This window comes from Stomoxys calcitrans, chromosome 1 (assembly GCF_963082655.1).
Source record: "Stomoxys calcitrans chromosome 1, idStoCalc2.1, whole genome shotgun sequence".
Lineage (NCBI taxonomy): Eukaryota > Metazoa > Arthropoda > Insecta > Diptera > Muscidae > Stomoxys > Stomoxys calcitrans.
Genome location: NC_081552.1, coordinates 253406738 through 253467685, shown reverse-complemented (window position 1 = coordinate 253467685; position 60948 = coordinate 253406738). Strand labels below are relative to the sequence as shown.

General features: G+C 38.5%; 1 protein-coding gene across 1 annotated transcript; it reads left to right on the top strand.

Annotated features, from left to right (window-relative positions):
- The first annotated feature begins 16830 nt into the window (after nt 1-16830).
- Nucleotides 16831-33946, top strand: LOC106084661 (protein lin-28 homolog). The gene is made up of 5 exons (XM_013248523.2): nt 16831-17182; nt 30054-30172; nt 30244-30355; nt 30410-30594; nt 33761-33946. The coding sequence occupies exons 1-5, from the start codon at nt 17044-17046 to the stop codon at nt 33848-33850; spliced, it is 645 nt and encodes a 214-aa protein (XP_013103977.1). The 5' UTR covers nt 16831-17043; the 3' UTR covers nt 33851-33946.
- The last annotated feature ends 27002 nt before the right edge of the window (nt 33947-60948 follow it).

Below are 60948 nucleotides of genomic sequence, written 5' to 3'. Positions count from 1 at the left end.
GTGTTGCCACCCAGCATTGATAAATCGCAATTGCTGAAAAGCTTTTAGGTAAAGCTCCAAAGCCACATTAACTCACATACAAAGGAAGACTGATTTGTAACCAAAGTTCCTATCTAATTTTGGTTTTTACCAGCTGGCGTGAGTGAAACACTAAAAGCTTCTTCTTAAAATAAACACCACTGTAGCTGAGCCGCAAGTCAGCTCGCATGTTCTTGTAACAAGTAAAAATGGGCCGAAGTTTGGAAACCCACCACCTTGGGTATATATGTAAACCACCTTTTGTCAAAATCAGGTGAAAAATTCGTACTTTTTACCCCATAGCAGCTATATCGAAATATATTCCGATTTGGACCAAATACTAACAAGTACAAGTCATTGTTCAGTTGTGTATAACAAAATATTGGTCTTGTTAGTAGCTATATCTAACAAGTAAAAGCGTGCTAAGTTCGGCCGGGCCGGATCTTATATACCCTTCACCATGGATCGCATTTGTCGAGTTCTTTTCCCGGCATCTCTTCTTAGGCAAAACAGGATATAAGAAAAGATTTGCTCTGCTATTAGAGCGATATCAAGGTATGGTCCGGTTTGGACCACAAATAAATTATATGTTGGAGACCTGTGTAAAATGTCAGCCAATTCGAATAAGAATTGCGCCCTTTGGGGGCTCAAGAAGTAAAATAGAGAGATCGATTTATATGGGAGCTGTATCGGGCTATAGACCGATTCAGACCATAATAAACACGTATGTTGATGGTCATGAGAGAATCCGTCGTACAAAATTTCAGGCAAATCGGATAATAATTGCGACCTCTAGAGGCTCAAGAAGTCAAGATCCCAGATCGGTTTATATGACAGCTATATCAGGTTATGAACCGATTTGAACCATACTTGGCACAGTGGTTGGATATCATAACAAAACACGTCGTGCCAAAATTCATTCAAATCGGATAAGAATTACGCCCTCTAGAGGCTCAAGAAGCCAAGACCCAAGATCGGTTTATATGACAGCTATATCAGGTTATAGACCGATTTGAACCATACTTGGCACAGTTGTTGGATATTATAACAAAACACGTCGTGCCAAAATTCATTCAAAGCGGATAAGAATTGCGCCCTCTAGAGGCTCAAGAAGTCAAGACCTAAGATCGGTTTATATGACAGCTATATCAAAACATGGACCGATATGGCCCATTTACAATACCAACCGACCTACACTAATAAGAAGTATTTGTGCAAAATTTCAAGCGGCTAGCTTTACTCCTGCGGAAGTTAGCGTGCTTTCGACAGACAGACGGACGGACGGACGGACATGGCTAGATCGACATAAAATGTCACGGTCTCAGACGAATATTTCGAGTAGTTACAAACAGAATGACGAAATTAGTATACCCCCCATCTTATGGTGGAGGGTATAAAAATAAACCTATCTGAAGAATATACGACGCATATACGACGAAAAGCCTAACATAAGTCGCTATGTCAAATTTTAGTGAAATCGGATTATAAATGCGCCTTTTATGGGGCCAAGACTTAAAATCGAGATATCGGTCTATATGGCAACTATATTTAAATCTGGACCGATCTAAACCAAATTGAAGAAGGATGTCGAAGGGCATAACACAACTCACGGTCTCAAATTGCGGCGACATCGGATTATAAATGCGCCTAAGACCCTAAATCGGCGGATCGGTCTATATGGGGACTATATCAAGATATAGTCCGATATGGCCCATCGTCGATCTTAACTTGCTTATGGACAAAAAAAGTATCTGTGCAAAATTTCAGGCCAATATCACTGTTTTTAAAGACTGTAGCGTGATTTGAACAGACAGACGGACGGACATGTCTAGGCCGTCTTAGATTTTTACGCTGATCAAGAATATATGGGTTGCCCAAAAAGTAATTGCGGATTTTTTAAAAGAAAGTAAATGCATTTTTAATAAAACTTAGAATGAACTTTAATCAAATATACTATTTTTACACTTTTTTTCTAAAGCAAGCTAAAAGTAACAGCTGATGACTAAAGAAAGAATGCAATTACAGAGTCACAAGCTGTGAAAAAATTTGTCAACGCCGACTATATGAAAAATCCGCAATTACTTTTTGGGTAACTTAATATATACTTTATAGGGTCGGAAATGAATATTTCGATGTGTTGCAAACGGAATGACAAAATGAATATATCCCCATCCTTCGGTGGTGGGTATAAAAATGAATTTTTTGCCATTGGTCTAAAAATTGGATATCAAATTCGTTTTCTAATCTCAAATACCTTTCATTAAGGAGGTATGGGCCCTAAAAACCATCAATAGCAAGCTCCACTCTCTTTAAGACCCAAATTGTCATGGTGAGAAAATACGTCCTGTTTGGAGGTCGTTATGGTGGTGGGACGTCCCCTAGACAGTTGGTCTCAATGTTGATATCAGATACGTGGTCTACTCTCAAATACCTTTAATTTAAGCCACATATTTTTATAGTCGGCAAACATGACCGGCTTGGGGGTGTTTTAGGGGATGGGCGGCCTCTCAATGAATTGGCCTTGAAAATATATACCGCATTCGTGTTCTACTCTAAAAACCCTCTTATTTGAGCCTCATATTGCAATAGTCAGCAAATACTTCCTATTTGGGTGGTGTTGTGGGGGTGGGGTGGCCCCATAGACACTTTTCCCGAATATTGATATCAGATTCGTGCTTTACATCCAAAGACCTTTCATTTGAGCCCCATATTGCTATGGTCGTAAATTTGTCTCCTTTGGGAAATGTTTTTAGAGAGGCGGCCCCCCAAACACTTGGTCCCATATTTGGATATCAGATTCCTATTCTACACTCAAATACCTTTTATTTAAGCTCCATATTCCCATGGTCAGTAAATAAGTCTTGTTTTGGGGGGGGTGTTTTGGAGAAGGGGTGGACCCCAGAAACGTTGTCCCACATTTGGATATTAGATTCGTATTCTACTCGCAAATACCTTTTATTTGAGTGCCATATTGCCATGGTCGGTAAATATGTCGGATTAAGGGGTGTTTTGGGGGTTGAGGTGGTCCCCCTAACACTTGGTTCGACAATTGGATATCAGATACGTTTTCTTATCCTAAATACCTTTCATTTGAGTCCCATATTGTCGTGATTGGTCTAAATATATGTTTGGTAGTTTTTAGGGTGGGACGGCCCCCCTAGGTACCCCATCCGAAATTTGGATACCAAATTTTTATTTTTAGGGCACTATATGAGAGCACACTAAATTTTCCGCTAAATCGCACCATCCACCTTCGAGATCTGGCGTCTTTAAAAATGGATATATTGAGCTGAAATTTTGCATAGATTTTTGGTTTGCCCATAAGCAGGTTAAGTTCAAAGATGGACTATAACGGACTATATCTTCATATAGCCCCCATATAGACCGATCCGCCGATTTAGGGTCTTAGGCCCATAAAATAAAAAATTATTATCCGATTTTGCTGAAATTTGGGATAGTGAATTGTGTTAGGCCAGTCGACATCCTCCTTCAATTTGGCCCAGATCGCTTCAGATTTGGATATAGCTGCCATATAGACCGATCTCTCAATTTAAGGTTTTGAGCCCATAAAAGGCTCATTTATTATCCGATTTTCCTGAAATTTGGGACAGTGAGATGTGTTGGGCCCTTCGACATCCTTCTCAAATTTGGGCCAGATCGGTCCAGATTTGGATATAGCTGCCATATAGACCGATCTCTCGATTTAAGGTTTTGAGCCCATAAAAGGCTCATTTATTGTCCGGTGTCACCGAAATTTATGACAGTGAATTATGTAAAGACCTTCGATATCCTTCTTTTATTTGGCCCAGATCGGTCCAGATTTAAATATAGCTCCTATATAGACCGATCTATCGATTTTAGGTTTTGGGCCCATAAAATCCACAATTATTATCCGATTTTGCTGAAATTTGGGATAGTGAGTTATGTTATGCCCTTCGACATTTTTTTTCAATTTCGCTCAGATCGGTTAAGATTTAGATATAGCTGTCATATAAACCGATCCGCCGATTTAGGGTCTTAGACCTATAAAAGCCACATTTATTATCCGATTTTGCCGTTATGTGGGACAGGGAGTTATATTAGATCACTCAACATCCCTCTTCAATTTGGACTAGATCGGTTCATATTTGGATATAGCTGCCATATAGACCGATCTCTCGATGTAAGGTTTTCGGCCCATAAAAGACGCATTTATTGTCCGGTGTCGTCGAAATTTGGGACAGTGAGTTATGTTAGGCTCTTCGACATCTTTCTTCAATTTGGCTCAGATCGGTCCAGATTTAGATATAGCTGCCATATAAACCGATCTCTCGATTTAAGATTTTGGGGCCATAAAAGGCATATTTATTGTCCGATTTCGACGGAATTTAGGACAGTCAGTTGTGTTGTGTTATTTCAAATCTAAAGATTTTAAAAACAATGAAATTCAATGCTTCATATATGACTTTCCTTCAGTTTAGAGTTTATATACGATCTGCACAAAAGGTTTTGTCAGCCTTTACCTTTTGTGAAGAGTTTATTGACAAAAAATGGTTCGTGGACATATGAAGTATATGCCAAATTTCCTCTAAATTTTTTCCAAAAATTTTACAAAATTTCTTTCTATTGTAAAAAAATATAACAAAAATGATTTTTCGTTCAAATTTATATATTTACTCAATTTTATACTAAATGTTATTTTAATTAATTTTAACGATTTGTGTAATTGTTTCTATGAAACAATGGGACCATTTGGATGTTTAAACTACATAAAATTTGTATATTTCTTCGCAAAAAAAAAACCTCTGGGAAATTTAACTTTGAATCTGTACATCGACATCCACACATATGAAAATAATGCCCATTACAATAATATAATAAATATATCACTCTAATCCTCATATAAACATCATTACAAACATAACAGATGAATAATTACATGCATACGAAATATGGGTACTGAATAATTTACTAGAAAATTTTATGCTGAACACAAAGATATTAAAAACATCTTAAAATATCTATGACATACTGCTCGAAGTCGTTTAAATTTGTTTCATATACTTTTTGTAAAGCTGCCATTAGACGATAAGGCAAGTCATATGAGCTGTCACTTTCTGTATTCATAAGACCTGTCTCATGTAGGTTGAATAAAAATAGAGCGCGCCCTTATCGGCATGTATTCTCCTGTATTCGAAATGAAAGCTCGATTTAATCGAAAAAGTTGCATATTCATTCCAAAATCCGTTTATCATATTAAATTTTTCGTACGTATCACACGATATGATATCTACAGCTATCAGGGTTGATGTTTTTGAAATTACATATGACATGTCTTATCATCTAATGGCAGCATAATGACTATCCTTTCACAAACTTTATGTTAAAAGTTGGAAGTTGATCATTTTGCAGTATGCATTCGCTAAGTAAGCCATTAGTAGCCACAGCCACAATCACATCAACACTTGCGCGCCGTTTATGTTATAAACTCATATCACCAATTTATGAAAAATTAAGTATAAAATGCAAAAATATAAAAAATGCAATTTATAAATCTTTGCATAAAGAATATAAATATTAAAAAAAATCGACAACAAAAAACCTTTTATACTTCGAAGGAATAATCAGAAACAGAAGCTTACAAACAAAGAAATATTAAACAAAAACATTAAGAATCTGTAGTTTTATTGTTTGAAAAACATGGGAAAGTAAAGACAAATGGGGTTCATCGGGAAATTTATAGTAAAATAGGGGCCATATTTTACTAATAGTGTTAACTTCAAATTTCTTAGGTAATGGCATGCTTTAAAATAATTGCAACACTCTGCAATATCAATCACTCTCATATCAGTGCCAATTATATGGCCAAGATGCATAATTAACAGCTAATTTTTATACAATTAACTGGTTAATCGACCTGATAACCAACTTATTACAAATACCGACGTTTAATACGGTACTACCACGCACCGTATTATTACCTATTGCAATATCATGTGCGCCATCTAAGTGTGGAATAGTTTATTATATTAACTGCGAATTGAAAATTTGCCCATGAGCATTCCACTAAGAAACTGGGGCGTACTTCTCACATATCACTGAGTGCTCTCCAATTAAAATTTTTAGCTCAATGACATGGGACCTCCTTTTTTATAACCGGCGACACCTCTTTGGGGATAAGATTCTCATAATATTAACTATCTTATCAATTATTAAATAATGACTGATAATTTAGTTTTACCCGCAGTATTTATTACCTACCGATTCATAATACAGACCGCCATCTATGTATGAAGCTTCACGTATTTTCAACTGCTTTTAACGACCTTTGGATTCATCATTACCATTGCACGTTATTATCTAACTATGAAATATCAGGCGACCTCTATATGTGGATCATTATCATACTCACTGTTTTAACGACAACGCCACCAAATGGTGCTAATACCTGCACCCGCCATTATCTGCCAGGTTGTGGAGTGCCCTCTACGTATGGAGCTAAATTTAGTGTTCACTGTTTTACCGACTAAACTTCATTACCGACCTGCGAATTCAAGCGGCCTCTACACGTGGAGCATCGTCATAGTCACTGTCTTAACGACAGTACATACTTATCGATTAAAGAATTACCGACCGAACAATGGTATTATTGCACCCGCCATTATCTGCCAATTTGCAGAGTGCCACCTATGTATCAAACATCGTGAAGTACTACCAGCTATTTCAGTATTGCCAATGCAATAGCAATACCAATCCAAATAACGGTCTTACTATCATCACGCTTACTAGCTATCACGCTATTACCTATAAATTCAATCGTTTTAGAGCGGCGCCCCCTATAACTGGGATATGTCACTGTGTTACCAACTATACCATATTGCCAATGCAACCGCGATACCAACACAAATATTGTTATATCAAAGACAAAGGTAGTGAAATTTCAAATAAAATAACAGTGCAAAAGCCACTCAAGAACATATTAATATGGAGAAAACGTAATTTGGGAGTACAGAATGTAAAAGAATATTAATTATTCTTCCAATTTATTTATTTATTCCCCCAATTCCAAAATTCAAATTAAAAAAAACCTCAACTGTTCGCAATATTTTCTATGAAAAATACACGTTGAAAAATGTCAATTTAATTCAATTTTGATTCTTAATTTAATTTCTTGATCTATATGAAATGAAATTAAATTAAATATTTGTTTTAAATAAAATAACCCGTCAATCAGAAACAATCCCCCAGAAAAGCCGGATCAGATAGAATTTCTGAGTCAATCGTACATTTTATCACACCTACGGTAGTGACGTAAGTAACAATTTACGTTTCAATTATAAATGCCAAGTACTTTTTTCAAGAATTTCATTATTTGACCGAAAATCCTCAACTGGATCTATCTCTTTGAAACTTTGAACATAGTGTCGCACAGTGGGACAGAAACTAAAAAATCTAGTAAAAATATGACATTTGAGAAGGGATAGGTATAACTCTTTGCTAGAGATAACTCTTTGAAAATTTAAATGGTTAAGTCTGTCAAAATTTCAAAGCCCTAGATGTCATGTTGGGCGCATTTTAACAGGTCCCTAAAGTTGGCATTTCGAAAAATGGTTCGGGTTGCCATATTTTCATTAGTGGTCAAATTTCTAAATTCTCAAGGTATACAATATCACAGCTGGTTTCGAGGATATACGAGTTTCATTATTATTATTATTATTATTTTTTTTTTTTTTTTGATATTTTGCCTGAGGTTGTCTTTGTTATTTGCAATTACGAAGACATTTGTGTTCGATTTATTTATTTGATTTGTTTTTTGATGCATGATTTGGATTGGGGACAAAATTACAATGACTTTTGCTGTAGCATGTGTCAACATCCAATATTTGTGTGTCAATATCCGATATTTATGTGTCAATATCCGATATTTTACTTAGAAGTTATACCGTTTAGAAGTATAAAAATTAAAAAAAAGTAAATTTCAAAAAAAAGTTCTTTTATTGTTTTATTGAAAAAATTTCCTAAAACTTAACTTTTTCTTCTTCTTTTGTAAAGAAGACATATTGTAAGATGCATTTTAGGTGAAGTTTGAACAAGATATGTTAACTTAAACGAGTCCAATATGCACTTCAAAATAGGCAATACTTTTTTATTGGAAAAACCCTCCAGTTTTCAATATGCAAAGCTCAGATTAGCCATTCGGCCTAATTTTTTTACTTCGTATGTCCCCTAAATACACGCACAAAAACTTTTTTCAGTAATTTTAGCCTTCACGGCAAATTTACTGAAAAATGCCGATTTAGAAATCATATTTAACCAAAATGGGATTTCGAGGATTGTCGTAAAAAAATGGGGCAGTATTTATTTTTGGTTTTTTGAGAACATCCTTGTTGGCAAAATTCAAAAAGAAATTTTGAGGTAACCCTATTAATTTTTTTCTTAAAATATTTTCAAACCAACTTTTCTTTTTCAGAAATTTGCAATTGTTCTTCAACTACTTGAAATTTTAAAGAGTTATCTCTATCCGTTCTCATAGGGCATAATTATACCCTCCACCATTAGATGGGGGGTATACTAATTTCGTCATTCTGATTGTAACACCACGAAATATGCGTCTAAGACCCCATAATGTATAGAAATTATTGATCGTCGTGACTTTTTAAGTCGATTTAGCCATGTCCGTCCGTCTGTCTGTCGAAAACACGCTAACTTTTGAAGGAGTAAAGCAGGCGTTAGAAATTTTGCTCAAATACTTTTTTCTAGTATAGGTCGGTTGGTATTGTAAATGGACCAAATTGGTCCATGTTTTGATATAGCTGCCATATAAACCGATCTTGGGTGTAGATTTTTGAGCCTCTAGAGGGCGCAATTCTCATCCGATTTGGCTGAGATTTTGCACGAGGTGTTTTGGTATCACATCCAACAACTGTGCTAAGTATGGTTCAAATCGGTTCATAACCTGATATAGCTGCCATTTAAACCTATCTTGGATCTTGACTTCTTGAGCCGCTGGAGGGCGCAATTCTCATCCGATTTGAATGAAATTTTGCATGAAGTGTTTTGTTATGACTTTCAACAACTGTGTCAAATATGGTTTAAATTGGTCTATAACCTGATATGAACCGATCTGGGAACTTGACTTCTTGGACCACTGGAGGGCGCAATTCTTATCCGATTTGGCTGAAATTTTGCATGAGGTATTTTGTTATGAATTTCAACAACTTTGCTAAGCATGGTTCAAATCGGTTCATAGCCTGATATAGCTGCCATATATGCCGTTCTTGGATCTTGACTTCTTGAGTCAATAGAGGACGCAATTCTCATCCGATTTGGCTGAAATTTTGCATGAGGTATTTTGTTATGACTTTCAACAACTGTGCCATATGTGGATCAAATCGGTTTAGAACCTGATATAGCTGCCATACAAACCGATCTTGGGTTTTGATTTCTTCAGCCACTAGAGGGCGCAATTCTCATCCGATTTGGCTGAAATTTTGCATGTACATGTGGTACCCAAATATCAAGCTTTTTCACCAGTCCAAGACTTTTTATGCGATAATGAACGGTTGATTTTGGTATATTTAACTTCTCTCCTATCTCACGCTCAGTCGCTCAGTGACGATCCAATTCGATTAATGCTTTGATTTGGTCATCATCAACTTCATTTGGCCGACCTGAACGTGGCTCATCTTTAAGTGAAAAATCTCCAGAACGGAATTTGCGAAACCAATTTTGACACTGTCTTCCTTTTAAGGCTTTATCTCCATACACATCTCGTAACTTTTTAGCAACCTGCTCCGCGTTTTTTCCTTTACGGAAATAATAAAGTAAAATATGACGAAAATGCTCCTTTGTGGGCTCCATATTAAAATTGACGCCAAACAAACGAATGTAAACAAAATTTCGCGCACTTTTTTTCTAAAGCAAGTAACAGCTGATAAAAGTAACAGCTGATAACTGACAGAAGAAAGAATGCAATTACAGAGTCACAAGCCGTTGAAAAAATTTGTCAACGCCGACTATATGAAAAATCCGCAATTACTTTTTGGGCAACCCAATAGTATTTTGTTATGACTTTCAACAACTTTGCTAAGTATGTTTGAAGTCACTCCATAACCTGATATAGCTGCCATATAAACCGATCTGGGATCTGACTTTTAAAGCCTCTAGAGGGCGCAATTCTCAACCGATTTGGCTAAAATTTTGTACAACGGCCCAATGACCTTCAACATACGTGTCCAATATGGTCTTAGGTGATCTATAGCCTGATACAGCTACCATATAACCGATCTCCCGAATATGCTTCTTGAGCCCAACAAGACGCTATTCTTATCCAAATGGACCAAAATATTAAACAATGACTTCTACTATGGTCTTCAACATTCAATTTATTTATGGTGCGAATCGGACTATAACTTGATATATCTCCAATAGCATAACAATTCTTTTCCATTATTCTTTGTTTGCCCAAAAAGAGATGCCGCGCAAAGAACTCGACAAATGCGATCCATGGCGGAGGGTGTATAAGATTCGGCCCGGCCGAACTTAGCACGCTCTTACTTGTTGTTACTAGTTTTTTTTTTTCGTTTCTATCCCACTGTGTGTCGCCACGGGTTATCGTTAACCGATCGCCATAATATGTCGTATTTTTCTTATTAGGATCAAATGAGACATAATTATGGGTATGCGTTTCAAAATGTACACCTTTTTGTCACCTAACGCACTGCCAAACTTTCTTTATATTGAAGGTATCGCTCTTATATATGAACTTAAACTTATATCGGTTAATTAGACTTAACAACAGAGAAATCCTCCTCAATGAAAAATTCTTGGAAAATTTAACAAATTTAGAATTTCATGAAATTTTTTTATTAACCACCTCGCTCGGACAAACGTCAATGTGAGGTTGAACTTCCTTCTCTCTTTACAATTGAACATGTCAATCAAGGTTTAATTATTGTCATGCACCACCAGCTTTTTTCTTGTTGTCCATCGCTTTCTGTTGCAGGACACACGCCACGTCAAGATTGGACTATTGGGCGATGGGAAATAATATGGGTCAGTCTATGGCTGCTTGAATTTTCAAATGACTGCAATTTGCAACAAATGCAAATCCAGCATTGTCAGTAAGTAATCCGGCTGAGAGACAGCTGAACAATTGGTTTTTTTGTGGCACACTCACAAAAAAATACCAGATTGCACCTTTTTTGCGTAGGGATGAATGAGTATGGACAGTTAGCTTTGCCTGCATTAAGAAGGCATGCTGAGGGTGTAGTTTTTAGCATATTCTTGATGGTTGTTTTATGTGTGCGATTTTTACGCTTACAAATAAATCCCAGAAATGTTCCGTACGGCTCATGCCCTTTAATTCAGTGTGTGATTTCAGTTGGTGTTTGGTGGTATATTGTAACCACATCTCTACTTTCTGCGGAGGATGCTTAGGATCCTTATCCTGTTGCAACCAAAAGGCCCCTCTTAGCTTCAGTTGTTGTTCACTTTGAGGTAAATTTTTTTTTTTTGAATGTTTCGATAGCCAGACTGGATCCATTGTGGATTCTATAAACACTAAATTTCCTACCCTTCATGCTGGTATGCATCCCCAGACCATTATAGAACTACCGCCGTGAAACCATTTCGAAAGTAACAGAAACAAGTAAGAGCGTGCTAAGTTCGGCTGGGCCGAATCTTATATACCCTCCACTATGGATCGCATTTGTCGAGTTCTTTGCGCGGTGTCTCTTTTTAGGCAAACAAAGAATAATGAATAAGAACAGTTATGCCATTGGAGCTATATCAAGTTATAGTCCGATTCGAACTTTAAATGAATTGAATGCTGAACATTATAGAAGTCGTTGTGTAATATTTCAGTCCATTTCGGATAAGAATTGCGCCTTGTACGGGCTCAAGAAGCAAAAACGGGAGATCGGTTTATATGGAAGCTGTATCAAGCTTTTGATAGATTCATACCATATTGGACACGTATGTTGAAGGTTATGAGAGAAGCCGTTGTAGAAATTTTCTGCCAAATCGGTTGAGAATTGCGCCCTCTAGAGGCTCAAGAAGTCAAGATACCAGATCGGTTTGTATGGCGGCTATATCAGGTTATGAACCGATTTGAACCATACTTAGCACAGTTGTTGGAAGTCATAACAAAACACCTCATGCTAAATTTTAGCCAAATCGGATGAGAATTGCGCCCTCTAGAGGCTCAAGAAGTCGAGACTCAAGATCGGTTTATATGGCGGTTATGAACCGATTTGAACCATACTTAGCACAGTTGTTGGAAGTGATACCAAAACACCACGTGCAAAATTTCAGTTTAATCCGACGAGAATTGCGCCCTCCAGCGGCTCAAGAAGTCCAGATCCAAGATCGGTTGATATGGCAACTATATCAAAACATGGACCGATTTGTCCCTTCGTCCGTCTGTCCGTCGAAAGCACGCTAACTTTCGAAGGATTAAAGGTAGCCGCTTGAAATTTTGCACAAATACTTTTTATTAATGTAGGTCGATTGGGATTGTAAATAGGCCAAATCGGTCCATGTTTTGATATAGCTGCCATATAAACCGATCTTGGGTCTTGACTTCTTGAGCCTCTAGAGGGCGCAATTCTCGTCCGATTTGACTGACGTGGTGTTTTGGTATCACTTCCAACAACTGCGCTAAGAATAATTCAAATCGGTCCATGTTTTGATATAGCTGCCATATAAACCGATCTTGGGTATGGACTTCGTGAGTCTCTAGAGGGCGAAATTCTCGTCCGATTTGACTGAAATTTTGCACGCGGTATTTTGGTATCACTTCCAATAACTGTGCTAAGTATGGCGTAAATCGCTATAGAACCTGATATAGCTGCCATATAAACCGATCTGGGATCTTGACTTCTTGAGCCTCTAAAGGCAGCAATTCTCAACCGATTTGGCTGAAATTTTTTTGTACAACGGCTTCTCTCATAACCTTCAACATACGTGTCTAATATGGTCTGAATCGATCAATAGCTTGATACAGCTCCCATATAAACCTATCTCCCGATTTGGACCCTCCCCTCCCCCTTACCCTAATTTTCAGAAACCCCAGATCTCTGAAATGGGTGCTGCGATTTAAGCCAAATTTTGTGTGCTCTCTCATAGTAACCTGAAAACAAAAATTTGGTATCCAAATTTCTGATGTTGTACCTAGGGGGCCGCCCACCCCCAAAACTTACCAAATATATATATAGACCAATCACGACAATATGGGACTTAAATGAAAGGTATTTAAGATAAGAAAACGTATCTGATATTCAATTGTCGGATTAAGAGTTTGGGAGACCACCCCAAAATACCCCTAAATCGGACATATTTACCGACCATGGCCATATGGGACTCAAATGAAAGGTATTTACGAGTAGAATACGAATCTGATATCAAAATGTGCGACCAAGTGTTGGGGGGCGGCCGCCCCTCCCTAAAAAACCCCAAAACAGGATTTATTTACTGACCATCGCAACATGGGGCTCAAATAGAAGGTATTTCAGTGTAGAATACGAATATGATATCCAAATGTGGATCCAAGTATTTTGGGGACCGCCACTCTCCCAAAAACACCCCCTAAAGAGCACAAATTTACGAGCATAGCAATATGGGGCTCCAATGCAAGGTCTTTGGAAGTACCCCACGAATCTGATATCAATATTCGGTAAAAAGTTTCTATGGGCCCAACCCACCTCATAACACCACCCAAATAGGAAGTATTTGCTGACCATTGCAATATGGGGCTCAAATAAGAGGTACTTTAGAGTAGAATACGAAGCTGATATATATTTTCAGAGAAAGTCACTGAATGGCCGCCCCATCCGCCAAACCGGATATGTTTGCCGACTAGCAAATATGGGGCGCAAATGAAAAGTATTTTTGAGAAGACCACGAATCTGATATCAACATTCGGGACCAACTGTCTAGGCACCTCTATAACAACCCCCATATAGGACGTAGTAGAGCTTAAATGAAAGGTAGAGAGTAGGGTTTAAATGAAAGGTATTTGAGATTAGAAAACGAATTTGATATCCAACTTTGAGTCCATTGGCAGTATGGGGTTCAAATAAATGATATTTAAGTGTAGAAGACGATGCTGATTTATTTTCAGGGCTAAGTGTTTGGGGGACGACCCCACTCCCCAAAACACACCTAAATCGGACAAATTTACCGACTAGGTCAATGTGGGGCTCCAATGAAAAGTATAGGGGTATGGAGCACGAAATTGATATCCATTTTCGGGACAAATTTTCTAGGGGTCTACGCCTTCCCAAAACCAACCCACAAACAACAATTTTCTATGACCATCGTAATATGAGGCTCAAGTAAAGGTATTTGGGAGTAGAGTACGAATCTGATATACAAATGTGGGACAAAGTATTTGGGGAACCGCCCCTTCTCCTAGAATACAAATTTACCCACCAAATGAAAGGTATTTGAGATTAGAAAACAAATATGATAACCAATTTTGGGGCCAAGTGATTGGGGTACGCCTCATTCCATAAACCTCCATCCAACCAATGGCAATATGGGGTTAAAATAAATGGTATTTGAAAGAAGAGCACGATGCGAATATTTTTTTCAGGGCCCAGTGTCTGGGAACCAACTCACCGCGAAAACAGCCATAAATCGAACAAACATATTTACGGATCAAGGCAATATGAGACTCAATTGAATGGTATTCGGTAGTAGATCACGAAATTCATACCCATTTGCGGTACCACGTTTCTGGGGGTCCACACCACAGCCTAAAGCCACCGACCGCCACCCTTTTTACTCCCATAATCCCCAGGAGAATATCGGGCTCAAATAAAGTCTCCTAAGAATGGAGTACATCCAACATTCAAACTCAAATGACCCTAAACACTTTGAGCGAATTCATAAATCAGTAAAGGGAGAGAAGAGCAGGATGCGGATATTTTTTTCAGGATTAAGTGTCTGGGAACCAACTCACCGCGAAAACAGCCATAAATCGAACAAACATATTTACGGGTCAAGGCAATATGGGACTCAAATGAAAGGTATTTGGGAGTAGATCACGAAATACATACCCACTTGCGGGACCACGTTTCTGGGGGTCCACACCACAGCCTAAACCCACCAACCGCCAACCTGGGAGCCTTTTTACTCCCCTAATCCCCAGGAGAATATCGGGCTCAAATAAAGTCTTTTAAGAATGGAGTACGGAGGCCACCGTAGCGCATGGGTTCGAATCCTGGTGAGACCATCAGAAACAATTTTCAAAGGTGGTTTTCCTCTCCTACGGTGGTTTTCCTCTCTCGGCTATAAAAAGGAGTCCCCTTATCATTGAGCTTAAAACTTGAATCGGACTGCACTCATTGATATGTGAGAAGTTTGCCCCTGTTCCTTAGTGGAATGTTCATGGGCAAAATTTGCATTTGCAAGAATGGAGTACATCTAACATCCAAATTCAAATGACCCTAAACCCGTTGAGCGAATTCATAACTCAGTAAAGGAATTCAGATAAAGGCTTTTAAATTGTTTAACTGCTAGCCAAGCGATATACACGCAAATACTATTTTCGTAGCATGGTATTTCACTATAAGCTCTTTAATTGTCGAAAATAAATATTTAAAGGACAATTTTGTTCCATATAAAGCAAAAGATGGAGATGGAGGCCACCGTAGCGCAGAGGTTAACATGTCCGCCTATGACGCAGAACGACTGGGTTCGGATCCTGGCGAGACCATCCGAAAAAATTGTCAGCGGTGGTTTTCCCCTCCTAATGCTGGCAACATTTGTGAGGTACTATGCCATGTAAAACTTCTCTCCAAAGAGCTGTCGCACTGCGGCACGCCTTTCGGACTCGGTTATATAAAGGAGGCCCCTTATCTTTGGGCTTAAACTTGAATCGGACTGCACTCATTGATATGTGAGAAGTTTGCCCCTGTTCCTTAGTGGAATGCAGCGGATCGGGACTGCTGCAGCTAGTAAGTTTATAATTTGGAGATGTTTTAAATTTTTTTATACCCGAGAAAATGTGTTCAACAATAGAAGGACACTAACATTCTATTCTACTTTGATTTGTAAATAATCTCTAATTATTCATTGAATTCTAACAAACTCTTGATCCGTATACATAAAAGATTTTTCACATGGCATGTTCCTTTTTTCAAATATCCATAGCATTTATTCAATCAATACATTTGGTTGTTATGGCGCGGTTCTTGTCTCGACTAGATTCATTCGTTTCTAAGCAACTCAAATATGAAAGTTCAAAACATCATAGATCAGGCTACGAAATGTTTATGGGATCAGACCAAGTGTTAAGCATCTCAAATGGAATATGGATTTTTGAAGTAAAAACAACATCAACAGCGGCATTACTTACGTTTGAAGTATGAATGAATGGAAACTAAGAGCCTAGCCTGTTCCACAGATACTATCTTAATATTGTTGTTGTTGTTGATGGTGATTCTTGCCTGGCTGCCTGTCTGCCTGCTGCCTGCTGCCATTGCCGCTTAGGAATTGCCTTAGAAATATTCATGGATTCTAATGTCGCTGTCCCTTGTGTGCGTGTGCGTGCGAACGGCCCGACGGACAGATAGATGGACTAGAGTCGAGTAAACTGCGTATTGATAAAATGTTGATATTTTTATTGTTAATGCTGCTGCTGCTGCTGCCGCTGTTGCTGGTGGCAGAGCCTTTGTTGTTATTGCCTCGGCGGCGGCCATTGCTCATAGCGGCAGCAGCTGCGTCGGCGGCAGAATCAGCAGCTAGTTTCGGAATAGTTTCCCATTGAATTTTTGGGGGTTCTTAGAAATAGTTAAGCGCAACCAAACACCAGTGTGTTTGTGTGCGTCATGCGTGTAACATTTGTGCATTAGAAGAAGCGGATGAATGAATGAATGAAGAAACGAGCAATAGACGCGTAAGAAGAGATAAAACGCAAAAAGTGAATATACAAACTACCGAAAAAGCATAGAAAATACTACGGAATTGAGGTTACAAAGAGAAGAAAACAATAAAATTTAAAATCATTAAAAACAAAATACCTACTACAGACACCAAAGCATGGCAGATAATCTCAATGCAACGGGCGACTCCGAAACTAGTGAAATATCCGCACCTAATCCAGACTCTCAAGGTGAAACAACACATTCGGATAATAGTGCTTCGCTTAACCGAAGTGGTCCCAAATTACGTCCTGAAGGTAAGTGGCATTATAGAAAGAAGAAACGACTTTTTTTGTGATGCCTAAAAACAAAACCCCAATTAGCATGGAAAATACGGCTGCCGATAGATTCATCTACCAATGCTGTGCTCTGCTTAAGCACCATTAAAAAGATTCCACTTTAGTGGCCAACAGTTTAATATGGTCGGTCTAGCGTGCATGTTGATTTGGTGCATTATAGAAGAAATTCTTGGAATTCATCCCCTAAATTGATATGCACACCAACTGCAAGATGTTTTCGAGGGTGGGAAAGCCAGAAATAGTTTTTGAATCGCATCGCATAGCGGTGTGAACAAACTCGCAGCATTTCAAAAACAATCAGTAAGGAAAGGCAAAAGTCGGGCGGAGCCGACTATATAATACTTTACACCTATCCTTCGGGTAGTATATAAATATACATGTATATAAGGGCTACATCTAAATCTGAACCGACTTTTAAACTGATTGTTTGAAAATTGTTGTTACTACGGCCATATAAGTGCAAATCCGGCGATAAATATGTATGGGTGCTACATCAAAATTTAAGACAATTTTGATGAAATCTCGCAGATATGTTAAGATCAGTAACAAAACAATCCGTGCCAAATTTAGTGTAGATCGGTTACAAACTGTGTTTATTACAGCCTTATAAGTGTAGATCGGGCGTTATATATACATGGGAGCTATATCCAAATTTTAACCGATTTTAGTGAAATCTCGTAGATATGTTAAGATCCAGTAGTAAAACAATTCGTGGCAAATTTGGTGCAGATCGGTTGAAAATTAGAGTTTCTACGGCCATTTAAGTGCAAATCGGGGGATACATACATATGGGAGCTATATCTAAATCTGAACCGATTTTGATAATATTTTGCAGATATGTTAAGATCAGCAAGAAAACAATCCATGCCGAATTTTGTGCAGATCGGTTGAAAATTTTAGTTACTACGGTAATTTTTAGTGCAAATCGGGCTACACATATATATGGGAACTATATATAAATCTGAACCGATTTCGATAATATTTTGCAGATATGTTAAGATCAACAAGAAAACAATCCCTGCCGAATTTTGTGCAGATCGGTTGAAAATTAGTGTTTCTACGGCCATTTAAGTGCAAATCGGGCTATACATATGTATGGGAGCTATATCCAAATCTAAACCGATTTTGATGAAATCTTGCAGATAAGTTAAGATCAACAAGAAAACAATCCCTGCCAAATTTTGTGCAGATCGGTTGAAAATTGTAGCTACTACGGCCATTTAAATGCAAATCGAGCGATACATATATATGAGAGCTATATCTAAATCTGAACCGATTTTGATGAAATCTTGCAGATATGTTAAGATCAGCAAGAAAACAATCCATACCAAATTTTGTGCAGATCGGTTGAAAATTGTAGCTACTACGGCCATTTAAGTGCAAATCGGGCTACACATATATATGGGAGCTATATCCAAATCTGAATCGATTTTGATGAAATTTTGCAGATATGTTAAGATCAGGAAGGAAACAATTCATGCCAAATTTTGTGCAGATCGGTTGAAAATTGTAGCTACTACGGCCATTTAAGTGCAAATCGGGCTACACATATGTATGGGAGCTATATCCAAATCTGAACCGATTTTGATGAAATCTCGCAGATATGTTAAGATCAGCAAGAAAACAATCTATGCCAAATTTTGTGCAGATCGGTTAAAACTTGTAGTTACTACGGCCATTTAAGTGCAAATCGGGCGATACATATATATGGGAGCTATGTCCAAATCTGAACCGATTTTGATGAAATCTTGCAGATATATTATGATCGGTAACAAAACATTTCGTGCCCATCGGTTGAAATTTTTAGCTACTATGGCCATTTAAGTGCAAATCGGGCGATACATATATATGGCAGCTATATCTTAATCTGAACCGATTTTTACCAAAATCAATAGCCCAATACCTTGGGCTAAAAAAGTGATATGTGTAAAATTTCGTGATGATTGGACAACAAATACGACCTGCACTTTGACTCACACACGGACAGACGGACATGGCTAAATCGAATCAGGAAATGATTCTAGGCCGATCCGTATACTTCTTCTTCATAGCGTTGCAAACGAATGCACAAATCTATAATACCCTGTACAACAGTAGTGGTGTAGGGTATAAAAAGTTTTCTACAAAGTTTCGAAACACCCATGTCAATGGCATCAAAGTCAATCAATCTTTCTTCACATTTAAGTCGGATGTCATAATTTAAGCTCAAAATATAAGCTAGAAGTAATAGTCAACATTGCAAAATTATTGGTTGCCCAAAAAGTAATTGCGGATTTTTTAAAAGAAAGTAAATGCATTTTTAATAAAACTTAGAATGAAGTTTAATCAAATATACTTTTTTACACTTTTTTTCTAAAGCAAGCTAAAAGTAACAGCTGATAACTGACAGAAGAAAGAATGCAATTACAGAGTCACAAGCCGTTGAAAAAATTTGTCAACGCCGACTATATGAAAAATCCGCGATTACTTTTTGGGCAACCCAATATATACACTAGCTGAACCGGGCCCGCTCCGCTGTGCCTTCTTCTACTTTATATGGAACAAAATTAGCCTTTAAATTTTTATTTTCGACAATTAAAGGTATTTGTATTTGTATTAGTATTTGTAAGTATATCGCTTGGCTAACAGTTAAACAATTTAAATGCTTTATCTGAATCCCTTTACTGATTTATAAATTCGCTTAAAGGGTTTAGGGTCATTTGAGTTTGGATGTTAGATGTACTCCATTCTTAAGATACTTTGTTTGAGACCGATATTCTCATGGGGTTTATGGGAGTAACAAGGCTGTCAGGGAGGCGGTTGGTGGGTTTAGGGGGTAGTGTGGACCCCCAGAAACATGGTCCCGCAAGTGGGTATGAATTTCGTGATCTACTCCCAAATACCTTTCATTTGAGTCCCATATTGCCTTAACCCGTAAATATGTATATCCGATTTATGGGTGTTTTCGGGGTGAGTTGGTCCCCAGGCACTTAGCCCTGAAAAAAATATCCGCATCGTGCTCTTCTCTCAAATACCATTTATTTTAACCCCATATTGCCATTGGTTAGAGGGAAGTTTATGGGATGAGGCGTAGCACAAACACTCGGCCCCAAAATTGGTTATCATATTCGTTTTCTAATCTCAAATACCTTCAATTTGGTCAGTAAATTTTCTCAAATACCTTTCCTTTAAATCCCTTATTGCAAAAGTCCGCTTTGTGGAGACCCAAATTGCCATGGTGAGCAAATACGTCCTATTTGGAGGTTGTTATGGGGGTGGGACGTCCCCTAGACAGTTGGTCCCGAATGTTGATATCAGAATCGTGGTCTACTCCAAAATACCTTCAATTTGAACCCCATATTTGCATACTCGGCAAACATTATCCGCGTTTCGGGGATGGGACGGCCATTCAGTGACTTTCTGTAAAAATATATATCAGCTTCGTATTCTACTCTAAAGTACCTCTTATTTGAGCCCCATATAGCAATGGTCAGCAAATAGTTCCTAATTGGGTGGTGTTATGGGGTGGGTTGGCCCCATAGAAACTTTTTCCCGAATATTATTATAAGATTCGTGCGGAACTTCTAAAGACCTTTCATATGAGCCCCCATATTGATATGATCGTTAATTTGTGCTCTTTTGGGGGGGGGGGTGTTTTTGGGGAGGGGCGGCCCCCAAAACACTTGGTTCCACATTAAGATATAATATTCGTATTCTACACTTAAATACCTTTTATTTGAGCCCCATATTGCAATAGTCAGTAAATAAATCCTGTCTGGGGGTGTTTTTAAGGAGGGGCGGCACCCCCAACACTTGGTCGCACATTTCGATATCAGATTTATATTCTACTCGTAAATACCTTTCATTTGAGTCCCATATTGTCGTGATTGGTCTATATATATATTTGGTAGGTTTTGGGGTGGGGCGTCCCCCCTAGGTATCCCATCTGAAATTTGGATACCAAATTTTTGTTTTTAGACTACTATAAGAGAGCAAACAAAATTTCGCTTAAATCACACCACCCATCTCCGAGTTCTGAAGTTTCCGAAAATAAGGGTAAGGGGGAGGGCCCGCCGTAAATTAGGTTTATTTGACATTTATATAAAGGAAATCCGTCAAATAAACCTTTTCCAAAGCAACATTAATGGTCTGGTTATGCTCTCGTAAACATACCGGAAATGTAGGAAAACGTGTCAGCTGTTTTGTTTTGCTTTATGAAAACATAGGCAAACGATTACCGAACGTCTGTCGACCGTAACCGGAAACTAGAATTCTGTAAAAACAAAATTTTACGTTCCGTCAGCTAAAAAAAATTTGAAGTTTGAAGATATTTCAAAACCAAAAATTTATGTTTAGAAAACTGCCATCTCCTGTACTATTTCTCCGAGGAATTTATTACAATTTATTGTTAATAATTAAAGTTGAATGGGTAGCCCACCATGAAAAGTTGGCCAGTCTGATCTGTTATGAAAAGTGAATGATAACAAGAAGAGATTAGGGGTCAATACGGCGCTGTCGTATCGACTTATGCACCATGTCGTGAAACTGGGGTCTATTCAGTGATTCCGTACACTCCGCTATGCACTTCGACCTCACTGTACCAGAGCCCACGGCCTTGAGGGTCGCCATATACACATACTAATTTAGACCCGGCACAGGATGATTATAAGCACCACATCAGTTGAAACTCTGAGCTTCAATATTTTTGGCATTACTAGAAGCTCAGCCGAGAGCTACCGAGTGAGTCCACAGGTTGCGGTTAGTGAAAGGCTTCGTATATGGAGTAGCTGCAAATGCAGTCGCGGACAATCAGCGGTGTCGAAGGGAAAGTTTCCGCGGCAACGGCTTAAATGTGGTTGATTGAATGTGGTACTCAATGTGACAAGGGAATCTATTGGCGTCTTTTAATAACCAATGGCAATAACTTTCCCGTGGCGATCGGTAACCGGAACGAGTTTGACGAGCATCGAGATAGCGATACAAATGTGGCTACAACATCAGCAACAACAACTGATTTCGAAAACTGTATATCCCTTTCCAGAAGTTCTTTTGCGTCTATCGTTAACTCTGCCTGAAATGTTGTTTGTGTCGTACTATAGCCCCAATCCAGTACCTGTCTCCTGAAACCCTCCTCAGTCTGCCCACCGCATCCATAGTGTCTAGAAGGGAAACTTGGCCGTATTCTGTCTCCCCGTGCGGTAATATTCGAGAAGGCCGCCATCGCATACTTCTTCAGTTGGAGAGACGTCTTAACATCTCGCATCACTGCGTGGAGGGCCGTCTGCTCCGACCTGACCATGAGTTATGCCTGAAGATCTTCGACGTCAGACCCCCTCTCACCTTCAAGTCTTTTTTTTTTGCTACGTTTTGTAATGAGCATAACTGCCTCGTTAAATCTACGATACATTTGTTCTACATTTACGAGAGCATAACAAGGCCTTAAGTTTTGTGAATATCAGTGTTAAACTATGAACCGATTTGAATCGTACATAGCATTCATGTAGAGAGTTCTGCATACAAGGTATGTATACAGAAAATCACAAAAGTTAGTATGCACTAAATATTTTAATATGAATGTCGTATATTTTTTCTCGGCCTTTGCTTCCACCACACTTGTTTTTTATGCCAGTTGGTAATAGCTGCTACAATCTTACTCACAAAAACAATAATTTAATAATTTCAATATGCTCCCACTAACTTTAATAACTAATTTTTCTAGGCAATATTAATCCAGGATATGATAAAGATATTTTTATTGATGGAATTATGAATAAACAGAAGTACCTGAAAATTTTGAAAAATAATTCTAAAGAATGCCCCATAAAAAATAGGACTTGTATTTCAACAGAACAGTAATGCCAAACATAATACAAAACAAATTAAACCTACTCCCCCTCACCCGGTGTTTATCCCAAAGAATCCCATGGTATCTATCTTGACCGCCAAATGCGCAAACGAAGTATAAACAAATAAAAAAGCATTAAGTTCGGCCGGGCCGATCTTTGGATACCCACAACCTCGGGTATATATGTAAACCCCCTCTCGTCACAATCCGGTGAAAATTGAATAACTTACGCACCCAAATTCGGCACTGACATTGAGTGGTCCAATAAAAATAAATCACTGTTGAATTTTGTATTTCAAATTTCAACAAAAAAGGGTAATAAATAAAGCTTTTATGAGCTTCAGACCCATTATCGGCAGATCGGTCTATATGACAGCTATATCTAAATTCAGTCCGATCTTTACCATACTTGGGTCAGATGACGGGTGGCCTAAAACAACTCACTGATTTACATTTCAGCGAAATTGGATGAAAAATTAAGCTTTAATGGGCTTCAGACCCTTAATCGGCGAGATCGGCCGATATGGCAGCTATATCTAAATATAGTCCGATCTGAACCATATTAAGGGCAGATGTCAGGAGGCTTGAAATAACCCACTGTTTCAAATTTATAAAGCTTTTATCGGCTTCAAATCCTTTATCGGCTGATCCGTCAAATTCATCGAAATCGTGTAATAAATAAAGCTTTAATCGGCTTCAGACCCTTTATCGGCAGATCGGTCTATATGACAGCTATATCTTAATATAGTCCGATCTGAACCATATTTGGGTCCTATAGTGGGAGTCTTAAAGCTACTCACTGTTTTAAATTTCTGCGAAATAAAGCTTTAATCCGTTTGAGACCCTTTATCGGCAGATCGGTCTATATGGCAGCTATATTTAAATATAGTCCGAACTGAACCATATTTAGGTCCAAAGTTGAGAGGCTTGAAACTACTCACGGTTTCAAATTTCAGCGAAATCAGGTAATAAATAAAGCCTTCATGGGCTTCAGACTCATTATCGGCAGATCGGTCTATATGGGTGATATATCTAAATATAGCCCGATCTGAATCATATTTAGGTCAGATGTCGGTAGGCTTAAAATAACCCACTGATTCAAATTTCAGCGAAATCGGCTTTAGACCTTTTATCGGCAGATCGGTCTATCGGTCCGATCTGAACCATATTTGGGTCAGATGTCGTGAGGCCTAAAGCTACTCACTGCTTAAAATTTCAGCAAAATTGGATGAAAAAAAAAAGTATTTATGGGAATTAGACGCTTTATCGGAAAATCGGTCTATATAGCAGCTATATCAAAATATGGTCCGATTTGGCCCGTTCAAGAACTTAACCAGCGTGCATCAAAAAGGCGTATATGTGCCAAATTTTAGCTCAATATCTCGGTTTTTGAAGGCTGTAAGTGATTACAACAGACGGACGGACAGACACACGGGCATCGTAAAATCGTCTTAGAATTTTACGACGATCTGAAATATATATGCTTTTTAGGGTCGGAAATTGATATTTCGATGTGTTGCAACAGGAATGACTAAATGAATATACCCCTTATACTACGGTGGTGGGTATAACAGTAAAGATGATTTCAAAAAGGTGATTATAAAAGAATGGTCCATAACTCTGTAACCCAAAATTTTGTGGATTTTATTCAATCTTGTCTTCAGGCAATGAATCAAGTAACTCTTCAAATATCATTTTTTACATTTAAGATATGAATCGTGTATGAATTACGTAGAAATTATCCCAAACAAAACACCGCAAAAAGTTGTCCGAGTTCAAATCACAACCGTTAGGTGACCCATTCTTTATAAATGGTTGCCCAAAAAGTAATTGCGGATTTTTTAAAAGAAAGTAAATGCATTTTTAATAAAACTTAGAATGAACTTTAATCAAATATACTTTTTTACACTTTTTTTTTTAAAGCAAGCTAAAAGTAACAGCTGATAACTGACAGAAGAAAGAATGCAATTACAGAGTCACAAGCTGTGAAAAAAATTGTCAACGCCGACTATATGAAAAATCCGCAATTACTTTTTGGGCAACCCATTATACATACATATGTATATTGGACGGTCAATTTTTCGCTACGAGATATTTCGATGTTAAGAAGAGTTCTATGGTGAAAACATAGAAGTGGTATAAAAACATAGAAGTGTAACATTAATTCGTTAATAGACCTTAATAGTACCTGAAAATAATTTAGTCCAAACTGGAGAATATCCTGTTAAAATTATTCTTTTTCTTTAAACAAAATTTAATTTTCCTGTTGCCTTATTTTATGAATGAATAATTGCCTGCGCTTGATCCCAACAAACCAGTTCCTAGTTAAAAGCTCCTATCTCAATATACTTATTTAAATGTATGTACATAGGCATGAATATATGTATGTACCATAGGCGATCTACCCAAAATGGACAGACAACAAAAGAAGCGGAAACAAGTTTCCTTCTAACCCATACTCGTCTTGTTACAGACGACCATGATGATACAGTCAATTGCCAAATGCAAAGGACAAATCCTTTGGACTTCCGCCATAGAAATGTGAAAGAAAGATGTGTATGTGTGGCAAAAACATGAAATCTTAACATTCATCATCATCCGTAGATAAAAGCAAAAAGAAAAAACAAAAACAAACATTCCAACGGACATTCCATTCACACGGTTTACGGCGATTGAATCAAACAACAAATTTCAGTTGCGATAACGACGCATAATGCGTAGAGTCGAGTCTGAAGAACGATATGTGGGAATTGGTTATGTTAGACAGAGAGAGAAATAGCGACAGCATGTGTGTGTGTGTGTGTGTGTGTGCGCAACATAAACAACAATACAAAGACATAACACTACAAAATAAATAAGAAAGCAACAAGCTGATAAGAAAGAAATTCGGGAGAAATCAAAACAAAAACATCCAATCCGTCCAACAATCAAAAGTAAACCAATCGAACAAACATTGCAACTGACGGACATGACCAATCCAATACCATGATAATGAAGTATCACCCACCTAGCAAAACAATATGGTTGTTAGGGGGAAACGGTTCAACGAACTGTTTCAATGATTTAGCGCACATTTATCGAACAGAGAAACAACTTCTTCATTTAAATACACATGAGGCCAAAACAGATTGATGAGCTCGTTGAGGTTTGGTTTCGAGCTTGGCGTTGCAAAAATGCATCTCTGCACACAAATTACACCAAAACAATATGGAAAAGTTAAAAAATGTTCAACTTTGATGTTTGAAAGCGAGTGTCTTTCTATGTTGCCATACAAAATGTAGTGGTTTTTGGTCTTAAAAGTTAAAAATTGCTTAACTTTGGCGAGATAGGTTAGGTTAGGTTTAAGTGGCAGTCTGCCATCAGACTCACTAAGACCTTTTCGTCCATTGTTACACCACAGGAACAAAAGAAGGAAGATGTCTTCTAGTTCGTACCGTTGAGCCATCCAGATCGGTTTAATAACTTGCGAATGTTCACATCCGCTAAATCAGACAGGTTCTCAAAGAAAAGAGAACCTAACTGCTATTGCGGGACACACATACAGAAGGTGTTCTATAGTCTCTTCTTCTTCGATGTCCTCACAGCTTCGGCAAAAGTCGTTGCTGGATACCTTCAGTCTGTCAGCATGTTTTCCGATTAGACAGCGACCTGTAATGACGAACACAATGAATGAGACATCCGTTCCAGCCAATGACAGCAATTCAGTAGACCACTTCAAGTCTAGATTAGGCCACATAGTTTTGGAATGCTCACAACCCCCTCTGTGTGACCATCTATCATTTGTTGTCCTACGGTGGCCTGATCCTGAAAACTTAGCTTACATGTCGCTAGAGGCATACCCAGAGATTCCACTGTCCCTGGAATGTGTAGGGTGAATTTTGAACTGTTCAGCTATCTCGTTGAGAGATCGAGGGCGTTTTTTTTGTGTTCAGAAATATGTTCTCCAGGGATGTAATTGCTGCCTGGCTGTCTGAGAAGATATTTATGCCAATCGTCGTAATGACATTATATCTTAGCCATTCCACCACTTCCTTAATTGCAAGGATCTCTGCTTGACGCACACTACACAGTGGTCGGGTAACCTTTTCGATATGACCAATTCTAGATCTTCAGAGTACACCCCAAAGCCCACCTGGTCGTTTTTTGGGTTGCCCAAAAAGTAATTGCGGATTTTTCATATAGTCGGCGGTGACAAATTTTTTCACAGCTTGTGACTCTGTAATTGCATTCTTTCTTCTGTCAGTTATCAGCTGTTACTTTTAGCTTGCTTTAGAAAAAAAGTGTAAAAAATTGTATTTGATTAAAGTTCATTCTAAGTTTTATTAAAAATGCATTTACTTTCTTTTAAAAAATCCGCAATTACTTTTTGGGCAACCCAATAGTTTGGAACAATCCGTGTTGAAGTCTATGTAACTTCTGTTACCAGGAATATCGTAGTTCCAATCGGTTCTATCAGGAATAGTGGTACAGTAATTTTTATCAAAAAGTGGCTCAGGTAGGGTGTAATCCACACTGCCTGAAACATGGGATATTGTATCAAGGATAACACAGTAACCGTAGCCGCCACATGACGAATGAGAAAGCTCCCGATTTCAGTCATCAAAGTTGAAAATTCTTCAATTCTTCTTTAGCGAGATGCTTTTTTACCATTTGTTTGCAGAGTTTCATTTTTCATCGCGACGCTCCTCAACACGCGCATTCTGTTTAGGCCTATAGGGCCAAAACAGAATGAGCGCGTTGAGCTTTGTTCTTGAGCGTTACGTCGAAAAATGCAACTCTGCAAACAAATCCCACGAAAGCAACGCGCAAAAGTTGAAGAATTTTCAAATTTGACGATAGAAATCGATTGTCATTGTATGCATGACATAATTACCAGGTAGAGTAACGTAAACAGCTGAGTAAAATTTTTTCTCGCGAAGTGCACTATCTGTTAAAGAGTTTTGGTTGAGTGTGTGTATTATAGTTAAGAACCATAACACACACAAACAACGAAAGATGGCGCGAACTAGTAACACAACAAAATCACAGTTGCACTAATCACTGATTTTGACAGATAGTGCACTCAATACTTTGTTGTTGGGCAACTGACACTACCTGTAAATAAATATATCATGATTGTATGTTACCATACATAAAGTAGTGATTTTAGGAGTCAAAATTAAAAATTGTTTAACTTTTGCGCATTGCTTTTGTGGGATTTGTTTGCAGAGTTGCATTTTTCAACACAAAACTCAACGCGGTCACTCTGTTTTGGCCTTTAGGCTATGTTTGACAGACAAATAAGATCGACATTAAAAGGTATTTCCAGGAGCCAATCTCAAAGAAGAAGATTTATGTTTGGAAACAAAGCCTAATAAAACATCAATTGCTTGAAAAGAAGTTTTAAAACACATCTACATATATTTTTTAATTAAATATGAAATTTTTTTAATTGAACATTTTTTCAATAAAATTAGAATTAAAAAATTAATTGGATCAATTAATTTCGTGATTAATGTCGGAGCTATATCAAAACCTAAACAGATTTTAACCAGTTTCAATATGCTGTATTGGCAACCCTCAAAAGTCGTCTGTGCCAAATTTCAAAGAAATCTGTTAAAAAATGCGATCTGTACTTTAATTTAATATCTAGCCTTTCAGCGTCAAATGAAGCAAGCGACATAAAACCCGTCTCTATTGAAATTTGAAATTTGTCCTTTACATCATTTTCACGGGAAAGATTCGATATATTCTTGATTTTCATGACGTTTTTAATTCGATGTAGCTATGTCCGTTCGTTTGATGAAAGCACGCCGACTTTCGGGCGAGTAAAGCAAGCCGCTCAAAATTTTGCACAAATGATTCCAATTGATGTGGGCCAAATCGATCAATGTTTAGATGTAGCACCCGATAAAAACCTTCTCCCGACTCTAGTTCTTGAGCCTCTTTTGCATGATGACTTCTCTCTCCTATGGCCTCCAAGATCAATGTAAAGTATAATCCGAATCGATCCATTACCTGAAAAAGCTCCCTTGAAAAGTGCTTTGACCATAGGTTATATTCTGAACCAATGTTGATAGACCTCGGCGAATGTTTTCAGATGGGTTATTAAACAACCCGTATCAAGTTTAGAGCAAATATGTTCAAACTGTAATAAGTACGGTTAACAAATGAGCTCTTTACTGCAATATTTCCCAAAATCGGAAAAACATATATATGGGAGCTATATCTAAATCTGAACCGATTTGGAGCAAACTTCTCAGATATTGTGGTAGTTGATGAGGAAAGCGTTGTATAAAGCTTTGGAAAAATTGATCAATAAATACGCTTGCAGTGGCTCTAGAAGTGAAAATCGGGCGATATACATATATGGCAGCTATATCTAAATCTGAACCGATTTCTATGAAATTCACCAATGTCGTGAGTCAAGAGAAAATCCTACGTACCAAATTTCAAAGGATTCGGTTAACAAATGACAATTTTATTGCATTATTACTGCAAATCGGACGAACATACATATGGGAGCTATATCTAAATCTGTATCTGAAATTCACTAGTGATGTCGGGAGTCATAGGAAAATTCCTCCTGCCAAATTTCGCGAGAATCGGTTAACAAATGACAATTTTATTGCATAAGTACTGCAAATCGGACGAACATATATATGGGAGCTATATCCATATCTGAACCGATTTTTTCCAATTTCAATAGGCTTCGTCTCTAGGCCGAAAAACATGTCTGTACCAAATTTGAAAATGATCGGATGAAAATTGCGACCTGTAGTTTGTACACAAATTAACATGGACAGACAGACGGACGGACATGACTAAATCGAATCAGGAAGTGATTCTGAGTCGATCGGTATACTTATCAATGGGTCTATTCCTTTTTCCTTCTGGGTGTTACAAACTAATGCACTAAGTTACAATGCCCTGTACCACAGTAGTGGTGTAGGGTATAAAAATCCCGAAAGTAGTCTCCATCTAATGTCAAGATTAACAAGCTTTATTTTTCATTTCGTTTTTCAGATATTTCGCCACATGAAACTCAAGGTGTTCGATATGGAAAATGCAAATGGTTCAATGTGGCTAAAGGATGGGGATTTCTTACTCCGAATGATGGAGGTCACGAAGTTTTTGTACATCAGGTACCAGATTGAAATTTGAAAAAAATTTATATCAAACTTCATTACAATACTTGTAACAATATTTTTTGCAGAGCATTATACAAATGTCGGGATTTCGATCACTGGGTGAACAAGAGGATGTGGAATTTGAATGTCGCTTAACAGAGAGAGGTTTAGAAGCATTTCGCGTTTCAGGAAAACAAGGTATATTTTTATAACTAGGCATAACATTTATAAAATCATGCCATCTATTTCTAGGCATTGATTGTCATGGAAGCACTTTTCGCCCTCGTTCTAAGAAACGTCATCGTCGGGTACGTTGTTATAACTGTGGAGAGTTTGCCAATCACATTGCCTCCAAATGTCATTTAGGACCTCAACCCAAAAGGTGTCATCTATGCAAGCAGGATGATCATTTGTTTGCCAATTGTCCAAACAAAAAGGTAAGTGAATTAAAAACAAAGGATAAAAGAAAAGAATTGCTATAATATTGGAGCTATATCAAGATATGGTCCGATTCGGACCATAAATAAATTGAATGTTGGAGATCGTAATAGAAGTCATTGCGTAAATTTTTAGCCAATTCGAGTCAGAATTGCGCCCTTTAAGGGCTCAAAAAGTAAAAAAGAAAGATCGGTTTAAATGGGAGCTGTATCAGGCTATAGACCGATTCAAACCATATTTAATAACACATATGTTGAAGGTCATGGGAGAAGCCGTTGTACAAAATTTCAGCCTAATTGGATAAGAATTGCGCCCTTTGGCGGTAATTGAACGATTTGAACCATATTTGACATAGTTTTTGGAAGTCATAACCTAACACGTAGAGCAAAATTTCAGCCAAATAGGATCAGAATTGCGCCATCTAGTGGCTCAAGAAGTCAAGATCCCAGATCGGTTTATATGACAGCTATATCAGGTTATGGACCGATTTAAACCATACTCAGCACAGTTGTTGGAAGTCATAATAAAACACTTGATGCAAAATTTCAGCCAAATCGGATAAGAATTGTGCCTTCTAGTGGCTCAAGAAGTCAAGATCCAAAATCGGTTTATATGGCAGCTATATCAAAACATGGACCGATTGAGCCCACATGCAACCGACCTACATTAATAGGATGTATTAATATATTCTTTACTCCTTCGAAAGTAAGCGTGATTTCGACAGGCAGACGGACGGACGGACATGCCTAGATCGACTTAAAATGTCACGAAATTAGTATACCCCCATACTATGGTGGTACATAGGTTAGGTAAGAGTGGCATTCTTTACAGACTCACTTAGACAATTTTAAGTCCATTGTGATACCACGGTAGCGACACTGGTAATCCAAGCACGCTACCAACTCAGCTACCGGGGTATAACTGGGATATATATTGGTTGCCCAAAAAGTAATTGCGGATTTTTCATATAGTCGGCGTTGACAAATTTTTTCACAGCTTGTGACTTTGTAATTGCATTCTTTCTTCTGTCAGTTATCAGCTGTTACTTTTAGCTTGCTTTAGAAAAAAAGTGTGAAAAAAGTATATTTGATTAAAGTTCATTCTAAGTTTTATTTTAAAAACATTTACTTTCTTTTAAAAAATCCGCAATTACTTTTTGGGCAACCCAATATAAATACCCCTTTTCGTCACAATCCGGTGAAACTGGATAACTTATGCAAACAAATTCAGCACGGACATTGAGTGGTCTAATAAATATAAGTCAATGTTCATTTTTGTAGACAAAAATATTGGTCTTTTTGGCAGCTATATCCAAATATAAACAGATCTGAACCATATAGGACACGGATGTTGAAAAGTCAAATTTCAACGAAATCGGATAATAAATGCGCTTTTTATAGGGCCAAGATTTTAAATCGAGAGATCGCTCTATATGGCACCTACAACTAAATCTGGACCAAATTAAACAAAGGATATAGTAATCGTCCAATTTCATTATAACTCCACCACTATATCCCTAGTTATACAATATCTCAATAGTGGCTGGTCTCCATCATATTTTATTCAGGTCCCGAGTACTCATATACAAGTCACATTTTCAGACAATAAATCAGCTTTTTATGGGATTAAGACCCCAAATTGGAAGATCGGTCTATATGATACCTATATCTACATAGTCTGATCCGACTCATATTGTGGTCCAATGTCGGAACTAATAAATAAAGTTCGATCTAAACCATATTTAGGTCGAATGTTGGGAGGCCTGAAACTGCTCACTGTTTCAAATTTCAGCGAAATCGATTAAAAAATAAAGCTTTTATGGGCTTTAGACCTTTTATCGGGAGATCGGTCTATATGGCAGCTATATCTAAATATAGTCTGATCTGAACCATATTTAGGTCGAATGTTGGGAGGCCTGAAACTACTCACTGTTTCAAATTTCAGCAAATTCGGATAAAAAATAAAGCATGTATGGGCATTAGACCCTTTAACGGGAGATCGATCTATATGGCAGCTATATCTAAGTACAGTCCGATCTGAACCATATTAAGGTCGGATGTCGGGAGGTTTAAAATAACCTACTGTTTGGAATTTCATCGAAATCGGGTAATAAATAAAGCTTTAATGGGCTTCAGACCCTTTATCGGGAGATCGGTCTATACGGCAGCTATATCCAAAAATAGTCCGATCTGAACCATATTTGGGTCAGGTGTTGGGAGGCCTAAAACAACTAACTGATTCAAATTTCAGCGAAATCGATAAAAAATTAAGCATTTATGGGCTTCAGACCCATTTTCAGGAGATCGGTCTATATGGCAGCTATATTTAAATATAGTCCGATCTGAACCATATTTAGGTCAGATGTCGGCAGGCTTAAAATAACCCACAGTTGTAAATTTCAGCTAAATCGGGTAATAAATAAATGACTTATGGGCATCAGACACTTTATCGGGAGACCGTTCTATATGGCAGCTATATACCTATATAGTCCGATCTGAACCATGTTTGGGTCAGATGTTAAGAGGCCTGAAACTACTCACTGTTTAAAATTTCAGCGAAATTGGATAAAAAATAATGCTTTTATTGGCTTCAGACCCTCGATCGCATTTATTATCCGATTTCTTAGAAATTGGACGCAGTGACTGATCTTAACCATAAAGGACACGGATGTCGAAAAGCCTAACATAGCTTTTCGACATCCGTGTCCTTTATGGTTAAGATCGGTTTATATTTGGATATAGCTGCCAAAAAGACCAAAATTTAGTTCTACAAAATTGAACAGTGACTTATATTTATTAGACCACTCAATGTGTGTGACGAATTTGGGTGCATAATTTATCCAATATTCACCGGATTGTGACGAAAGGGGGTTTACATATATACCCGAGGTGGTGGGTATCCAAAGTTCCAAAAGCCCGGCCGAACTTAATGCCTTTATACTTGTTTTTTACTTTTTTAGTTTCTGCCCATGTTGTTGTTGTTGTAGCCACATTTTCATGTGGAGGTTGCGATCCTCGTCTAGCTCCTATAAAGATAAACAGTGTAAAGTACTAGACGTATACCATAAATGGGGGAGGGTCCTACCGAATTTAGCACTTTTTTATTTGTTTACTTGTTTATTAATTGTTAACAAATTAAAACATCATTTTATTTTATTTATTTCAGAATCCAAGTTCAGATAGTAAATCTGAAGATGTTCCCTTTGATGAAACTGCAGTCGAAGAATCCCAAGAACCACCAAACGAAAATAGTTAACATAAAGCCCTAACATAAATGGGACTTTGAATGGATGATCACTAATAAAAGTACAAATTTCGGTCCTTGCCGTCCGATAGCATGTACCAGAGGCTATACACGTAACACATGTACAATTTAGATTTACTACACTTATTATAATTCACATCATTTTGTATTGATACACATATAAATATTATTTAACTTTAATGGTATATTTAAATAAAATATTAAAAATGAACTTAAGATTCATTGAAATAATAGGTGTTGTAGTATTTTTGTTGTTAACCATCTTCCATTTCCACAACATGACAGGTCGTGGTTTATATGACACCGACATTCCCCATTGGCACAGATTGGTGTATATTTTTACGATGAGGGTTTCACTCGAATCGAGGGTTATCTTAAGCCTTCTGATATCTGACCTAAATATGGATTAAATCGGACCATATTTGGATATAGCTGCCCATAAATGCCACCCGAGCCACCAAAAAGCTTTATTTATTATCCTATTTCGCTGAAATTGGAAAGAGTGGGTTATTTTAAGCCTTCCGACATCCGACCCAAATATGGTTCAGATCGGACAATATTTAGATATAGCTGCCATATAGACCGATCTCCCGATAAAGTGTCTAAAGCCAAGAAAAGCTTTATTTTTTAACCGATTTCGCTAAAATTTGAAACAGTGAGTGGCTAGAGACCTCCAAATATCCGACCTAAATATGGTTGAGATCGGACTATATTTAGATATAGCTGTCATATAGACCGATCTCTCGATAAAGGGTCTGAAGCCCATAAAAGTTTTTTTTACCCGATTTCGCTGAAATTTGAAACAGAGGGTTACCTTAAGCCTCCTGATATCTGACCTAAATATGGATTAAATCGGACCATATTTGGATATAGCTGCTATACAGACCGATTTTCCGATAAAGGGTCTAATGCCCATAAATGCCATCCGAGCCCATAAAAGCTTTATTTATTATCCTATTTCGCTAAAATTGGAAATATTAGGTTGTTTTAAGCATTCCGACATCCGACCCAAATATGGTTCAGATCGGACAATATTTAAATATAGCTGCCATATAGACCGATCTCCTGATAAAGGGTCTTAAGCCAATAAAAGCTTTATTTTTATCCGATTAAAACAGTGAGTAGTTTAAGGCTTGCCGACATCTGATCCAAATATGGTTCAGATCGGACTATATTTCGATATAGCTGTCATATAGACCGTTCTGCCGATAAAGAGTCTGAAGCCCATAAAAGCTTTATTTGTTACCCGATTTCGCTGAAATTTGAAACAGTGGATTATTTTAAGCCTCCCGATATCTGACCTAAATATTGGTTAAGTCGGACTATATTTCGATATAGCTGTCATATAGACCGATCTGCCGATAAAGGGTCTGATGCCCATAAAGGCTTTATTTTTATCCGATTTCGCTGAAATTTCAAATATAGGGTTATCTTAAGCCTCCTGATATCTGTCCTAAATATGGATCAAATCGGACTATATTCAGGTATAGCTGCCATATAGACCGATCTGCCGATAAAGGATCTGAGGCCCATAAAAGCTTTGTTTATTAACCGATTTCGCTGAAATTTTAAACAAAGAGTTATCTTAAGACTTCTGATATCTGCCTTTAATATGTCTCAAATCGGATCGTATTTAGGTATAGCTGCCATATTTAGGTATATATACAATAGATCGATTTGCATAGAAAGGATCTAAAGCCCATAAAGCTTTATTTTTTTAACCGATTTCGCTGAAATTTGAAACATTCAGTAGTTTTACGCCTCCTAACATAGGACCCAAATGTGGTTCAGATCGGACTATATTTAGATATAGCTCGCATGTAGACCGATCTGCCGATAAAGGATCTGAAGCCCATAAAAGCTCTACTTATTACCCGATTTCGCTGAAACTTGAAACAGTGGGTAGTCTTTGTTCTCCCGACATCCGTCCTAAATATGGTTCGGATCGGACTATATCTAGATATAGGTTCCATATCCAATAGGGGTCTGAAGCGAATAAAAACTTTATATTTTAACCGATTTCTCTAAAATTTGAAACAGTAAGTAGTTTTAGGCCACTCGCTATCCGACTTAAATATGGCTCGGATCGGACTGTATTTAAATATAGCTGTCATATAGACCGATATGCCAATTAAGGGTCTGAAGCTCATAAATGCTTTATTTATTACCCGATTTTGTTGAAATTTGAAATGCAAAACTAAACAGTGTCGTATATTTATTAGACCACTCAATCTCCGTGTTGAATTTGGGTGCATAAGCTATCCAATTTTCACCGGATTGTGACGAAAGGGGGTTTGGATATCCAAAATTCGGCCCGGCCGAACTTAATGCCTCTTTATATCCTCCACCATAGGATGGGAGGTATACTAATTTCGTCATTCTGTTTGTAACTACTCGAAATATTCGTCTGAGACCCCATAAAGTATATATATTCTTGATCGTCGCGACATTTTATGTCGATCTAGCCATGCCCGTCCCTCCGTTCGTCCGTCTGTCTGTCGAAAGCACGCTAACTTCCGAAGGAGTAAAGCTAGCCGCTTTGAATTTTGCACAAACACTTCTTATTAGTGTAGGTCGATTGGTATTGTAAATGGGCCATATCGGTCCATGTTTTGATATAGCTGCCATATAAACCGATCTTGGGTCTTGACTTCTTGAGCCTCTAGAGTGCGCAATTCTAAACCGATCTTGGGTCTTGACTTCTTGAGCCTCTATAGTGCGCAATTCTTATCCGATTGGAATGAAATTTTACACAACGTGTTTTGTTATGATATCCAACAACTGTGCCAAGTATGGTTCAAATCGGTCCTAAACCTGATATAGCTGCCATATAAACTGATCTTGGGTCTTGACTTCTTGAGCCTCTAGAGGGCGCAATTCTTATCCGATTGCAATGAAATTTTGCAACAAGTATTTTGTTATGATATCCAACAACTGTGCCAAGTAAGGATCAAATCGGTTTATAACCTGATATAGCTGTCATATAAACAGATCTGGGGACTTGACTTCTTGAGTTTATAGAGGGCGCAATTCCTATCTGATTTGGCTGAAATTTAGCATGACGTATTTTATTCTTACTTTCAACAACTGTGTCAAATAAGGTTCAAATCGGTTCTTAACCTGATATAGCTGCCATATAAACCGATCTGGGATCTTGACTTCTTGAGCTTCTAGAGGTCGTAATTATTATCCGATTTGCCTGAAATTTTGTATGAAGGATCCTCTCATGACCATCGACATACGTGTTTATTATGGTCTGAATCGGTCTATAGCCCGATACAGCTCCCATATAAATCGATCTCTCTATTTTACTTCTTGAGCCCCCAAAGGGCGCTATTCTTATTCGAATTGGCTGACATTTTACACAGATCTCCAACATTTAATTAAATGTTGGACCACATTTTGATATCGCTCTAATAGCAGAGCAAATCTTTTCTTATTTCTTTTTTTGCCTAAGAAGAGATGCCGGGAAAAAGAACTCGACAAATGCGATCCATGGTGGAGGGTATATAAGATTCGGCCCGGCCGAACTTAGCACGCTTTTACTTGTTACTTATTCAATATTCTCGATTTATATTTTTTCTTTAAACCATATGCCGGTTCATTCGGTAGAATTAAATAAAAGCTACTCTCATTTCCATTTATAAAACGAATTCCTATCCTTGTCTACTGCTTGCTTTTAGAGCTGTACAGCTTTAAAACACACTCAATCAAAGAGTAAATCAAAATATGAAACTCATAACCAAACAAGAGATTGACACCTGTAGATGCAGTTCATATACCTGAAAAAAGAATTTATTTTATACACAAACAAGAACAAAAGTTTCCTCACATGTCGTCTCAAAAACCTAAGGGAGTGAGTTGTACTACTTCACTGTTTTCAGGTGCAATCATTCGTGCGTTCGTTGGGGTTAATGTCCTGGCAAGTAGACATTTTCCTTAAGGGCGTCGTAATGGCTGGATGTGTAACAATTGTGGAATTGCATACATTTGGCGGCACTTTCCTCAAGACTCAAGTGGCAACTACCGTTAAATGCATTTTGAATGACAACTTCAAGTGGTGAAAGCTTTTAATACAGATTACCACCAAAACACAATCCCTTTTACTAGTGACCTAATGGAAGGCGACTGATTGTTTTCGTATTGCTTAAAACTTCTCAGTTTTGATAAAATAAAAACAATGTCTAAATAAATTTAATAATTTGTGTAAAGGACTTAAAGCCCTGCATATGCCATGATTTGTAGAGCCTATCGTTAAATCTTCTAAGCCAAATGCTTTTAAAGCTTTTGACGAGCGTATTTAAAGAAACTTCAATGGGAGACAGTTTTTCGGTGAGTCCAGCCAAAGTACTGTCATGCGCTCTGAGCACAACTGATAAGAAAGTTTTTGACACATTCAGTCACGTGCTAACCAGGCAAGTTGGTTATACATTGAGACTTTGTACTACAAACAAATATTACGCTAAAGTAACTCTGAATCCCAGTGCAAAATATGAGCCCCAATTTTAGCTCCCCTCAATAACAAACAACCCATCCCTTGTTCAAACAGTGGACATGGACAAAATTCATGGCGATACAAATTCAAGATAAATTTATAATGACTGATGATGGGCTGGAATGTACAAAAGTGATTCATTTGTTGTGATTATTTTCAGAGTAATATCAAGTATCCTTAGTTTTGGCCGTAGATCTACGGATCTTTTATTGGAATATTTGGATTTACTATTCAGAAGGTGCAGTTTAAACCATCACGGATTTACTTATTCAATAGAAATCTGATATTTTCGCTTTAAACTAAAGGAGTCTTCCTGATATACAGCCGTCATTAAATAAAAACAAGTTCGGTCGAGCCGAATCTTATATACCCTCCACCATGGATCGCATTTGTCGGGGTCTTCTGCCGGAATCTCTTTTTAGACAGACAAAGGATAAAGGAAAAGAATTGCTTCGCTAATTGAATAGAATGTTGAAGGCCACATTAAACGTAATTGTGTAAAATTTCAGCCAAATCGAATAAGAATAGCGCCCTTTACGGGCTCAAGAAGTAAAATAGGGAGATGGGTTTATAGGGGAGCTGTATCAGGCTATAGACCGATCCAGACCATATTTGACAGGTATGTGTCATGGGAGAAGCCGTTGTACAAAATGTACAGACAAATCGGATAATAATTGCGTCCTCTAGAGGCCCAAGAAGTCAAGGTCCCAGATCGGTTTATATAGCAACTATATCAGGTTAAGGACCAATTTGAACCATACATACCACATTTGTTGAAAGACATAACAAAACACCTCATGCAAAATTTCAGCCAAATCTGATAATAATTGCACCATCTTGAGGCTCAAAAAGTCAAGACCCCGGATCAGTTCATATGGCAGCTATATCAGATTATGGACCGATTTGATCCATATTTGGCAGAGTTGTTGGAAGTCATAAAAAAACACCTCATGCAAAATTTCAGCCAAATCGGATAAGCATTGCACCCTCTAGTGGCTCAAGAAGTCAATATCCAAGATCGGTTTATATGGCAAATATATCAAGACATGGAGCGATATGACCCATTTACATGCGGCTAGCTTTACTCCTTCGAAAGTTAGCGTGCTTTCGACAGACAGACGGACGAACATTGCTAGATTGACTTAAAATATTTTATTGGATTGGGATTAAATCGACGGACATGGCTAGATTGACTTAAAATATTTTATTGGATTGGGATTAAATCGGCGGATTGGTCTGTATGGGGGCTATATCAAGATATAGTCCGATATAGCCCATCTTCGAACTTAACCAGCTTATGGACAAAAAAGGTATATCGTGCTATATCATGTTATAGACCGATTTGAAACATACTTGTGCCAAGTTGTTGGAAGTCATAAGGAAACTCGTCATGCTAAATTTTAGCCAAATCAGATAAGAATTGCGCCCTCTAGTGGCTCAAGAAGTCAAGATCCAAGATCGGTTTCTATGACAGCTATACCACATGGAGCGATATGGCCCACTTATAAACCCAACCGATCTACAACAATAAGAAGTATTTGTGTAAAATTTCAAGCATCAAGCTTAACTCCTTCGAAAGTTAGCCTGCATTCGACAGACAGACGGACGGACATGGCTAGATCGACTTAAAATGTCATGACGATTAAGAATATATATACATGAAGTATGGTGAAGAAGGGTCTTAGACGAATATTTGGAGGAGGAGTCATAGTTAGACGGAGATTCAAACATTTTGGACCCAGACAAGAACATTACAGACAAAACAAGTAAAAAGGCGTTAAGTTCGGCCGGGCCGAACTTTGGATACCCACGTCCTCGGCTATATATGTAAACCACCTTTCGTCAAAATCTGGTGCAAAACTCATACCTTATGTCCCAGAGCAAAAATATGTGGAGGGGCTTAACTTAACTCTTTGTCCACAATTTCGCCTACATCGGACAATAAATTCGCTTTTTATGGCCCCACAACCTAACCAGAAGTATGTCAAGGGGCTTAACTTAACTCACTGTCCCAAATTTCGGCGACATCGGACAATAAATGCGTGTTTTATGGGCCTAAGACCCAAAATCGGAAGATCGGCCTATATGGCAGCTATATCCAAATCTGGACCGATCTAAGCCATACTGACGGAGGATGTCGAAGGGTCTAAGACAACTCAGTGTCCCAAATTTCAGCAAAATCGGATAAAATATGTGGCTTTAATGGGCCTAAGACCCTAAATCAGAGGATCGCTCGGGGTCTATATCAAGATATAGTCCGATAAAGCCCATTTTCGAACTTAACCTGCTTGTGGACAAAAAAATAAACTGTGCAAAGTTTCAGCTCATTATCTCTATTTTTGAAGACTGTAGCGTGATTTCAACAGACAGAAGGACGGACATGTCTAGATCGTCTTAGATTTTCACGCTGATCAAGAATATATATACTTTATAGGGTCGGAAATGGATATTTCGATGTGTTGCAAACGGAATGACAAAATGAATATACCCCCATCCTTCGGTGGTGGGTATAAAAATGTATCTTCTACGAATATCAAGAGAGATCATATGACTATTGCAGTGATTAAGACATTGCCTGCCTTTTATTGCAAAAATGAAGGAATGCGAAAGTAGCAGGAAAATTATCGGCTCTGGTACGTGAACGAACGAGTGAAATAAATGAACGGAACTAGCCAGCATCAGTCTGTTCATTTCGTTCATCAGCTCGGTCAAGACTTGCAATCGAACCAGCAAAAACAGTCTAGCTGACATTAAAGGTGCACTTCTGTACGATGCTTACGCGCTTGCATGATTGGTAAGTTTGTATTGCGTGAGTAAGTTTAGGATAAAAAGAGTTAGGTTAGGATTTTGTAAGTAGGATCCGAACGAGCTATGCAGAAGGGCCAAAAGGGTCTTGCATATGGCATAAGAGTAGGCTAGTCCCAGAGGTCTTAATGTTAACCCAGGGAAGACTGAAATATGCCTGTTCACGAGGAAGACAAAGGTGGGCGAATTTAACGCACCACGTTTCCTCAATAAGACGATTTCGATATCTGACAAGGTCAAATACTTAGGTGTGATCTTGGACAGGAAACTGAATAGGAAGTGTCACATTCAGGAGCGTACTGAGAAGGCTCACAGTTATTGGGCACTATATAGCCGGACCGTAGGCTCGAAATGAGGCCTGAATCCAAACATAGTCCACTGGCTCTACAGGAGCGTGATTAGGCCAATACTTACTTACGCCTCAGTAGTAGTAGTAGCAGTGTGTGGTACACTGAGGCGGCAGCCCTTGCCGATTAAGGAATTCATCGGGTCAATCCGGTACATACAACCGGCTGCCATGGGATTGCCTCAGTAGTTTGGTGGACTGCTATGTAACATAAGGACCATACAACAGGTTCAGAGAACATGTTGTCTTGGCCCACTAGGGCACTGGAGACTATTCTAGATATCCGACCCATTGACATACAGATTAAGTGTGAGGCAGTCACTGCGGCTATGAGACTTAAGGCGATGGGAGAATGGATTGAGGATGGAAGCAGCTCATACCATCGCGGTATAATCGAGGCGACGATAGGAAACCTGAAAGTTTGGCAAGAGGTTTCCGATCGGATACCTGAGATGAACCTTAAAGTCGAGTGCGAAGTACTGCTGCCATCAGTCTTGGATTGATGGAACCTTAGAATTGCCATCTGCAAGATCATGCTACACGGATGGATCAAAGCTAGAGGACAGAGTGGGCCAGGGGGCTTACATTGAAAACCCAGGGACTGACATCTGTTTTAGATTGTCTGACCATAATACGATCCTGCAGGCGGAGATCCGGGCGATCATGGAATGAACATCTTTCACGACAGTAAAAGTGCCGTAAGGGCAATAACAACCAGGACGGTAAGGTCACGAACAGTCTTCTAGTGTCAGAAGGAGATAAACGCCTTCTTTGAGGATGGGAAAATCCGCATCGTTTGGTTGCCGCGCCATAACGGAGGAAATGAAAGGGCAGACGATTTGGCGGTGAAGGCCAGAGGACTGCCGTCATCAAAAGTGGTTAACCCGAAGCCTTTCGGGTCGACGCAGTTCAAGTTAAGGGAGTGGGCGTCAAATGCGCATGCAACACTGCGGAACAGCGAAACGGTATGTAGGATGGCGAAAATCCTGTGGGGGCATCCAGATCGTGAGAAGGCGAGGCTATTACAGATAGGAAGCAAGAAGGAGCTATTGGTATCATAACGGGTCACATAGGCCTACGAGCTCAATTATGTAAAATCGCCGCGGAAAGTAATAGCATGTGTAGGGCATGCGGGGAAGATGATGAGACGTTGCAGCATTTCCTTTGTCATTGCCCGGCTTTCGTGTCTAACAGATACCGGCACTTAGGTGGAGACACAATACCAGACATGAACGAACTTAGGGGAGTGGTATTGAAAAGAATAAAGGATTTTGTAAGTAGCACGGAATTTCTAAGTTAACATTTTCTTTTTAGAGGTTACTTTATAGTTTTTAGAGTGCACAACAAGCCGATTACTGGCTTAGGTGTATGTAGCATGGGGCAAACTAATATCTGCACCCTCTTTTCAACCTAACCTAACATTTATTTAAATTAAAAAGACTTATTTCAAATATCAACAAAAGGAGCAATGTTGATATTTGAGTATTTTCGATGTGTGCCAGTGCTGCCAACGTTTAAAATATAAAGCATTTAGCGGAAACGGCGTTTTATTTGTCCATGTGTTAGCGAATTCGCTAGACTGCTAAATAAAGCGACACTAAACAAGAAGCGGACCAATTTCGAGGTCTAAACACCACTAAATCTAGTGCTCGAGGAAACTTGTTGCATTCGATGATTGAATATAAAAATTTTGAAAAAAGGAAAAATCGCTTTATTTCCCTATTGCTACCACTGTGTACAATAAAGCAACAAACATGCCGGGTATGGCAAGGGGGGAACATGAAATCAGAAAAGCTTGAACAAACACAATTGAATGAATATACACAACGTTAGCAGATGGACAGAATTTCGATGAACGGATGCTTGATAGGCGGCGGACACAGAAGGATGCATAGATGATTCTCTCGCCCAAGCAAATATCCTTAAGCAGTTCGCATGTGATGTAGGGACGGCGGGTGCAGGGCGTGGTGGGGGTTATTAAATATACAACACTGGGGCAATACGCCAACAACAATATCAATATGACTGAAGAAACTTTTATTTTGCAGTTGTGAACGGCAAGCGGCGGAACATTCCTTTGAACCGACACCACTAAGCTGTGATGTTTGTTGTTGATTTTTTAATGCAAGTGAAACATTTTCGAGGTGGTTTTTGGTTCTCCTTCAAACCGGATGAGGTGAAACACACAAACAAACATCTGTCACAAATGGGAAGTGGTGTGGGGGGAAAGGAGAAGGTCTGCTAGGAGATTGAAAGTCCGAGCAAAAAATATCCACAGCAGTAGCGGCAGCATCATCTAACGGCGGCGATAGCTTTTCTTCTAACCCACGAAGCACACAAAAAGGATGCAAGCAAACGCGCAAAATAGTTGCACCGCAGTTTCACTTCGACTGTGCACGCAGACAAACGCGGCGGCTGCTTAAAGTGCCAGCACGAACGCAGAGCCAACAGTGAGATATGATTTAGCAAAAGAAATGTAACGGGAGATGAAATATTTTCAATAATATTTGTACAATAAATCGAAATTAACAAAATAAACAAAAAACGTGATTTAAAAAAAAAAAAAAATTATTGTGGAAAAGTGTTTTAAAAAAAAAAAATTTTTGCAAAAAATTTTGGTGTTTTGTGGTAATGCAAAAATGTTTGAATTGAAAACAAAAAATGAAAAAATAGATCCGCCCTATCTTAGACCCATTGCCCAGTCACGGATTCCAATCCCATTTTTTAACAATTACATAATCATACAGTGTATTGGAACAACCAAGCATTCGTAAGGCCTAAAGTAGTCCCATGGAATTAACAGGCAGTGCCTGCCACATTGCCTTCAAAAACACCAGTCAAATTTGAATACAGGCCGTGCCCAAAAGACTTTTGCCCTCAAAGTCAATGAAACCAATTCAATCCGCAGTAGAGACAAGTTTCTCGCACACGCACTCATCTCATGGCATTTCGCACAGCAGTAAATCCCGAGCGGGCGTGTGTGTGTGTGTGTGTCGCTAAGAGCTTTTCTTTCACACCATAAGGACCTGCATCACCAAACAAAACATTGAGAGTGTCATGCATTACCCTTAACTGTTGTTTACTAACTCAGTCGGTCTGTCTGTCTGCGGGTTACTGCGAAGCTTCGTTACATTTTTGGAGGGAAAATTCATAATTAATTGTATGAAAGTTCAAGTCATCATACACCAATTGCATCTATGTCAGATGTGAGAGTGTGCGACACATAGTGCTCTTGCAAGGAATGATGAACTCTGTTGTAGAATACAGCAAGGACCAACCCTTTTTCGTTTGGCATTCACCATCACCTCTCAAGTATGGTTGACCTAAAAAACTTTAAATGAAAAAATGAAATTAAAAGACAAGATCGAGAGACCCGCAAGTCAAAAACAACAGCAGCAACAACAACAACAACAACAATGTCAGTCATCACCAGAACAATAACAAAAACAATCAATGGTTTTCCTTGACATCGCTGCCGTTTACGTAGTCGTCGACGTCGTAATGCCAGTCGTTGACAATGTTGTCGCTGTCTTCTTCAAACTGAAGACAATGGACTACGGATGGATGAATGTGTGCAGCATGACTTTTTCAATTGCCCACCCGCCCCCTCCCCCCATACTATATCTGCATTGCATTGTGGCATTGTCGTTGTTGCAACACTGCAACAAAATAGAAATCACAATTCAACACAGATTTCAAATATATTTTGTGTGTGTACGCAACAGAGGATGCGGCAACAGCAGCTGCCCTACTACTAGGTTTATCCTTTTAATGTAATTATTATTGTCCTTCTTGTCCGTCCGTCCGTCCGTCCATCCATCCATGTGGGAACATTTATTTCAACTAACATCAAACTATCATGCATGTTTGTAGATTTGCCGTGCTTTTATTGTTTTCTTTGTTGCTTTTGCCGTTGCCGTTGTTGTTATTAAACATTCAACGAAGGACATACGTAATAAGAAACGAGCTCACACAAAAGGCACTCCCATGTAACCTATTTCCTAATGCCATTCAAAGACCTTACAAACACATGCTTACGAGAAGCTTTGCACAGTGGACATTTTTTAAAAGTCCAAAAAAAATGAGGTCCACTTTTAAAAATTATTATTATGCGGAAATTATATAATTTTAATTATGCGAGGGTTCAGTGGGAAATTTAAATTTTATAAACATTATAGGGGAATTTTATTTACCCATCGAGCGGATTTTCACGCTTAGTTTGTATGGAGAAAAATGCTATCCCCGATTAGCCAAGCGGCTAGTCTTATCGCCGTTTATTAACACAAATGGTGTCATCATTCAATGTGAATGACAAAACTAAAAGAGGGAGAAGGCATGATTTAGTGGGAAATTGAAATTTTATAAACATTAGGGGTATTTTATTCACCCATCGAGCGGATTTAGTTTGCATGGAGAAAAATGCTATCCCCAATTAGCCAAGCGGCTAGTCTTATCGCCGTTTATTAAAACATATGGTGTCATCATTCAATTTGAATGACAAAACTAAAAGAGGAAGAAGGAATTTATTCAGTGGGAAATTTAAATTTTATAAACATTAGGGTATTTTATTTACCCATCGAGCGGATTTTCTCGCTTAGTTTGTATGGAGAAAAATGCTATCCCCGATTAGCCAAGCGGCTAATCTTATCGCCGTTAATGAAAACACATGGTGTCATCATTCAATTTGAATGAAAAAACTAAAAGAGAAAGAAGGAATTTATTCAATGATTAAACTTTCTGGAATGGCATGATTGCTTAGGATTTTAATAAAATCACATTTATGAGCTCCGAGAACAATTTTATTTAAAATTACTTATATAATTTGTTTTGGTGATATTTAATTATTTAGGGTCCGTGTCAGTGCTGCCAACGTTAAAGTACAAATCATTTAGCTGGAAGAGAGGTTTATTTCTTCATAAAGGCTCTATCACACTACACGTTCTTGTCTTACAACACATGTTACTTTTTATGTATGACTAGCCGCTCTGCTGCGCCTTCTTTAACTCTGTAATATCTTTCTAGGGTGGCGACACTTTGCCCTGACTGCGGATGTCGAATTCGTGCCATTGTAGCCTATGACGCTGACCGCGTTTGAATCCTGATGAGAACCTCGGTGTTAATCCCCTCTTAATGTTGGCGACATTTGTGAGGTACAATGGCATGCATGGTCACGCTGTTCGGAATCGGCTATAAAAAGGTCTCTTATCATTGAGTTTAAACTTGAATCGGAAAGCACTCATTGATGTGTAATAATTTGCCCCTTCTCGGTTCCAGGTGGTAATGTTCTTCCTCAGTGTATGTAATGTTCTCATTAGGGGAGGTATGGCACCTCAGATATTTCGACTCAAATATGGATATCAAATTCGTTCTTTATTCTCATCGGAAATGAAGATCAGTTTAGGGGGTGCTTTAGGACGTAACCCAAAACACCGGGCTTCAAAATTGGATATCAAATTCGTTTTCTACTCTCAAATACCATTCATTTGAGTCCCATATTGTCACAATGGGTGAAATAACCCATCTGACGCACCAATATCTTAAAATTATATAGCCTATGTTTCCTACCAGACAAACGTACACAATCTATTAAAATTTTAAGAAAATCGTTTCAGCCAAGTTTCATAAAGTCATAATGGGTCCAATGGAGTTTTTGAGGGTTGGCGTGACTCCGATTTGATTTTGGATGCCAAATTCGAAATCTTCTCCCGAATACCTTTCATTTGGGCCCCCATATTGAAATGAACGTCCAATATGTCTGTTTGGGGGAGTTTTGGGGTTGGGGCGGCCCGATGGGTACTTAGACTCAAATTTTAATACCATATTCGCATTCCACTCTCCAATACCTTTCATTTGATACCTATATTGTCCCGATCGGTCCACTTTTGATTTTGGGATGTGTTTTTGGCATAAGGGGTCCGTCCCCCTTCCGATACCGAAAAATTATATGGCCTATGTTTGATTCCAGATCAACCTTCACAAAATCGAAGATTTCGAGAAAATCGGTTCTGCCGTTTTTCAGTCTATATGAAACAAACAAATCGAGTCCCATCCGTGATTGGCTAAAGTGCACATTTTGGGCTCTTTTTCTGGGGGTGGGGTGACCCCGTATACTTCGACATGAATTTGTATGCCAGAATTGTTATCTACTCCCGCATACTTTTCTTTTGATACCCATATTGACCTTATCGGTCCACTTTTGATTTTGGGTGGTGTTTTTGGGGTAAGAGGTGGAGGGTCCGCCCCCTTCCGTTATCAATAAATTATAAAGCCTATTCCTACTTCCTCACCATACTCGTCATCTACTCCCGAATACCTTTCATTTAAGTCCCATATTGTCATGATCGTCAAATGAACCTAAACCTAAACCCGGTCCACTTTTATTTTTGGGTAGTACTTTTGGGGTAAGGGTTAGGTTTATATGGCAGCTATATAAGGTTATGTACCGTTTTGCGCCATACTTAGCACACCCCCACCGAAGGATGAGGGTTTGCAATACATCGAAATATCCATTTCCGTCCCCATTAAGCATACATATATTCTTGATAGTCTTAAAAATCTAAGACGATCTAGCCATGTCCGTCCGTCTGCCTGGTGAAGTCACGCTACAGTGTTAGGTTCGGCCAGGCTGTATCTTTGAAACCCACCACCATAGATTCTGCGTAAAATAGACACAAAATAAAATTAGTTGAAATGCATAATTTTACTCTACGTACCCAATTTCTGCCAAACCAGGCAAAAATTAAAGCTTCTAGCAGCCCAACAAGGTTAATCAAAGATCGGTCTACATCAGGTTAAAGATCGATTTGCACAGTACTTGGCACTGTTATTGGAAGTCGTAACAGAGCACTACGCGCAAAATTTAATCCAAATTGGACAAAAATTACAGCTTTCAGGGGCTCAAGATGTCAAATCTGGAGATCGTGTTATATGGAGATATATCAGGTTATAGACCGATTTCAACCGTACTTGACACGATTATTGGACGTCGTAATAAAATACTACGTGAATAATGTCAGCTCAATCGGTTAACAATTGCGGCTTGTAAGGGCTAAATAGGGCGGCTTCTAAGGGCTTAATAGAGCGCCCCGGTAGCCGAGTTGGTAGCGTGCTTGGATAACCAGAGCAGGAGTCGTCGGTACGATTCCCGCCAGAAGCCTTGGTCTGTCGCCACTGTGGTCTGTAAAAGGACTGCCACTCTAACCTAACCTAAGGGCTAAATATATCAATTCGGGAGATCGACTTATATGGTAGCTATATCCAAATCTGAACCGACATGGCTCTTTTGCAATCCCCAACGACCTACATTAAGATGTATCTGTGCAAAATTTTAAGCAGCTAGCTTTATGCGTTCGACCGCTATCGTGGTTTCGACAGACGGACATGGCTTGATCGACTCGAAATTTATTTATCTGACTCTCGATATAAGATCTTGAGCTCATTAAAGGCTCATTTATTGTCCGATTTCGCTAAAATTTGGAGCAGTGAGTTGTGTTGAAACTCTCGTCTCGTCTGACCTAAATATGATACAGATCGGACTATATTTAGATATAGCTGCCGTATAGACCGATCTCCCGAATATGAGTCTGAAGCACATAAAATCTTTATTTTTTAACCGATTTCGCTGAAATTAAAAACGCTGAGTCGTTTTAGGCCTCCCAATATAGGACGTACATATGATTCAGATCGGGCTATATTTAGATATAGCCGTCATATAGACCGATCTGCCAATAAAGGGTCTGAAGCCCATAAAAGCTTTATGTATTAACCGATTTCGCTGAAATTTGTAACAGTGGGTTAATTTAAGCCTCGCGACATCTAACATAAATCCCGAACATGAGTCTGAAGCCCATAAAATGTTTATTTTTTAACCGATTTCGCTGAAATTAAAAACGCTGAGTCGTTTAGATATAGCTGTCATATAGACCGATATGCCGTTTAAGGATCTGAAGCTCATAACAGCTACATTTATTACCCGATTTTGTTGAAATTATAAATACAAAATTCAACAGCGACTTATATTTATTAGACCACTCAATGTCCGTGCCGAATTTGGGTGCATAAGTTATCCAATTCTCACCGGATTGTGACGAAAGGAGTATCGGAGTATAAAGATATACTCCGATATAGCCCATCTTCGAACTTAACCTGCTTATGGAAAAAAGAGGAACCTGTTTTTGATCTACCTGAGATGATCGTCACCTACTTGTCGCTGTTATTGCATGCCATGCCGCTCTTGGGCTTGGCTGCATGCATTTGTGAGTATAGTTGTGATGGCCTGTGGTCTGTTAGTTACATTATACGGCATGGCCTAACAGGACAAAGACATGCGGACACAGCTGTCAAGGGTTTATTCAATTCGGCTTGTTAAAAAAAACAATTTTCATTATAAAATGACCAATGTTAAGGCATAAGCATAAACTTTAATCCTTGGAATTGCAACACGAGTCATAATTACAATTGTGACTGTTTTCTTGAGTATCCTTGTGTGTTATCTGTAATATTGTTCTTTGAAGTCATTTTTCATTTGCAAGTAACATAATTTGTAAAATTATGAATTATCTCTGACCATTCTACTGTGTGTACGAAGACGACGAACATTTATGTCATTTATCCCTTTTGTTGCTGCACACATTCCCATGCACACGTGCGCACACCCATACACCGACACACCCAAATGAATGGCATACGACTTGGCGAAATAGCATTGATGTGGAAAACTGTAACGATTTATACAAATGAAACAGTCCAACAAACCAACATAAACACACACACACGCACACAAAATGACACATTCGCATGAAAACGCAAGCATAACCATTCATTCACATTCACATTCACATTGCCCATACATATACAAGACACAAGTATCTGAAATACTGCATTGACATGAAAATCAATCTAAAAGTATCCTCGAATAATGATGAACGAACGAAAGAACGAACCAACCTACCAAGTAGGCAACCATACATCCATCCATCTATCCACCAACCCATACCATGCCATCCCACTGAGGCAGTCAACCAGCCAGCGAACGGGCGAATATTATGTACATATAAGTAACGGATAACGGAAATTCTAGATATGAGACATGGAAATTCCAATGTTTCTCCTTAACGACTATTCATTCTGAACGATTTCACAATATTTCCACCATTTAATATTTGTAGCATTTCAAAGATACCGGTTGTGTTGTTGTTGTTGTTTCATTGGCTGGTGCCCCTCTTCTCCGCATAGCCCAGCCATATGTCAAAAGAAAAGCTTAAATACATTACAAATTCAAAGTTTATTTTTGAAAATTCAACAATACCAAATGATGGCAAGCGTTAGTCAAAATGTCAAAAAGACATTTCACAGAATTGTTGAAAATCTTCAATGTGGTAAATTTCATCAAATATTAAACAAAAATTAATCAAAATGTGTGCAAACTAATGCCAGTGAAATGTTTTAAGTTGAAGAACTAACGCGTCTACGGCCCTACCAATCGACCGACCATTTCAACCCCAAACACTCATACTCATCAAGATCAAGTGATTTGCCAGTTTTCAATACCATCAACATCTTAACCAAAGTGGTGTGCCAGCTTACCATTATAAACGTCGAGTTTTGCATAGACGAGCGAATTGATTGCATAGAAGGTGAGTTCAAGTTTAATAATAATTTATTGATTTTTATTTTAATATACATCCTGTGAGTGAGCTGTGCTTCTCTTCTGTATGGCCAATTTATATATGTATTTGTATTGCATATGGGCTGGGGGGGGGGGAGATATACCACAAATACTTTTAAATTGGCCAGAAAGTTTAAAAGCAGAACAAGAATTATTCGGCTACAGTGCCAAGTGTGTGAATAAAAGCTGAAATAAACACATTTTATTCTATAAGGATACCAACAAGGCGGGCGGTTGTACCTTCTAAGGTACATATGTATATTGCATGTCAGAATTGTATTTCTACTGAAAACTAAAAGGTGTATCTCTCACCTAACTTGATCTATAATTTTTCTAAGACAGCACTGGTTTTGGGCGTTTTTCTCCACGAATGGATACTAGCTGAACCAGGCCAGCGTAGCGCAGAGGCTAGCATGTTCGCCTTTGACGCTTAACGCCTGAGTTCGAATCCTAGCGAGAACATCATAAACAAGTAAAAGCGTGCTAAGTTCGGCCGGACCGAATCTTATATACCCTTCACCAGGGATCGCATTTGTCGAGTTCTTTTCCCGGCATTTCTTCTTAGGCAAAACAGGATATAAGAAAAGATTTGCTCTGCTATTAGAGCGATATGAAGATATGGTCCGATTTGGACCACAATTATATTATATGTTGGAGACCTGTGTAAAATGTCAGCCAATTCGAATAAGAATTGCGCCCTTTGGGGACTCAAGAAGTAAAATAGAGAGATCGATTTATATGGGAGCTGTATAGGGCTATAGACCGATTCAGACCATAATAAACACGTATGTTGATGGTCATGAAAGGATCCTGCGTACAAAATTTCTGCCAAATCGGATAATAATTGCGACCCCTAGAGGCTCAAGAAGTCAAGATCCCAGATCGGTTTATATGGCAGCTATATCAGGTTATGAACCGATTTGAACCATACTAGGCACAGTTGTTGGATATCATAACAAAACACGTCATGCAAAAATTCATTCAAATCGGATAAGAATTGTACCCTCTAGAGACTCAAGAAGTCAAGACCCAAGATCAGTTTATAGGGCAGCTATATCAGGTTATGAACCGATTTGCAGCATACTAGGCACAGTTGTTGGATATCATAGCAAAACACGTCGTGCAAAATTTCATTCTAATCGCATATGAATTGCGCCCTCTAGAGGCTCAAGAAGTCAAGATCCAAGATCGGTTTATAGGGCAGCTATATCAGGTTATGGACCGATTCACACCATACTTGGCACAGTTGTTGGATATCATAACAAAACACGTCGTGCAAAATTTCATTCCAATCGCATATAAATTGCGCCCTCTAGAGGCTCAAGAAGTCAAGACCCAAGATCGGTTTATATGACAGCTATATCAGGTTATGAACCGATTTGAAACATACTTGGCACAGTTGTTGGATATCATAACAAAATACTTCGTGCAAAATTTCATTCCAATCGGATAAGAATTGCGCACTCTAGAGGCTCAAGAAGTCAAGACCCAAGATCGGTTTATATGGCAGCTATATCAAAACATGGACCGATATGGTCCATTTACAATACCAACCGATCTACACTAATAAGAAGTATTTGTGCAAAATTTCAAGCGGCTAGCTTTACTCCTTCGAAAGTTAGCGTGTTTTCGACAGACAAACGGACGGACGGACGGACAGACGGACGGGCGGACATGGCTAGATCGACATTATGGGGTCTCAGACGAATATTTCGAGTAGTCACAAACAGAATGACGAAATTAGTATACCCCCATCCTATGGTGGAGGGTATAAAAATTGTCTGCGGTGGTTATCCTCTCCTAATACCGGCGACATTTGTGAGGTACTTTGCCATGTAAATACTTCTCTCCAAAGATGTGTCGCACTGCGGCACATCGTTCGGACTCGGCTATATAAAGGACGCTCCTTATCATTGAGCTTAAAACTTGAATCGAACTGCACTCATTGATGTTCGAAAAGTTTTCCCTTGTTCCTTAATGGAATGTTCATGGGCAAATTTGCATTTGCATTACTAGCTGAACCGGACCGACTCCTCTGCTCCTTCTTCTACTCTCTAATTCGTTATTTTTATACCCTCCACAATAGGATGGGGGTATACTATTTTCGTCATTCTGTTTGTAGCTCCTCGAAATATTCGTCTCAGATCCCATAAAGTATATATATTCTTGATCGTTATGACATTTTGTGTCGATCTAGCCATGTCCGTCAGTATGTCAGTCGAAAGTTTTGCACAAATACTTTTAATTTGTGTACGTCGGTTAGGATTGTAAATGGGCCAAATCAGTCCATGTTTTGTTATAGCTGCCATATAAACCGATCTTGGGTCTTGACTTCTTGATCCACTAGAGGGCGAGATTCTCGTCCGATTTGACTGAAATTTTGCACATGGTGTTTTGGTATCACTTCCAACAACTGCGCTATGTATGGTTCAAATCGGTCCACGTTTTGACATAGCTGCCATATAAACCGATCTTGGGTCTTGACTTCCTGAGCCACTAGAGGGCGCGATTCTCGCCCAATTTGACTGAAATTTTGCACGTCGTGTTTTGGTATCACTTCCAACAACTGCGCTATGTATGGTTCAAATCGGTCCACGTTTTGACATAGCTGCCATATAAACCGATCTTGGGTCTTGACTTCTTGAGCCACTAGAGGGCGCGATTCTCGTCCGATTTAACTGAAATTTTGCACGTGGTGTTTTGGTATCACTTTCAACAACTGCGCTATGTGTGGTTCAAATCAGTCCACGTTTTGACATAGCTGCCATATAAACCGATCTTGGGTCTTGACTTCTTGATCCACTAGAGGGCGAGATTCTCGTCCGGTTTGACTGAAATTTTGCACGTGGTGTTTTGGTATCACTTCCAACAACTGCGCTATGTATGGTTCAAATCGGTCTATAACCTGATAAAGCTGTCATATAAACCTATCTGAGGTTTTGACTTCTTGAGTCAATAGAGCGCGAAATTCTCATCCGATTTGACTTATATTTTGCAAGTAGTGTTTTGGTATCACTTCCAACATCTGCGCTATGTATGGTTCAAATCGGTCTATAACCTGATAAAGCTGTCATATAAACCTATCTGGGGTTTTGACTTCTTGAGCCTCTAGAGGGCGCAATTCTTGTCCGATTTGACTGAAATTGTACACGTAGTGTTTTCGTATCACTTCCAATAACTGTGTTAAGTATGATTCAAATGGGTTCATAATCTGGTAAAGCTGCCATATAAACCGATCTGAGATCTTGACTTCTTGAGCCTCTAGAGGGCGCAATTCTCATCTGATTTCGCAGAAATTTTGTACAAAGGCTTCTCCCATGATCTCTAACATACTCGTTCAATATGGTCTGAATCTATCTATAGCTTGATACAGCTCCCATATAAACCTATCTCCCGATTTTGCTTCTTGGGCCCCTACAAGGCGAAATTCTTATCTGATTGAACTGAAATATTGCACAATGACTTCTACAATGTTCAGCATTCAATTCATTTATGGTACGAATCTGATGTTCTCGTCCCCCGTCATAAGAGGACCTACCATCCTATGCGCCGCGGTGGACACTATGATTACAACAACTGTAATAAATATACTTTAAAACTCGCTAGAACCCGCGGATGTACTCCAGTGGGTACTTTAGCGACAGAAAAAACGAAACTAAGTCATAAAAGTTTAAGTATCCTAAAACTTCCGTAACATAAAGACTATTAAATCAACATTCGTCAAGTATTTGTTGTTGCTCATGCATCTTCAATACTAAATTTCACATTCCAAAAAGTTCATGAGATTTCCTTGTTTAATATTCGCAAATCCTTATCAGGTCCAGGTCCATAAATCCACACTGTCACTATGAATTTATTCATTGACCATATTGGTAATGCCGTTTTCCTTTTCATAAGTATGATGCTTAGGGATATCATATAACAAACCAATTTCGTTTCGGCTTTAAATTAAAATTTGCTAAAATGAAAAATCTATAAAATCATAAGCTAGTATTTTCAACTGTGTTAGTGTGCCCACCACTGGTTAACAACCATAAAGCAAACAACCACGAATACATTTGAAAAAGTTTCTATGCCAGGAAATCACAATTGTCACAATACTAGAAATTAGAAACGACATCTCTTTGATTTCGATGTGTTTCCTGCACCGAAATATGGCAAATAATTTGAACCCTTTTTATTACATTGCGGTATTGCAAGTTACTCACTTGACACAAAAACCACGTTTTTACATTTATTGACGACAATAAAATGTATTCGATTATAGCAATGGTATTTGCAATTTTCTGGTCAGTGTGGTGTAACATTTATTTAAAAATCTATGATTGAATCAATTATAGGCAATTTGTAAATTGTGCATACATTGATAGATTTTTTTTTAAACTTCGAATATTGGTTCAAAGCATCTGCAGGTTAGAGCAGTTTAATCTATATAACAAGTAAAAAGGCGTTAAGTTCGGCCGGGCCGAACTTTGAATACCCACCACCTCGGGTATATATGTAAACCACCTTTCATCAAAATTCGTTGAAAATTTCATACCTTATACTCATATACCTCATACCGATCTGAACTATATACGACACGGATGTCGAACATAAGTCACTGTGTCAAATTTCAGTGAAATCGGATTATAAATGCGCCTTTTATGGGGCCAAGACTTTAAATCGAGATATCGGTCTACATGGCAGCTATACCCAAATCTGGACCGATTTGGGCCAACTTGCATAAACATGTCGAAGAGCCTAACACAAAGCACTGTCCCAAATTTCGGCGAAATCGGACAAAAAATGTCTCTTTTATGGGCCCTAAACCTTAAATCGTGAGTTCGGTCTATATGGCAGCTATATTCAAATCTGGACCGATCTGGGCAAAATTGAAGAAGGACGTCGAAGAGCCTAACCAAACTCACTGTCTCAAATTTCAGCGACATCGGACATTAAATGCGTCTTTTATGGCCCCAAAACCTAAAACCTAGATATCGGTCTATATGGCAGCTATATCCAAATCTTAACCGATCTGTGCGATATTGCAGAAGTATGTCAAGGGGTTTAACTTAACTAACTGTTCCAAATTTCGGCGACATCGGACAATGAATGAGCATTTTATGGGCCCAAAACCATAAATCAAGAAATCGGTCTATATGGCAGCTATATCCAAATCTGAACCGATCTGGACCAAATTGAAGAAATATATCAACGGGCCTAACACAACTCACTGTCCCAAATTTCAGCAAAATTCGATAATGAATGTGGCTTTTATGGGCCTTACATCATAAATCGGAGGATCGATCTATATGGCAGCTATATCCAAATCTGGACCGATCTGAGCCAAATTAACGAAGGATGTCGATGGGCCTTGCACAATTCACTGTCCCGAATTTCATCAAAATCGCATAATAAATGTGGCTTTTGTGGGCCTAAGACTCTAAACCGGAGGATCGGTCTATATGGCAGCTGTATCCAAATCTAAACCGATCTGGGCGAATTTAATGAAGGATGTCGAAGGGCCTAACAAAACTCACTGTCCCAAATTTCAGCGAAATCGGATAAAAAATGTGGCTTTTTTGGGCCTAAGACCCTAAATCGACGGATCGGTCTATATGGGGCCTATATCAAGATATAGTCCGATATAGCCCATCTTCGAACTTAACCTGCTTATGGACAAAAAAAGAATCTGTGCAAAATTTCAGCTCAATATCTCTATTTTTGAAGACTGTAGCGTGATTTCAACAGACAGACGGACAGACATGTCTAGATCGTCTTAGATTTTTACGCTGATCAAGAATATATATAATTTATAGGGTCGGAATGGATATTTCGATGTGTTGCAAACGGAATGACAAAATAAATATACCCCCATCCTTCGGTGGTGGGTATAAAAATCAATTTGTGTTTGTTTGTAGGTTTGTTTGTTTGTGTGTTCCCTATAGACTCAAAAACGGCTGAACCGATTTTCTTGAAATTTTCACAGATGATGCATAATGATCCCGTGGTGAAAATAGGGTACTAAATTTTTCAATATTTAAAGGAGGGCCGGACCCTCCCCCTTACCCTAATTTTCAGAAACACCAGATCTCTGAAATGAGTGGCGCCAAATTTTGTGTGCTCTCTCATTGTAACCTAAAAACACAAACATCCAAATTTTGGATGGGGTACCTAGGGGGGCCGCCCCACCCCCAAAACTTACCAAATATATATATAGACCAATCACGACAACATGGGACACAAATGAAACGTATTTAAGATAAGAAAACGTATCTGATATCCAATTGTCGGATTAAGTGTTTTGGGGGACCACCCCAAACCCAAAAACACCCCTAAATCGGACATATTTACCGACCATGGCAATATGGGCCTCAAATGAAAGGTATTTACGAGTAGAATACGAATCTGATATCAAAATGTGCGATCAAGTGTTGGGGGGGCCCTTTCCAAAAAACCCCAAACAGGACTTATACACTGACCATTGCAATATGGGGCACAAATAGAAGGTATTTTAGTGAAGAATACGAATAGGATATCCAAATGTGGAACCAAGTGTTTTGGTGGCCGCCACTCCCCAAAGAGCACAAATTACGAGCGTACCAATATGGGGCTCAAATGAGAGGTCTTTGGAAGTACCCCACGAATCTGATATCACTATTCGGGAAAAGGTTTTTATGGGCCCAACCCACCTCATAACACCATCCAAATAGGAAGTATTTGCTGAGCATTGCAATATATCTAAATCTGAACCGATTTTGACCAAACTTTATGGATATTGTGGAATTTGTCCAGAAAAACGTTGTACAAAATTATGGGAAGATTGGTCAAAAAATGAGCTTACAGTGGGTCTAGGAGTGAAAATCGGGCGATATATGACAGCTTTATCTAAATCTGAACCGATTTCTATGAAATTTATTTCGAGAGAATCGGTTAACAAATGACCATTTTATTGATGTATTACTGGAAATCGGACGAACGTATATATGGGAGCTATATCCAAATCTGAACCGATTTCTATGAAATTTACCAGTAATTTCGAGAGTCACAAGAAAGTCCTTCCTGTCCAATTTCGAGAGAAACGGTTAATAGATGACCATTTTATTGATGTATTACTGGAAATCGGACGAACGTATATATGGGAGCTATATCCAAATCCGAACCGATTTTTATGAAATTTACCAGTAATATCGAGAGTCATATATATGGAAGCTATATCCAAATCTGTACCGATTTTTTGCAATTTCAATAGGCTTCGTTTCTAGGTCGAAAAACATGCCCATATCAAATTTGAAGACGATCGGATGAAAATTGCGACCTGTAGTTTGTAAACAAATTAACATGGACAGAAGGACAGACAGACGGACGGACAGACAGACGGACATAGCTAAATCGAATCAGAAAGTGATTCTGAGTCGATCGGTATACTTATTGAGTTGCCCAAAAAGTAATTGCGGATTTTTTAAAAGAAAGTAAATGCATTTTTAATAAAACTTAGAATGAACTTTAATCAAATATACTTTTTTTACACTTTTTTTCTAAAGCAAGCTAAAAGTAAAAGCTGATAACTGACAGAAGAAAGAATGCAATTATAGAGTCACAAGCTGTGAAAAAATTTGTCAACGCCGACTATATGAAAAATCCGCAATTACTTTTTGGGCAACCCAATATTAATGGGTATATCTCTCTTCCTTTTGGGTTTTAAAAACAAATGTACCGCAGTAGTGGTCTGAAATCCAAATCGAGCTTCCGACAAAATCCGTCCATAACTAATTTATCTTCTACACTCATACAAAACGTATCACTGCGTTGCCAAATCGAAAAATCTTGGAAAATTTTCTGTAACTCTTGATAGGATAGAGATTTGTACACGAAACTTAACATAGTCAATGCTCAAGTGTTTTCAAATAAGTAAGCAATCCTAGTGGGTCCAGAGCATGATCCATGGGGTTTGAAATTTGGTAACCTCGAGTATGTCAATTTTGAATTGCTACTCAAACAGTCATTTTTTATAGGCGGATCAGCTTGATTTTTCTTTCGAAAAATAAAGCTCGTAAAACCTTACATGCTAAATAGTCTGGAATATCTCTAACGGTTTATGAGTAATTGGACTTACAACTAACTTTTTGAAAAGGTTAGTTAAGGTATCGTCGAATTTTTTTAAAATTTTATTTCTATAGAAAATTTTGTCAAAATATTATTTCTATAGAAAATTTTGCCAAAATTTTATTTCAGACAAATAGCCCTGAAAAAATTGTCAGCATCGTGCTCTTCTCTCAAATACAATTTTTTTAAACCCCATATTGCCATTGGTCTAAGGGGAGTTTACAGGATGAGACGTCCCCCAAACACATGGCCTCAAAATAGGTTATCAAATTCGTTTTCTAATCTTAATTACATTTCATTTGAGCCACATATTGCCATGGTCGGTAAATTTTTACTATTTAAGGGGGTGTTTGTGGAAGGGGCGGTGCCCCAAATAAATGGTCCCACATTTCGATATCAGATTCGCATTATACTCCCAACTCTTTTATTTGAGCCCCATATTGCGATTGTCAGAAAATAATTGCTGTTTGTGGGTGTTTTGGGAAGGGGTAGACCCACATAAAATTAGTCCTGCAAGTGGGTATCAATTTCGTCCTCTACTTCCCAATACCTTTTATTTGAGCCCCACATTGGCAAATGCAAATTTTGCCCATGAACATTCCACTAAGGAACAGGGGCAAACTTCTCACATAACAATGAGTACAGTCCGATTTAAGTTTTAAGCTCAATGATAAGGGGCCTCCTTTTTATAGCCGAGTCCGAACGGAGTGCCGCAGTGCGACACCTCTTTGGAGAGAAGTTTTACATGGCATAGTACCTCACAAATATTGCCAGCATTAGGAGGGGAATATTTTTTCTGATGGTCTCGCCAGGATTCGAACCCAGGCGTTCAGCGTCATAGACGGACATGCTAACCTCTGCGCTACGGTGGCCCACATTGGCATGGTCGGTAAATATGTGGGATTTAGGGGTGTTTGGGGATTGGGGTGGTCGCCCAAACACTTAGCATTGAAAATATGTAATCATCTTGCCCTCCGCTCAAATATCATTTATTTGAACCCTTTGTTGCCATTGGGCTCAAAATTGGATATCAAATACACCCTTATTGCAAAAAGTCAGCTAATATGTCCGGTTTGGGGTATGGGACCTAAAAATTTTCAATATCGAGCTCCACTGTCCTGAAGACCCAAATTGTCTTGGTGAGCAAATACGTTCTATTTGGGGGTTGTTATGGTTCCGAATTTTGATTTCAGATTCGTGGTCTACTCCCAAATACCTTTGATTTGAGCCCCATATTTCCATAGACTGCAAACATGTTCGGTTTGGTGGTGTTTTGGAGCTCTTAATTGAGCCCCATATTGCAATTGTTAGCAAATACGTCCTATTTAGGTGGTGTTATGGGGGTGGGGTGGCCCCTTAGACACTTTTCCGGAATATTGATATCAGATTCGTGCTTTACTCCCAAATACCTTTCATTTGAGCCCCATATTACTATGGTCGTAAATTTGTCCCCTTTGGGTGAGTTTTTGGGAAGGGGCGGCACCCCAAACACTTGGTCGCACATTGAAATATGAAATTTGTATTGTATACTCAAATACCTTTTCTTTGAGACCCATATTGTTATGGTCAGTAAATAAGTCCTATTTGGGGGGTGTTTTGGTACCCTATACTCACTGCGGGATTATTATGCACCATCTGTGAAAGTTTCAAGAAAATCGGTTCAGCCGTTTTTGAGTCTATACGGAACA

Coding starts and splice junctions, on each gene's coding strand:
- LOC106084661 (XM_013248523.2), top strand. CDS start 17,044: ATGGCAGATAATCTCAATGCAACGGGCGACTCCGAAACTAGTGAAATA. Junction 30,173..30,243: donor ACGAAGTTTTTGTACATCAG/GTACCAGATTGA, acceptor TATTTTTTGCAG/AGCATTATACAAATGTCGGG. Junction 30,595..33,760: donor CCAATTGTCCAAACAAAAAG/GTAAGTGAATTA, acceptor TATTTATTTCAG/AATCCAAGTTCAGATAGTAA.